The 72,089-nt window shown below is 34.6% G+C and overlaps 1 protein-coding gene across 1 annotated transcript; it reads right to left on the bottom strand.

The window, feature by feature from the left end:
* Positions 1-29,373: 29,373 nt before the first annotated feature.
* On the bottom strand, positions 29,374-30,366 carry LOC149264834 (transcription factor MYB123-like). The gene is made up of 3 exons (XM_089390476.1): positions 30,192-30,366; positions 29,938-30,067; positions 29,374-29,780 (listed from the first exon to the last, which is right to left on the bottom strand). The coding sequence occupies exons 1-3, from the start codon at positions 30,322-30,324 to the stop codon at positions 29,402-29,404; spliced, it is 642 nt and encodes a 213-aa protein (XP_089246602.1). The 5' UTR covers positions 30,325-30,366; the 3' UTR covers positions 29,374-29,401.
* Positions 30,367-72,089: the final 41,723 nt, after the last annotated feature.

Genomic DNA, 72,089 nt, shown 5'->3' with positions numbered 1-72,089 from the left:
AATCATCACTTGACACTCTGGTGCTGGATATAGGAAGCAATTCAATTCTTTTGCTACCCTACAATGAATAAAATTGTGGGTGCTTCCTGAATCAATCAACACTATTACCTTTTTCTTCTTGATTTGTCCTTCTATCTTGATGGTTTGAGGAGTGGTAATTCCCGCCAATGCATTACAAGATATGGTCGGATTTATTTGTTCTTCATCTAGGCTTTGTTCCTGGAATATATCTCTTCTTTTGACCTTTCTTGCTCCTTTTCTTCTTCCTCTTCACAATCTATGTAGAATAATTTCTTCTCAGCACACTTATGACCTTTTGTGTATTTGCTATCACAATTGTAACAAAGCCCTTTTGCTCTTTTTTCTTCCAATTGTTGTGGTGTCAACCTTGTAGGTTGTGGAAGACTATGGGCAACAACACTTCCGTCTTTATAGTTGTGAATGGTATGCTTCCTAGTTGCCATAATTTTGCTTTCCATTTTTCTTGCTAACCTGAATGCCTTCTCTAATGAATCAGGTTCCCAAAGGCGCACATCATGTTGGATATTATCCTTTAAAGACCCTATGAACACATCAATCCTATGCTCCTCTGGAATATCTTTTACCCTTATGTTCAATTTTTGGAACTCCTCAATGTGCTCCATTATTGAACCCTTTTGTTTGAGACTTATCAATTGGCTAAAAAAAGTGTTGCTTTTTGTATCCTCATAATGTGCTATCAATTCTTCCGTAAAAATTGCCCAAGTGATAAATTGTTTACGAGAACAAAGCCATTGATACCATACAAACTGATTTGGTTCCAAATATAAAGTTGCCATACGTACCTTTTGTGTGTTTTGCACATTATTGAGATCGAAGAATTGCTCCATCTGTAATATCCATGTGGCGGGATCCTTGCCATCAAACTTCCTCATATCGATTTTTGGAACATGGTGAGTCTTCGATCCAACATTAGAGTCTATGGAATCATGATTAACATTTCTTTTGTTCTCATCATGAGTTTCCTTTAGTACTCTTTCACCCTTAGTGACTATTTCTTGTAGCAACTTATCCATCTTATCATCCATGCCATCAATTTTAGCGTCCATGCCATTCACCTTAGCTTCCATGCCATCCATCTTAGCTTCTACACCTTTCTTTAAACCATCCATCTTAGCTTCTACATCTTTCCTTAAACCATCCATTTTAGATTCTGTTGCTTTTTGTGCAAGTGACACTTGTTGCACTTGTTCTTGTAATTTTGATATATCATGTAGCATTTCTTCTTCTTCTTCATGAGTCATGCTAGAGCTTTCAGGTTCCTTACTAGGTGTTTGCATTTTCTTTCCTCGGGGCATCAGTTACCGATAATAATTCTCTAATATGCCCTTTGAATTCCTTCAAAATAAATTTTCAAACCAAGCTTAAGCAAAAATTAAAGAAAATCTACACACCTTTTTTCACTTTGTAGGAGCTTGATATTGCCTCTGATGTATCTCTGTACTTTATGATTATCTAGTTCTGAATTTGTGACCTGTAGTAGCCCTTTGTGTCCTCTTTCCAATGCCACAAGTCTGACCCAAATTGGATTCTCCAAGGAAGAGTTATGTGAAATCTCCCACAGTGACTTGATTATAGACTAGTTCAGTAGAGCGAACTTGTACGACGTGCCACATGTCACTGTTTCAACCTTTGACTCTGAAAAATATATAAACGAAAACTACAGTCTGTCCTCTTTCTGTACCTTCTTACGAAATTTCAATCCGATGCTCAGAAAGAAAGTTATGACGATTTTCCCCAGGTCACCTGTTTTGAGTGTAATTCAGGAGTCTGCAAAAAGACCAACTTCCTCAGATCATATCTCCAAAAATATCGCACGAAAAACTTGAAATTCAGACCCAAGGTTCAGCGCGATTTCTTCTCAAATGGGTTTTTTTTTCGACTTCTGAAACGTCACAGAAAAAAAGTTATAGCGAAAATGCCACGATGACCTGTTTGGAGCAGCGAAACCCTAGAATCCAAAGCTCTGATACCAAATGTTATGAAACCAGCTCAAGAAAAGATAGAAAAGAAAGATCAGCGCCTTATAATTCAGCCTCTTCGAGGGGGCAACCTCCTTTACATTACATAAATGAACAATTCTTGGATGATGCAAATGACAAAACCTCCTTTCTATATATACGAGTCTAAGGAGTCACAATATAATCCAGCCGACCTAACAATAATAATATAAAGCCACAAAAATAATAATAGAGGGATTCTAAGGGGCACAGGAACAACAATATGTGGGTAATAGGGGCACAACAATATAAATAAGGGGTATAACTACAATAGTAATGGGGTAATCACTAGTATTATAGGGACCCAACAGACAACAAATCATATCCCAGGAGAATAGGAACTGAATATCTATATAAAGGAAAATCACAACTAAGTAACAATAATAGCCTATTCTCCATTAATTCTAACACTCCCCCTTAATGGAGAATGGGTTCTTAAACACACCTAATATGTCCCTAAACATCTCAAACTTTAGTCTTCCCATAGGGTTAGTAAATATATCAACCTTATTATCACAAGAATTACAATATTCAACACAAATCTCTTTGGATTGCACCTTTTCCCTAAAAAAATTAAATTGAGTGTCTATGTGCTTAGTGTTTTTTTAAAACAAAGGATTCTAAGCCAATTTGATGGAACTTTGATTATCACAATTGATAATCGTAGATTCTATATACATTCTTCTCCTGCATCTTGGAGAAGTCTGCACAGCCAAACTGTGTCACATGTTGTTGCACACATAGCTTGATATTCTGCTTCTGCTGAGGATAAAGCTACAGTATGCTGCTTCTTGCTGCACCAAGAGATGACCCCAGATCCAATGCTAAAGGCGTAACCTGTAATTGATCTTCTATCATCTAAATTTACCGCACAATTAGAGTGTGTATAACCTGTCAAGCTAACATCAAATGAATCAGAATACAAAATACCAAAGTCTAAAGTTCCTTGCAGATACCTCAGTACTCATTTCACTGCAAGCCAATGGTTCTCATGAGGTTGAGTCACGAACTAACTCAAAATGCTCACTGCATAAGCTAGATTTGGTCTCGTTGTAGTCAAATAGATAAGACTACCAATCAACTATCTGTATAATGTTGCATCTGCATATCTCGAACCATCATTCACCTAAAGTTTTCTATTTTGCTGTAAAGGCACAAATGCAGCCTTGCACTCATCCATTTTAAATTTAGTCAACAAAATCTTAGCATACTTACCCTGGGAGAAGAAAGTTTGGCTTGAATCTCTCCAAACTTCTAGACCCAAACAATAATGCAATTCTCCAAGGTCCTTCATTTCAAATTTTTGTGATAACTATTGCTTGATTTCTTCAATGAGATTGTCTGCACTTCCTGTCATGATCAAATCATCTACATATAAAGAAATCAACACTATATTCCCCTCATCATTAGACACTGTATACAAATTAGAATCATTTTTGCTCCGTTTATAACCATGCATAAGGAAAAATGAATCAATTTTGTCATACCAGGATCTAGGAGCTTGTTTAAACCACTATAAATCTTTCTTTAATCTACAGAATAACTACTCTTTTCCCTTCTTAAAAAACCCCTCAGGTTGCATTAAGTATACTTCTTCTTTTAAATCACCATTTAAGAAAGAAGATTTAACATCTAATTGATGTATTTTACAATTATGCTTAGTGGCTAAAGCAAAATCAATGTAATAGTAATTAATTTTTGCAACAGGGGCAAATGTTTCATCAAAGTCAATACCTTCTTTCTCGGAATACCCCTTTACAACCAACCTTCCTTTACACTTATCAATAGACCCATCTGCTTTAAATTTCAACTTAAATAACCATCTGAAAACTATGGGTTGTTTACCATGAGGAAACTTTACTAGATCCCAAGTATTATTCTTAATAATAAATTCATATTCCTCCTTCATTGCTTCCTTCCATTCACGACTTTAACTAGTTTCCTGAAAATTAGAAGGTTCAGTAATGTTTAACTTACCAGTCATCAGCGCACAATCGCTATACCGAGTTGTTAATTATTTCGCCTTGCTAGATCTACTGAGTGGTGGGGTGTCAACTATTCTGCTCTGTTCTTCTGTTTGTGGACTGAACTCAATTTCCTCCTCTTTATCTTGTTGTTGTTGCTGCTGTTGTTTTTGTTATTGCTATTATTGTTGTTGAATCTAACTTCTTCTTGTTTTCTTTATGAACATGCGCAAAAGATTTACAACCAAATACTCTAAGATGACTTACTGCAGGCTTGAAGCCAAACAACGCTTCAAAATGTGTTTTCTAATCAAGACTTTTAGTGGGACTCCTATTCTTCAAATACACTGCAGTATTGACAGCTTCTGCCAAAAAACCATTAGTTAGATTCTTACCTTTCAACATATTGCGAGCAGACTCAACCAGTGTTTTGTTTTTCCTCAAAGCTATTCCATTCTACTGAGGAGTGTAAGGCGTTGTAAACTTCTGTTGTATCCCATGCTCTTTGCAGTATTTAATGAAATCCCCTTTCTTGAATTCTCTACCTTGATCTGATCGAAGAAAACTGATGAACTTTCCTATCTGCTTTTCAATCATGTTCTTGAACTGCATGAAATACTCAAAGGCATGACTCTTCAGTATAAGAAAATACACCCATGTGAATCTTGTATAATAATCAACAAATATTAGAAAATATTAGGCCCCACCTAACGATCTTGTCTGCATAGGCCCACATAAATTAGTGTGTACAAGTTCAAGTGTATCCCTCTGTTTCCTATCTTTAACAGCAGGAAATTCATCTCTATGCTATTTACCGAATGCACATGCTTCACAATCAATATGAAACTTTTTCAAAATAGGAAGACCATTCACCATACCTTTGTTTTGCAACAGTAGAAGATCACTGAAATTGATGTGCCCAAGCCTCTAATGTCACCAGTTTTCAGCAAACTTATCTCATGACATCAATGCTTGCTGTGGTGTACTCTTCACATCCAGTTTGTAGAGTCCTTCTATATGAACACCTGTAGCAATAGGCTTTATCTGGTCCAACAAGTCATTAATAATGCAATAAGATTTAAAGAATTCTACCTTGAGATCCTAATCTGTAATATTTGATACAAAAATCAGGTTCTCTTTAATACCAGGTACATACCACACATCAGATATATTCCTGATGTTTCCATCAGGCAAAGTGACAAGGATGTCTCCATGTCCCTTGATCCTGTACCCTCTATCATCTCTAAGGTATACTTTTACTCCAGTGTTGGATTCTCTAAAATTTCTGAACCATTGCTTTTTACCTGTCATATGTGAGGAGGCTCCAGAATCTATGAACCAAATATCTAATTCATCCTCCTTAGTGGTTAGTGCAGTCTTAGCCATAAATAATCTGACATCTTGGTTTTGATATGCATCAGCCACATGACCTGCATGTATTTTCTTCTTGTACCTCTCCCCATCTGCCTTTTTCTTATGGAAAAATTTAGCAATATGGCCTATCTTACCACAATAAAAACATTTAGGAGCAAAGTCATGTTTATGTGAGGTTATACCTTGTGGTGTCTTTTTTTGTGATATGCTGCCCTTCCTATGATCAACCACTGCTTTCCCCTTCGGCTTGAACTTGGTCATCAATGCAAGATCTGGATTTTGAGGTTTGAGGGACAATCTCCTTTCTTCTTCTTGTAGCAAGATCTCGGTAATCTCTTCAAATCCTGGAGGCTTTTCTCTTGCATTCAATCCCGTTATAAACATCTGATAATCATCTATCATGCTGTTCATGGTAATCGTCACCAGATGACTATTTGACACATTCTCATCAATAACAATTTGTATATCTTTAACCTCCTTTATCCAGGATATGAATGAAGAAACAGACTCATTGTCCTCCAGCTTGATGGAGAGAATATTCTTCCTGAGGTACAAAGTTTGACTGGTGTTCTTGATCTTGTACATTTCTTTGAGAATCGTCCATATATCATTCATTGTTTTACACTCCTGAATGTGAGGGATGGCGCAATCTTTGACTGATAACTTTAGGAGAACCTTTGCCTTCATTTCCCTTTTCTCCTAGTATTGTATTGTTGTATTCGATCCACCAGTTACAGTAGTCGGCTTGACCTCGTCACCGATGGCAATGCCATAGTCATTCTGTCCCTCAAGCAGAGTTCGGAGCTTAAACATCCAATTAGTGTAATTGTAACCATCAAGCTTATTACTCTTGTTGAGATAAGTTTCCACAATTTGGTTATTCATCTTGAATAAATAAAAAACTTCACCAATTTATAAACAACTTTCATCTTAAAAAAATATTCTGGGAAAATGTTAGATCCACAAAAAAAGAGCCAAGATCTCCCTTTTTTTTCAATTTCCCTACCTTTTTCAAATGAAGAACTCCTCCTATTTTTTAAATAAAGAATTAAAATAACTAGGATTCTTTAAAGAGTTTAAATAAAAAATCTATAAATAAAAAACCCATATTCTTTCCTTAAAACCAATCACCCCTTTTAATAATGAGCCACTCCATATTTTTTAATTAAAGATTTAAAACACTTCAATTAAAAAAAAACTTTAATTATCTAATCGATAATTATTCAAACTTCTTGTTGCAAGGGGCCACCTCAACAGATATTAAAAAACAATAGATTTTAATTCAACGCAGCAATGAACATTCATTTCTCACTCCCTCCCACCAGATGGGAGAGGATCTCATGCTACACCGAGGATGGAAATCTCCTACATGCCTCATGCGACCTCCAAGCTAATTTCTTTTCAATGTTTTTGATCTCCTCGTAGCCTACAAACAAAGAATAGAATCCGGCCTCCTCGGTCTCCTCTTCATGGCCTCCAGGCAAGTCCGGCCTCCTCGACCTTCTCCACACGGCCTATGGGCAAGTCTTACCTCCTCTATGCTGGTTTTTTTTGCTTGGCGATCTTGCCTTCTAGAAATTAGCAGCAAATCTCATTCACAGTGGGATAGCCCACACTCTTTCCTCCTCGCAGCTTGAATGCCTCCACCTCAGATGACAGAGCACCAAAAAAATAAACATGCAGTTTTTGTTCATCGAAACCACAGCCTTTGGGCTTGATTCACTGCCCACCACAAGAGAAAAAAACACGCAGCTCTTTTTTTCTTCACCTCAAGGTTGTTGCATTTATCCACCAAGGATTCACGAAGTTCGATGTAGTTATACAACACGGAGTTGCGACATTCTACCCACACCCACACCAAGATGTGAGAATCCCACATGCAAGGAGTGTCATAGTGGGATCGTCGCATTTATGCACCTAAAACATGCGATGATTTCACCTCAGTCGCGCCCTTCACTCAGCGTACAGGATCGACATCCCTGCAACTCTAATACCATGTCAAGAGTTGCACAGGGAAGACATGAAATGATAAACAAAAACAAGAGGAGCTCACAGGTGCGGATCACCAGGAACTACCTCAAGCAAAACACCACACCGCAACTTCACATTAATCTGAATATTAAATAGATACAATTTTTTACGGACAACAAATCATATCTCAAGAGAATAGGAACTAAATAACTATAGAAAGGAAAATCACTACTACGTAACAATAATAGCCTATTCTCCATTAATTCTAACATATGAAATATAGAAAAATCGAATAAATTTATTATATAATAGCCACTGAATAATGGAGACTATGGGTTGTCCCTCATTTTGCTCACTTTTGTTCTTTGGAATAAATTTTGATGATTTCAACATTTAACGGTAATGAATTTCTTACAAAAACAGTAAAGTACGATATGTCATGATAAAGTTATTCTACTACTTATTTTATAATTTGTCCTCTAATTTTATATTTCATTTAAGTGGTTGTAGTTAGGAGTATCAGTAGAAGAGTCATCAGTAAAGTCATCTTATTACATAATTGTGGTTTAAGAGGTTGATTAACTGCATCATTTTAGTATTTTTAGAAATGGGTTTTGTAGATTCATTTTATTCTGAATTTGAGATTACTTTTGAAAATTGATTTAGTGGATTAGCTCAAGCACTTTTGGTATCAGTTCATAGACTAAGAGATAGATTGTGAAAAATGAATTATTTATTAAAAATTTAACAAAAACTTGTCAAAATGATATTATTTATCTAAATTTTTAATAAAATTAATAAATTTTAATGTAATAATATTTTTTTATAAAAGTAAAATTTAATAATTTTTCTTTTTATAATAAATTTTAAATTATATATTTAAAGAAATATAATTAATATTTTTTCTTTTAAATTTAAATATTTGAAAATATTTAATCTGAAAATATTTAATAAAATATTTAATAATTTTTTTTTTCAATGTACCTTAGTATCTCTATTTTTGGAAACAGATTTAATTTACTAATAACTTTTTAAAGTGTGAGTAATTTTTACAATTTTATTAAAATTTACAAATTTTGATGTGATTTAACAAAATATAAAATTGTTTTTAATTTATATATTTAAAATAATGTAATAAAATCTCTTATAAAGATTTTTAATTTACATATTTATCTCGTTTGTATTGGTTTATACTGGTTGTTAACTAATAAATGTTATAGTTTTTTTTATTGGAATAGGGAGATAGTAGTTTATATTGATCACTTATTTTTTTATTAGAATTTTTCAAGTGAAATTATAAATTTTATTATTTAGAGTAAATTTTTGAATATATAAATTTATTTAATTTATTAAAACATTGAAAACATAGTTTTTCTATTAAAAATTGAAATAAAATCTCAAGTAACATTTAAAAAAATTTAACAAGAATAAACTAAGAAGAGAACCAAAAACATAGATTAATGAGACTACGATGTTCCCAAGAGAGCCAAAAACATATATTAATGAGAGTATGATGTTCACATAAATTGTACCTCGAAAAAAGCTAATCTCACATACATTTTACCTAGAAAAATGCTAGCCTGCATCTATCGTACTTTGAAAATAAGGTGATAAGTATAAATTAGTAATTGTCTCTATTATCGAAGGAATAGAAGATTTGAGAATATCATCTTGAAAAACTAATTCATTAAATATAAAAAAACTCTTATTTTTATTAGAATAAACATTATATAAAGATTAAATGGATTAGTTTTCACATTGTTGCTTTAACCCTTGGGGTCAATGCAACCGAGAGGACAACTTCAAAGAGCTAGAAAAAAATTTGGCTAGGCACAGATTGCCCAGAAAGGTTGGAACCACTCTTGAGTTTTTAAACAATGATTACAGATATCACCTACTTGCCTATGTCCAATGCTTCTCTTGTGGATGAAAAGAATGCTACAACAAAGGTAAGTGCCCTTGAATAAGTTAAAAATAGTTTCCAAAGTAAAATGAGAAATTTATTCTCATATATATCCTAGAGATTTAAGAGTATGATAACCATACAAATATGAGATATTACCCTATGTGTCTAGTGAATAAATAAGTTTAAGATCGGACATGCCCAAACATTGATCTCGTTCCTTACTTTAATGGCCAACTAAATGTATATCCATTATACTGAATGGAAATCATACCTAAATGGAAAATACAATAGACTAAGTTTGAAAAGAATTAACAAATTTAACCAGCAATGGACATTATGTCATTTATTTCCAATAGAATGCTCCAGGAAGCACAATAGATATCCAAGTCCCATTTCAAAGTCCAAGAGTAATGGGAGAGAACAATGAGTTGTGAACAATGTCTAGTTTATATATTTGTATTTTATATATTTTGGTAATAATTACATTGTATTATGATGTGTTAAGTTTTTTTTATAAATTAACCATATTTATATATAATTGTATTGTTCATTAAAAAAAAATTTGAGTTTGAAACCTGGGAAACAAAAGACTTCACTCACACGAGAATCTCCAATCAAGATGTCTCTCATGAAATGCATTTTGATGTGTTATTAATTTTGCTTCCATTCCATTATAAAGCTGCCTTTTATTAATGCCAAATGATACCCTATAATTATTCATTATTAACCAAATGCTTTGAAATATAAATAAAATTCAAATAAAAACCAAACCACCACCATCTTTGCAAATGAATATCAAAGGCTCAAATGAATATCAAAGGCTCACAACCTTGGACCTGACCATTCTAATCATATAAATGTATATGGCAGCTAAAGGAGAAATGGTGCGACACAAGCTGTCAGGTGATTCATGAAAGGGAGTACATAGAGTTGCACTGAAATGGTAAGTGTAAATTTTTTATATATCATCAGATTACAGAATCATATACTGGGTTTCATTTTTTTGGGAGGCACAAGGAAGCGTGACAAGATAATTTTGAATTTTCCAATTACAAAAATACGCATAAAATAGCACTGTAGGACATATGTAGAAAAGTGTAAAATGATTTTACAAAAATTATAAAAAGGGGGCAAATGAAACAAGCACAAGCACAAAACCTGTGACCAGTATAATTTTACCCACTCAAACAAAATACAAGAAACGGAAACAACTAATCCAGATCTTCACCTCTAAAAGCATGAGACAAGTTTATTTGAGTCGGGATCATCAAATTGGTCAAATAAACCTTCAGAAATCCTCACACCATAGAAGATGATATTCTTGAACATTCTTCAACAAACTCAGTGTAATAGAAACCAGTCAATTTGAAAGCATTAATGCTATGGAACTGATTGGAAACCATGGATTTTAATGTTTTTACACGGACATTTTGTCCATCTCCTAAGATCCAATTTACATTCGTATCTTTGACACAAAACAGTAAAGGACAAGGCAGCAGAATTGTAACCTTGACTTAGTATTACAAAAACGTTGATTGGTTAGTGCAGCTGAGGAGGTTGTGATCGTTTCAGTCTCTACACAACTTGCTTCGTTGATGCCTAATTGAAAGCGAATCCACAGTACACATGAAAACAATGTGCAGCATCTCAATTAAATCATCATGAGGACCTACATCCTATAGGCCTGCAAGTTAGGCCCGTCCTTGTCGAAGCAACATACATGCCCAAACAACAATGTTGAAGGATCGGGAGCTTTCTTATCAGAAAGTAACCCCAAAGGCACAACCGCATAGCTATAAACATCTGCCTTATCTGAAACACTGCATGTCATCGCATGCAACATAACCAAATGTGCCTGCTGGATCAGTTGTTGCATGAGTTTCAAAAGTTCCTAGAAGCCTAGGAAGGCCAAAGTCGAACAGATAGGCATTGAAATTGTTATCAAGAAGAATATTGGTAGGTTTGATATCTGGATGCAACACACGTGGAACACAATCCTCATGGAATAAGTAAGAGCTCAAGTAATGTATAAAGCAATTTTGTGAATAATGCCCCAGTCAACTCTTCATTTTGATCTCTCTTGAAGGAATTTCTTCAAGTTACCTCTAGGCAAATAATTGTATACCAAAAACATACGAACCTGCTCTCTCAGATCTTTTTTGTTTTGACCCGACAACTTATAATCCTGTCTCGTGATTTCGGTTGTCAAACTCCAATGTCAAAATGCAATGTGAATCATTGGATTTTGGGTATCAATAGTTCTTCTCCATTCATGTCAAACTACTTTAATGTTTTAGGTTCATTTTTGTCCGATTCGTCATTTCATAATAGTTTTCAGATAAACATGGGAGTTGTTTATAATGCGAATTTTTGGAGATTCCGGTGACTGAATCCGGTGGAAGAAATTGAGGTTAAATCTTGATTTGTTGCAGTTAAAATGGTTTTTTAATTGTATATTTGGATTTAGCACCCTGGAAAACCCCTGGGACGCTTTGATTGTGCAGGAACTAGCTATCAAACTTGCAATTCCAATAAATTGCTGCCAGATTTTGACAGGAAAAGCCCACCGGAAAAACTTCCAAAAAATCGCATTATAGACAACTGCATAAACATGTGATTCCATTCATGTCAAACTAGGTTCATTTTTGTCCGATTCGTCATTTGATAATAGTTTTCAGATAAACTTGTGATTCCATTCCTGTCAAACTATTTTAATGTTTTACGTTCATTTTTGTCCGATTCGTCATTTCATATTCTTCCATCAGCTGTTCAATTTACAGCCATCGCTAAATCAATACCTCTGTAAAAACTCCATCACAAATGAATCAGCTACACAGGAATATTAAAGGAAAATCCCATCGGCTTATCTACAATGTATGTGAATTAAATTAAACCCCTGCTGGAAACAAACAGATAACGAATCAGCTACACAGGAATATTAAATGAAAATCCCATCGGCTTATCTACAATGTATGTGAATTAAATTAAACCCCTGCTGGAAACAAACAGATAACGGCACTTGCCCCTGGGATTGAGTATATATAAAAGCAATTAGATTCCCGGGTTCAATTGTTTGGCAAATAATGACCATGTGACAATTCTAGGTTATGATTTCCAAGGGCACATCTGCCAAAATCGAAGACTATCTCACGTGAACAGAAAAAATGAAGCAGCAGAAAATCAATACGGAGAGTATGATGAAACGACAAATGGGTACAGTGGAAATTTAAGAGGGTCGGAACACGGGGAGAGCAATTTTCTAGCAATTTTCTTTTCTAAATCATTACAGCCATTCATAAATAGACTTTGAGGATAATAGAAGAAGGGTATCATTGACTGAAAAACTTCTTATTACAGTGAGCATGTCCACATTATGTGGAAACTTTGAATATGAGGGAGTGGATGCTGGTGTGAGTCGGCAGTAATAAAGCGTTACGTTCCAAATTTCTACGTTGACGTTACACCGGAAATCCCATAGCCATATCATAAGTACAATGTATGCAGCTTAGCTTTTCTTCAAGGTACAATGTATGCAAATAGAGTAGCCTCAGTAATTATCGTTTGAGATCTTTTCTGAGCTTTTCGAAAATTGTAACTTTAAATTATTTCAAAATTGGAATGATTTATGTAGTTTCATATATATATTATAAAATTTATTTCAAATAATATAAATTTATTTGGTTTGAGTGGGCTTAATAGTTAAGAGCATATATTTCCTCCTAAGAGGTCACAGGTTCAAAAAATTCATTTCAAATAATATAAATTTATTTGGCTTGAGTGGGCTTAATGGTTAAGAGGATATGTTTCCTCCTAAGAGGTCACAGGTTCAAAACCAGAGGGGTAGAGTATGTATGCCTTTGTAGACTTAGTCAAATCATTAAGCGGAAATGGATCCCCCATCCCACAAATAAGGGGATCTCAATACTAAGTTAAATTAATTCTTAAATTAATAAATAAAACACAACATAGGTTAAATTTTCCCCAAAATTATAAGAGTATTAATCACCAGGCTCTCCATGATAGTATTACCTGGCAAGGTTTAAGTAAATAATATATATAGTCAGCGCAAACCTTATAGATTTTCTAGTTAAATTGATGTATAAATTTCAACCACCAAAATGCAACCATCACTCTTGAATTGAGTCTTCAACTCTAATATTACATTTCCTGATACCAACGGCCGAGGGTCTTCCTCCCGAGTGTGGTTGTCTCTTTCCATACCAGAGGATTCTGAACACTACAAGCTCACTGTTTGTGCCCTTCATTATAAAAACTATTAATTGGCTGGATATTGCTTTCATCAGAAGATATATCTTCAAACTCAATCGTCTCCTCGGCTATTCTAACTAGTCCCATGTAGAACTCTTCTAATTCAAAGTCCAATGAATAGTCGATGGAGAAAAAATTAGATTCCAGTGTGGAGTCGATAGTTCCTTTAAATATGACACTGTCGGTTAAAGTAGCTGCATCTTCTACAAATCGATCGGAATATGGGGACGGCTGCTCCAACTAGCTAGAAAAATAATCATTTAATATTATTCCAAATAAATATGGCATGAACGAATGAAAAATGCAAGAGGTTTTATCACATCAATGGGGCATTTCGTCCACAGGAACTATTATCATTCACAAATATTAAAACATGTCTACCTCTTTTTTCTTTAAGGCATTTAAAGTCCTTGTCGGATGGGATTTTTATTTAATATTGGTGCCCAACTGATTCGTTTATGATGGAGTTTTTACAGAGGTTTTGATTTAGCGATGGTTGGATTGAACAGCTGATGGAAGAATATGAAAGGAAGAATCGGGCAAGAATGAACCTAAAACATTAAAATACTTTGAGAGGAATGGAATTACAAGTTTATCCGAAAATTATTGATATCCAAAATCCAATGATTCACCTTGCACAAGGTTAATGTTATGTGACATTGAAGTTCAACAACTGCCAACAAAGGTCAGTAACAATTAACAACTAGTAACTAATAATGTTAGGAATAAAAATTACTCCAACATACAAAGAAATTAAATTTTGTGTAGTGAGAAAAATGTTGGCCATTGAAAACTGGAAATATAAATGAATATGATGTCAAGAGTTACGCAGGGAAGACATGAAATGATAAACCAAACAAGAGGATCTCACAGGTGCGGATCACTAGGAGCTACCTCAAGCAAAACGCCACACTACAGCTTCACATTAATCTAAATATTAAATAGATACAATTTGTTAGGGACAACAAATCATATCCTAAGAGAATAGGAACTTAATAACTATAGAAAAGAAAATCACAACTACGTAACAATAATAGTCTATTCTCCATTAATTCTAACACTCCCCCTAAATGGAGAAAGGGTTCTTAAACACACCTAATATGTCCCTAAACAACTCAAAATTTAGTCTTCCCAGAGGCTTAGTAAATATATCAGCCATATTATCACAAGAATTACAATATTCAACACAAATCTCTTTGGACTATACCTTTTCCCTAACAAAATGAAATTGAGTGTCTATGTGCTTAGTGTTTTTATGAAACACAAGATTGTAAGCCAGTTTCATGGAACATTGATTATCGCAATTGATAAATGTAGCTTCTCTCTGTTCTTCTCTAACATCTTGGAGAAGTCTGCGTAGCCAAACTGCCTCACATGCTGCTACACACATAGCTTGATATTCTACTTCTTCTTAGGATAAGGCTACAGTATGCTGCTTCTTGCTACACCAAGAGATGACCCCGAATCCAATGCTAAAGGCATAACCTGTAATTGATCTTCTATCATCTAAATTTCCTGCCCAATTAGAGTCTGTATAACCTGTCAAGCTAACATCAAATGAATCAGAATAAAAAATACCAAAGTCTGAAGTTCCTTGCAGATATCTTAGTACTCCTTTCGCTGCAAGCCAATGATTCTCATCAGGTTGAGTCATGAACTAACTCAAAACACTCACTGCATAAGCTAGATCTGGTCTCGTTGTAGTCAAATAGATAAGACTACCAACCAACTGTCTATACAATGTTGCATCTGCATATTTTGAACCATCATTCACTTGAAGTTTGCTATTCTGTTGTAAAGTCACAAATGCAGCCTTGCACTCATCCATTTAAATTTAGTCAACAAACTCTTAGCATACTTACCCTGGGACAAGAAAGTTTGGCTTGAATCACTCCAAACTTCTAGACCCAAAGAGTAATGCAATTTTCCAAGGTCCTTCATTTCAAATTTCTGTGATAACTGGTGCTTGATTTCTTTAATGAGATTGTTTGCACTTCCTGTCATGATCAAATCATCTACATATAAAGAAATCAACACTATCTTCCCCTCATCATTAAACACAATATACAAATTAGGATAATTTTTGATCCATTTATAACCATGCATAAGGAAAAATGAATCAATTTTGTCATACCAGGATCTAAGAGCTTGTTTTAAACCACTATAAAGCTTTCTTTAATCTACAGACTAACTACTCTTCTCCCTTCTTAACAAACCCCTCAGGCTGCATTAAGTGTACTTCTTCTTTTAAATAACGATATAAGAAAGTAGATTTAACATCTAATTGATGTATTTTCCAATGATGCTTAGTGGCTAAAGCAATAATCAATCTAATAGTAATTAATTTTGCAACAGGGGCAAATGTTTCCTCAAAGTCAATACCTTCTTTCTGGGAATACCCCTTTGCAACCAACCCTGATTTATATTTATCAATAGACCCATTTTCTTTAAATTTCAACTTAAATAACCATCTGAAACCTATGGGTTGTTTACCATGAGGAACCTTTACTAGATCCCATGTATTATTCTTAATAATAGATTCATATTCCTCCTTCATTGCTTCCTTCCATTCACAACTCTTAATAGCTTCATGAAGATCGGAAGGTTCTATAATGTTTAACATACCAGTCATGAGCACACAATCCCTATACCGAGCTGGTAACTATTTTGGCCTGCTAGATCTCCTGAGTGGTGGGGTGTCAACTATTCTGCTCTATTCTTCTCTTTGTGGACTGAACTCAATTTCCTCCTCTTTATTTTGTTGTTGTTGCTGTTGTTGTTGATGTTGTTGCTGATTGATCGCTATTTCAACATCGTCATCTGAAAGTAAGGGTACATGCCATTCTTCGTTATCTTGAACATGATTTCCATCATCAACGGGTTCATGGAATATTACGTCTCTACTAACAAACACGTTGTGAGTGGAAGGACCAAACAACTTATAAGCCTTATACTCATTGCAGTATCCAAAGAAAGTACATTTAATGGCCTTTTAATCTAACTTCTTCTTGTTTTCTTTGGGAACATGCACAAAAGCTTTACAACCAAATACTCTAAGATGACTAATTGCAGGCTTGAAGCCAAACAACGCTTCAAAATGTGTTTTATAATCAAGACTTTTAGTGGGACTCCTATTCTTCAAATACACTGCAATATTGATAGCTTCTGCCAAAAAACCATTAGTTAGATTCTTACCTTTCAACATACTGTGAGAAAACTCCACCAGTGTTCTGTTTTTCCTCTCAGCTATTCCATTTTGCTGAGGAATGTAAGGTGTTGTAAACTTCTGCTGTATCCCATGCTCTTTGCAGTATTTGATGAAATCCCCTTTCTTGAATTCTCTACCTTGATCTGATCGAAGAAACCTGATGAACATTCTTGTCTTCTTTTCAATCATGTTCCTAAACTGCTTGAAATACTCAAAGGCATGACTCTTCAGTCTAAGAAAATACACCCATGTGAATCTTGTACAATAATCAACAAATATTAGAAAATATTAGGTCCCACCTAATGATCTTGTCTGCATAGGCCCACATAAATCAGTGTGTACAAGTTCAAGTGTATCCCTCTGTTTCCTATCTTTAACAGCAGGAAATTCATCTCTATGCTATTTACCAAATGCACATGCTTCACAATCAATATGAAACTTTTTCAAAATAGGAAGAGCATTCACCATACCTTTGTTCTGCAATAGTAGAAGATCATTGAAATTGATGTGCCCAAGTCTCTGATGCCACAAGTTTTCAGCAGACTTATCCGATGACATCAATGCTTGTTGTGGTGTACTCTTCACATCCAGTTTGTAGAGTCCTCCTATACGAACACCTATAGAAATAGGCTTCATCTGGTCCAACAAGTCATTAATAATGCAATAAGATTTAAATAATTCTACCTTAAGATCCTGATCTGTAATATTTGAGATAGAAATAAGGTTCTTCTTAATACTAGGTACATACCACACATCAGATATATCCTTGATGTTTCCATCAAGCAAAGTGAAAAGGACATCTCCATGTCCCTTGATCTCATACCCTTTATCATCTCCAAGGTATACTTTTACTCCAGTGTTGCATTCTCTAAAATTTATGAACCATTCCTTTTTAATTGTCATATGTGACGAGGCTCCAGAATCTACAAACCAAATATCTGATTCATCCCCCTCAGTGGCTAGTGCAGTCTTAGCCATAAATAATCTGACATCTTGGTTTTAATCTGCATCAGCCACATTACTTGCATGTATTTTCTACTTGTACCTCTCCCCATCTACCTTTTTCTTATGGAAAAATTTAGCAATATGGCCTATCTTACCACAATAAAAACATTTAGGAGCAGAGTCATGTTTATGCGAGGTCATACCTTGTGGTGTCCTTTTTTGTGATACGTAGCCCTTCTTGTGATCAACCACTGCTTTCCCCTTCGGCTTGAACTTGGTCATTAATGCAAGATCTAGATTTTGAGGTTTGAGGGACAATTTCCTTTCTTCTTCTCGTAGCAAGATCCCGGTAAGCTCTTCAAATCCTGGAGGCTTTTCTCTTGCATTCAATCCCACTATAAACCTCTGATAATCATCCATCATGTCGTTCATGGTAATCATCACCAGATCACCATTCGACACATTCTCACCGATATCAATTAATTTATCTTTAACGTCCTTTATCTGGGATATGAATGAAGAAACTGACTCATTCTCCTCTAGCTTGATGGAGAGAATATTCTTCCTGAGGTACAAAGTTTGACTAGTGTTCTTGATCTCATACATTTCTTTGAGAATCATCCATATATCATTCGCTGTCTTGCACTCCTGAATGTGAGGGATGATGCAATCTTTGACTGATAACTTTAGGAGAACCTTTTCCTTCATCTCCCTTTTCTCCTAGTCTTGTATTGCTGTATTCGATCCACCAGTTGCAGTAGTCGGCTTGACCTCATCACCGGTGGCAATGCCATAGGCATTCTGTCCCTCAAGCAGAGTCTGGAGCTTAAACTTCCAATTAGTGTAATTGGAACCATCAAGCTTATTACTCTCATTGAGATAAGCTTCCGCAATTTGGTTATTCATCTTGAATGAATAAAAAACTTCACAAATTTATAAACAACTCCGATCTTCAAAAAATAATCTGGGAAATGCTAGATCCACAAAAAAAAGAACCAAGATCTCCCTTTTTTTTTTCAATTTCCCCACCTTTTTCAAATGAAGAACTCCTCCTATTCTTTAAATAAAGAATTAAAAGAACTGGGATTCTTTAAAGAGTTAAGAAAAAAAATCTTTAAATAAAAAACCCATATTCTTTCCTTAAAACCAATCGTCCCTTTTAATAACGAGCCTCTCCATATTTTTTAATTAAAGATTTAAAAGAGTTCAATTAAAAAAAAACTTTAATTATCTAAACGATAATTATTCAAACTTCTTGTTGCAAGGGGTCACCTCAACAGATATTAAAAAAACGATAGATTTTAATTCAATGCAGCAATGAACATTCAATTCTCACTCCCTCTCACCATATGGAAGAGGATCTCATGCTGCACCAAGGATGGCAATCTCCTGCATGCCTCGTGCGGCCTCCAATTTGATTTCTTTTCCACTGTTGTTGATCTCCTCATAGCCCGTAAACAAAGAACAAAATTCACCCTCCTCGGCCTCCTCTTCGCGACCTCCAGGCAAGTCCGGCCTCCTCGGCCTTCTCCTCATGGCCTTTGGGCAAGCCCTACCTCCTCTATGCTGGTTTTTTTTTGCTTGACAATCTTGCCTTCTGGAAATCGGCAGCAGATCTCAATCACAGTGGGACACTTCACACTCTTTCCTCCTCGTGGCCTGAATGCCTCCACCTCAGATGACAGAGCACCAAAAAAACAAACATGCAGTTTTTGTTCATCGAAACCGCAGCCTTTGGGCCTGATTCACTTCCCACCACAAGAGAAAAAAAACATGCAACTCTTTTTTTCTTCACCTCAAGGTCGTCACGTTTATCCACCAAGGATTCACGAAGTTCGACGCAGTTATACAACCCGGAGTCGGAACATTCTACCCACACTCGCACCGAGATGTGAGAATCACACATGTGAGGAGTGTCACAGTGGGATCGTCGTGCTTATGCACCTAAAACATGCGACGATTTCACCTTAGTTGTGCCCTTCACTCAGTGTACAGGATCGACAACCCTACAACTCTGATACCATGTCAAGAGTTGCACAAGGAAGACATGAAATGATAAACCAAAACAAGAGGAGCTCACAGGTGTGGATCACCAGGAGCTACCTCAAGAAAAACGCCACACCGCAACTTCACATTAATCTGAATATTAAATAGATACAATTTGTTAGGGACAACAAATCATATCTTAGGAGAATAGGAAGTGAATAATTATAGAAAGGAAAATCACAACTACATAACAATAATAGCCTATTCTCCATTAATTCTAACATATGAAATCCAGAAATATCGAATAAATTTATTATGTAGTAGCCACTGAATAATGGAGACTGTGGGTTGTCCCTCATTTTGCTCAATTTTGTTCTTTGGAATAAATTTTGATGAACTTCAACATTTAACGGCAATGAATTTCTTACAAAAGCAGTAAAGTACAATGTGTGAGGATAAAGTTATTATACTAATTATTTTATAATTTGTCCTCTGATTTTATATTTCATTTAAGTGGTTGTAGTTAAGAGTATCAGTAGAAGAGTCATCAGTAAAGTAATCTTATTACATAATTGTGGTTTAAGAGGTTGATTAACTGCATCACTTTAGTATTTTTGGAAATGGGTTTAGTATTTTTGCAAATGGGTTTTGTAGATTAAGGTTATTCTGAATTTGAGATTACTTTTGAAAATTGATTTAGTGGATTATCTTAGGCACTTTTGGTATCAGTTTCATAGACTAAGAGCTAGATTGTGAAAAATGAATTATTTATTAAAAATTTAACAAAAAACTTGTCAAAATGATATTATTTATCTAAATATTTAATAAAATTAGTAAATTTTAGTGTAATAATATTTTCTTATAAATGTAAAATTTAATAATTTTCTTTTATAATAAATTTTAAATTATATATTTAGAAAAATATAATTAATATTTTTTTAATATTTTTTTCTTTTAAATTTAAATATTTGAAAATATTTAATAAAATCTCTTTTTCAATGTACCTTAGCATCTCTATTTTTTTTAATGAGATTTAATTTACTAATAACTTTTTAAAGTGATGGTACTTTTTAAAATTTTATTAAAATTTACCAATTTTGATGTGATTTAATAAAATATAAAATTGTTTTTAATTTATATATTTAAAATAATGTAATAAAATCTCTTATAAATATTTTTAATTGATATATTTATCTCGTTTGCATTAGTTTATACCGGTTGTTAACTAATAAATGTTATAGTTTTTTTATTGGAATATGGAGATAGTAGTTTTTTCAAGTGAAATTATAAATTTTATTATTTAGAGTAAATTTTTGAATATATAAACTTATTTAATTTATTGAAAACATTGAAAATATAGATTTTTCAATTAAAAAGTGAAATAAAATCTCAAGTAACATTTAAAACAAAATTAACAAGAATGAATCCAAGAAGAGAACCAAAAACATAGATTAATGAGACTGCAATATTCCCAAAAGAACCAAAAGCATATATTAATGAGAGTATGATGTTCACATAAATTGTACCTCAAAAAAGGCTAATCTCACATACATCGTACCTAGAAAAATGCTAACCTGCATCTATCGTACTTTGAATATAAGGCGATAAGTATAAATTAGAAATTGCCTCTATTACCGAAGGAATAGAAGATTTGAGAATATCATCTTGAAAAACTAATTCATTAAATATAAAAAACTCTTATTTCTAATAGAATAAACATTATATAAAGATTAAATGGATTATTTTTCACATTGTTACTTTAACCCTTGGGGTCAATGCAAGCGAGGGGACAACTTTAAAGAGCTAGACAAAAATTTGGCTAGGCACAAATTGCCCAGAAAGGCTGCAGCCACTCTTGAGTTTTCAAACTATGATTACAGATCTCACCTACTTGCCCATGTCCAATGCTTCTCTTGTGGATGAAAAGAATGCTGCAACAAAAAGTAAGTGCGTTTGAATAAGTTAAAAATAATTTCCAAAGTAAAATGAGAAATTTGTTCCATAAATATCCTAGAGATTTAAGGGTATGATAGGCATAGAAAGATGAGGTATTACCCTATGTGTCTAGTGAATAAATAAATTTAAGATCGAGCATGCCCAAACACTGATCTCGTTCCTTACTTTAATGGCCAACTAAATGTATATCCATTATACTTAATGGAAATCATACCTAAATGGAAAATACAATAGACTAAGTTTGAAAAGAACTAACCAATATAACAAGCAATGGGCATTATGTCATTTATTTCCAATGGAGTGCTCCAGGAAGCACAATAGATATCGAAGTCCCATTTCAAAGTCCAAGAGTAGTGGGAGAGAACAATCCGTTGTGAACAATGTCAGTTTATGTATTTGTAATTTATATTTTTTCGGTAATAATTGCATTGTATTGTGATATGTTAAGTTTCTTTTATAAATTGATACAATATTTACATAGGATTATATTGTTCATTTAAAAAAGATTTGAGTTTGAAACCTTGGAGACCAAAGACTCCACTCACATGAGCATCTCCAATCAAGATGTCTCTCATGAAATGCATTTTGATGTGTTAGTAATTTTGCTTCCATTCCATTATAAAGCTGCTTTTTATTAATGCCAAATGATACGTTATAATTATTCCTTATTAACCAAATGTTTTGAAATATAAATAAAATTCAAATAACTACATATACAACAGAACAATCAACCTCAATTAAACCAAACCACCACCATCTTTGCAAATGAATATGAAAGGCTCACAACCTTGGAGCTAACCATTCTAATCATATAAATGTATATGGCAGCTAAAGGAGAAATGGTGCGACACAAGCTGTCAGGTGATTCATGAAAGGGAGTACATAGAGTTGCACTGAAATGATAAGTGTAAACTTTTTATATATCATCGGATTACAGAATCATATACTGGGTTTCATTTTTTTGGGAGGCACGAGGAAGCGTGACAAGATAATTTTGAATTTTCCAATTACAGAAATACGCATCAGTTAATACCATTGTTAATACCATTGTATAACAATAGCACTGTAGGACATATGTAGAAAGGTGTAAAATGATTTTACAAAAATTATAAAAGGGGGCAAATGAAACAAGCACCAGCATAAAACCTGTGACTGGTATAATTTTACCCACACAAACAAAGCGGTACCGACTAATCCAGATCTTCACCTCTAAAAACATGAGACAATTTTATTTAAGTCGGGATCATCAAATTGGTCAAATAAACTTTCAGAAATCCTCACACCATAGAAGATGATATTCTTGAACATTCTTCAACAAACTCAGTGTAATAGAAACCAGTCAATTTGAAAGCATTAATGCTATGGAACTGATTGGAAACCATGGATTTTAATATTTTTACAACGACATTTTTTCCATCTCCTAAGATCCAATTTACATTCGGATCTTTGACACAAAACAGTAAAGGACAAGGCAGTGGAATTGTAACCTTGACTTAATATTACAAAAAACATTGATTGGTTACTGCAGCTGAGGAGGTTGTGATCGTTTCAGTCTCTACACAACTTGCTTCGTTGATGCCTAATTGAAAGCGAATCCACAGTACACATGAAAACAATGTGCAGCATCCCAATTAAATCATCATGAGGACCTACATCCCATAGGCCTGCAAGTTAGGCCCGTCCTTGTCGAAGCAACATACATGCCCAAACAACAATGTTGAATTCATTACCATAGCTAGAAAATGAAGGATCAGGAGCTTTTTTATCAGAAAGTAACCCTAAAAGCATGTTGAATTCATTACCATAGCTAGAAAATGAAGGATCAGGAGCTTTTTTATCAGAAAGTAACCCTAAAAGCACAACTGCATAGCTATAAACATCTGCCTTATGTGAAACACTGCAAGTCATCGCATGCAACATAACCAAATTTGCCTGCTAGATCAGTTGTTGCATGAGTTTCAGAAGTTCCTAGAAGCCTAGGAAGGCCAAAGTCGAACAGATAGGCATTGAAATTGTTATCAAGAAGAATATTGGTAGGTTTGCTATCTCGATGCAACAGACGTGGAACACGATCCTCATGGAATAAGTAAGAGCTCAAGTAATGTATAAAGCAATTTTGTGAATAATGCCCCACTCAACTCTTCATTTTGATCTCTCTGGAAGGAATTTCAAGTTACCTCCAGGCAAATAATTGTATACCAAAAACATACTAACCTGCTCTTTCAGATCTTTTTTGTTTTGACCTCTATGCTCTCAATGGCATAGAGGTTATGACTGACAACCTCAACTTACTAACTCGATTTGAGAACGGTCGTTGGTGTAGGCCTAGATCTCACTGCGTCGTATCAAGAAACACGTCCAAACTTGAGAGTTCAAAGATTACAGGTGGTGATAATTGTGGGAGTTTGAGTTTACAAGTCATGAGATGCTTTGTATATGTTCGTACATGTTTCGTTGGCATCAAGAGATGTACTTGTAAACATTCTATATCGACCAGTATACGGTCTGTGCAATAATCCACGGTCTAATTGTCGGAAAAACACAGTCTAATCATGGTTCCCAAATTTGCTTATAGCAGTTTAAAAAAAACACTCATATCCAAAGGCAAAGACTGATCATGCGCCCAACCCATCTTCAGAAACCACTGTAATATCTCTATCAACTACTCCATCTCGGACTTGGTTAGTTTCGAAACTTGGGTGGACTAGCTCATATCTTAAACAAAATCGCAGGATCACCAAACCAAATACTTCTAATATTGACTTCTCCTTCCTTCGAAGTTGTGGCATTTTCGGAAATTTCTGAACTATTCGCAACTTCTGATATCTCTATCACACTTTTAGTCCTGGTTTTCCATAAGCTGAATTTTCCTCACAAATGAGCCAAGCTAAAGCTCATTTGACCCCTCTGAATTTTCCTCACAAATGAGCCAAGCTAAAGCTCATTCCAATTCCATTTCAATTCAATGGAGGATGACGAACATCAGAAGGTTTCATTGGCCGAATCTGCATAGCCAAAGCGCGCACAAGAACACCTTAGGTGTAAAGCACATAAGGCATTATTACTGCCTTGATAGAATTTTTCAATTCATAATGAGTTAATGAGAATAGAATATAAAATAAAAATTTAAACACAAAATATTTAGAGGGGATTGAACTAATAAATATACCATAGAATTTTCTATAGTACAACTCCCCTACCAGATCAACCTTTGAGAAGATTAATGTTCTTGAGATTACAATTTAATGACTATCAGAGGTGGTACGCAACCGAGCAACGACTAAGCTATAAAAAGAGGGAATCTTTACAAGAAAATTACAAGGTACTTAAAACTATAAAATAAAGAAAAAAGCAGTGAATTTTGTCCTTTGAGAGGAAATGCGGGACATAAAAATTTCCGAGATTGGAAAAATATTGAATATAAAATTTTCTATTGGGGTAGTAATTACAAAAAATACGATAATTAAACTATGTGAGGGAGTAAAATTAAATTGTATTAAAGAGATTGTGGTAATTGATATTATATTTGAAAATTTATAATTAATTAATATAATTTAGTTTTTATAATATTAAAATATTTTTAAATGCAATATTTATAGGAATAAAAGATATGTTATAGTTGTTTTTAACGAAAGGATTTGTATATCAATGTAAGTAATTATATGTTGTGGAATTAATCTTTAACAATTTTATATAGTCGAGATATATTTAAAATATGGAAAGTAATTTTAATTATAAAAATAATAATTAATAAATTAATATTAAATTGAAATTAGTATTAAATTTATGGATGTAAATTATTAATAATAATTAATTTATGAATGTAAATTACTCAATTTCCAACCATTATCTTTATTAAGATTACTACTATGTTAGCTTATGGGGCTTTCGATTGACGGTGAACAGGTGACCTGTTAAGGCACTCCTTGCGATAGGTCACCAGTTCAAATGCCCCGTGGGTACTTAGGTTAGTCTAATAGATTAAAAAAAAAGATTACTACTATGTTATTTTTTTATGTAAATGTAGGCATTGAATATATTAGCATGAAAATATTATTATCAATATAATTATTATTTATGTAAAATTGTAAATAACATATTGTACTTTTTTCTAAAATAGTATATCACATATTATTCTAATGCAAGGGTATTTTTTCTATATATATATATATATATATATATATATATATATATATATATATATATATTAATTAGTAAATTATGAAAGTCATTATATCTTCTGTTCCAATTGATGCAGCTTACAATGGTCTTAACATTATCAAGCAATTCTATAATAACACTAAAAAGTGTATATATAATGTATATCTAAACAAAAATATATTAAATTAATAAACTTTATTATTATCATATATCTGGAATCTACATAATAGTATCTAATATGTTTTTTAGCTTCATTTCATTTCGTTGATAATGGATTTGTGTAGTTTATATAAAAATAATGTGAAAAGTATATTTATTAAAAAATATTTAGAAAAATGGAAGTTTTAATGTATTAGCTACCTAAATGACTAGGGTTATAGCTCTAAACCTAAATCTAGTTGAAGTGAAAATAGCACACTTGAATTCTAGAAACTTTCCATTCTATAGAACATTGTTCTTATGCATAACATAAATAATTCATCTTATTGAAAGGAATTTGAACATATCTCTAAAAATATTCAAAAATTTAGGAACTCCTTAATCTATGAAAAAGATATCTTAAAATCACAAAAATATCATTTACTTGTACAAGGTGGGGTTCTAGGTCAATAATGTAAAATTGTCACAACTTGTGCTATTCTTCTCACGTTGGCTATTATAACCTGAATTATGAAATGGAACTACTTCTTTTAATCTCTCATCATTGGCTTGGTTTAAATCTGTGCACTCAATCTCAAGATGTCTAATTTGCCAAATCCATGACCATTTAGAAAAAAGACTAAAAAAGTGATAATTTTCAATTAATCATATTTCCATTTCTCAGACTCCCTTTTGGATATATTTTTTCTAGGTATTTTTTTAAAAGGAATATAGATATTGGGTTAGATATCCTAATTTTAAAAATTGACAAGTGTTGTTCACCTATTTTTACAATGAAAATAAACAACAAAAAAATTCTCTCTGTTTGTGTCCAAAATTTCTTTCACTTTGTGCTTAGAAAAGAGTTCTAACACCATTTGTAGTTTATCTAATACACAAAATTTAATTTGTTTTACATATAATTGTAGAACTAAAAAAATAAGTGAAAATAGAGATAAACCCTAAGAAATATCTCTTTGATAATACAAAGTATAAAACTATGTTCACATGCCTTTTCAAGGGGTAACCTCCAAGAAAAATGCTTCAAATACAATAACAAGTCTTGCTAAAATATTATAATAAAATTCCATATTAATATATTTAACATTTTGATTAGACTATTACAATTCTCACCAAAAATAACATGTCATTATTATAAAATATGAAATTTTGAATAAACATATAAAAATTCTATAAATAAAAACTATATATTTGGAAACCTTACATTTCCTCCTTTTTATCGTATTGAAATTTAATGTGAAAATACTTTGATTCTTTCTTTCAAATTAATACATTATTATTTTCCCATATTTGAATAGCCACTACATAACAAGAGGTCATCATTAAGTACCATCATTAGTTTACATCCATTAATAAATATTGAAAATTAACACTTTAACATAAATTTAATATTAATTTACTTATTATTTTTACTATTACTTTTATCATATTTATAATTATTAATTACTCTCCGCACTTTAAATATATCAACATGACAATATGTTTAAAACTTATGAAATATATATATATATATATATATATATATATATATATATATAAACTTGTTAAAAATTAATCGTGCAACCTGCATTTATATTGATATAAACTATTAAAATAAAAATAAAAATAATTTTATTGATATAAACTATTAAAATAAAAAATAAAAATAATATATTTTTTATTCAAAATATTATTTTATAATGTTTCTTAAAATATTAATATTCTAAAAACTAAATTGCATTAATTAATTAAATTTTGTGAAACAATAAAATAAATCCTAAATCGATAATATTATAATATTAATTATTAGCATCTCTTTAATAACCTCTAATTTCGTTCCCTCCATAGTTTAATAATCATTATGTCTTTTTCCCTTATATTAATATTATTTTAAAATACGCATATCCATATTTTGGCAGTCCAACAACTTTTTATATCGTGCATTTCCTCTCAAACAACGAAATTCCCTTTTTCTTTCTTTATTTTAAGGTTTTCAATCGAAATTCCCAATCTTTTTTTTATATTCCACCGTCACTAAGTCAACATGAGTGGAGAAACTTCATCCGACAAGAAAGAAGCTCGGCAGGAATAATGGCTTGCGTTCCAAATTTCTACGTTGACGTTACTCCGGAAATGCCATCGCCTTATCATCCAAGTACATCCAAATTTCTACGTTGACGTTACACCGGAAATCCCATCACCTTATCATCAAAGTACAATGTATGCACCTTAGCTTTTCTGATATGAGTGACCCTTTTCTGAGATTTCTTAAAATTGTATTTCAAAATTGGAATGATTTATGTATTTTCAAAGAACTAAATATATGTATATATTATAAAATTCATTTCAAATAATTAAAATTCATAATTTCACTCACAAATTCACACTCTAACTAAAATTATAGTACTAAATTCGAATAAAAAAAGTACCTTAATAATAATTAATTAAATTAATTCTTAAATTAATATTACAAGAGAGGTAATATTTTCCTCATTCAGTGTAGTTGGTTGGTAAATATGTTCCTCATTCATTGTAGTTCGTCGGTGAATATTGAGTAAATTATTTACTTATTGTTTTACAACTTGTTTTTCTTTTTTGGATAAAAATAAGATAATATCTAATAAATAAGATAATTTTTTTAATCAAATAAACATTTAAACAATTATTAACTTGCGATATGGCACTTAATATTTTACAATTTTAAACAAATATCAACTTACGATAAGGTACTTAATATTTTAAAATTTTAATGCAACAAAATATTTGAAACTCACATTAATCTTCCTGTTAAAATACTTCATAAAATTTGTCTAGTTTTAATTATCACGGGGAAGACATTAAATCCCTCTATTTTATCTAAATAAAAATGCTCTAAACCTTTTTTTTGAAGTAAATAACTTACATCACTGAAATCCAAAGTACCATATAAATTCAAATAAAGAGATTTTATTTAATTTGAACTATTAGATTCCTTTAAAGTAAATCTATTTAAATATACAGATTTAAAAAACCTTATTAAAAAAAATATTCTCCACAAACGTTATTACATTAAAATTTATAAATATTATTACATTAAATTTATAAAAATTGATAAACTTTCAAATAAACAACATTATTTTCAATATGCCATTAATTCATTATACCCATAAGTGTTAGCCTGAGTTCACTAAATCAATTGTGAAAAGTGCAGCATTAATTACTTGTCTCCATTTTAACAAGTCTACGAAACCAACTTTTATAAATGAAAAAAAATTTACAACAAAATTTCTTCAAATATTTTTGCAAAAGTTTACCATTACATTAAACGTTGTACTAATTTAATAAACTTTCAAATTGACTGCATCAATTCTCAGAAGTGTTAACTTTAATCCTTTCTTTGTGTTCTGTACTGTTATCGTGAACTTCCTCCATTCAATGATAACCAGGCACTATAAAACTATTAAATGGCTGCATATTGCTTTGATCAGAAGATATATCTTCAAACTCAATCATCTCCTCGGCTAATGAGAATACCGTCCTCTGTGATGGAATCATTCACAAGTACGTCGCAGGGTGACTTGGAGAAATTCTTATTTTCTGAAACCTTACATAATTTGAAACCTTCATCTGAACTACGATATTTGCAACCATTTGGACGTGCCATTTCAGCTTGTTTCATCGCCGTTGTTATTTTGAGGGGAGGGTTTTTGAACACATGATTTTGTAGGAGAGAAGGAGATTTTGATCTCATCTTCCGATTTTGAGTCCTTGAATTGGGTTGAGATTCGTTCATTGACCGCAGCTTCTTGCGTAGATGGGTGTTCCAGTAGTTCTTGATTTCATTGTCTGTTCGACCAGGCAGTCGTCCTGCTATCAGCGACCACCTGCAGGCAAGCAAACACATATAAAGACACTTGTGTTGTACTTATTGCATGAATCTCTCACTCTGCTACTAATAATTCGAAACTTTGGAGACCCCGACAGAAGGAATCAATAACTAGTGGTGAGTACATAGATGATGTTCAATCATTGTGGACATACCGATTGCCTAGAAGACGGTGCATCCGAATAATGAGTTCCTCCTCATCGTGGGAAATGTTTCCACGTTTAATGCCGGGACGAAGATAGTTCAGCCACCGCATTCTACAACTCTTTGCACACCTCATAAGACCTGTAAAACCAATTTTTTTCAATATTTATTATGGTTTACATGCCTTAACCCTAATGAGAACTTATAGAGTAAGACATTCACTTAGATTCGCTAGAGAAATAATAAGAGATATAGTCAAATTTACCTGCTTTTTTAGGGAGATTTCTCCATCCACCATCGCCGTGAATTCGAATGTAATCAGACAGAATCATATCCTCCTTCTTGGTCCAGGCCCCGCGGTTGAACCCTTGATCTGAGCAGCAAGGAGATCTACCCATTCTGGATATTCGTTTACTGTAACTCCACCGCTGACGATCTCCCCTGCTGGGAACAAACAGATATGGCACTGGCCCCTTGGCTTGAGTATATTTTGAAACAATTAGATTCCCCTGCTCAATTGTTTGGAAAATAATTATCATGTGACCAATATAATTTATGATTTCGAAGGGCACATCTGTCACAGAAAATGAATACCGAGATTATGAGGAAACGACAAATGGGCACAGTAGAAATTTAAGGGGGTCGGATCACCGGGAGAGCAATTTTCTTTTCTAAATCATTACAGCTATTCATAAATAGACTTGACACTAATGGAAGATGATGTGTTATTACCTCGAGGACACCAGCTACCATTACACAACAAATGTTCTACGAAGTTGAAGATGGATAGCCTGAGGACTTTCCAGAACCGCCGAAATGCGGGCCACTCATTTCTTTTGAGAGTCATTGGACCACGTTGAAGATATCATTAAGGGTTAAAAGTCTTTATAACAATTACTTAATATAACTTAAATATTCTAGTTAGGTGAATGGAATGTGAGAATGTAATAAAAATTAAATATTTTACTATTACTGAATGCAATCTCAAAATGATTATTAGAAAAAGGGTTTTTTTTTTTTTTTAAATGATTAATGAAAAAGTAAGATTTTTTTGAGGTTGAAATTCAGTATAAGTTAAAACATTTTAGTCAATGGAATGCTGGCATAGCTTCGTGATAATAATCACTTTTTTTCGCTTTTTGGAAAAAATTCAATTAACTATTATACTTTTATTATTATTATTAAATTATAAAAAATATATAAATTTTTAACTATAAATTAATTATTATATATATATATATATATACCATCTATTTAATAACATTTGCATATTCTATATGTTATGTAATAGTTTTGTTGTGTTTCAAGTATGTATTTAACATGTGAAATTTGTTATACAAAAAAGAATTTTATCATTTATGGGAAGGATAAAATAATATCATGTTTTCCTAATAAGTTGATTATTATATTTGAATTTATAAATTGGGATGGTAGGAAAATGTTTGTTGTTAATTATATATTAGTTAAAATATTAATTGAATTTTTTATTTTTAAAGTTTAAAGTATTTTATTGGTGTGCACATTATATTTTTCATAACATTTTTTCAAAATTATAATAGTCTTACTCTCACTAGATTTGTTCACATGTATGCGAGATAACAAAGTTTCTACATAAAACAAAAGTAATTTCGATACATTAAACATCATATAGATAAAGGTCTAGAAAAACAACCATAAGCAATCCGAAGTAGGTAATCATCTCAGAAATAAAAAAATGTCATAGCAGTCAGGCCTCCTAGGTTGGTACCAAGGGTGTTGTAAGCTTGACTTCACATTGGATGTGCTTCTCCATATGATTCAAGCAAGCTTCCATCTTGTCAAGGTTATCCTGCATTTTTCATCAGTTTTGATTGATGTCATTAAGGAATGAAATCATATCATTTCTATTATCATACTTTTATTTTAAGATTCACCTCAATAGAGTCTTCAGGTGTCGGTGAAGAGTACTAACGCGCAAATAATGGTTTCTCCTACCCTTGGTACCCCCAAGGTCAAGGAGCTAGTGAGAAACTTCATCCATAAGTTCAGTATTAAAGAAGGTCTATTTATCTTGACAGACATGCATTTCTAACCTCTAAGTTTATCCATGTGTGCCTGGTGAGGGTTAATATTATAAGCTCTATTATTAATATATCAAACCTATGATTATTGTTATAAACCCTCTTATTAAAAAACCTAATATTATAAACCCGAATATTATAATTGTAATTGTAATTATTATAATTATAATAATTATTGTTATAATTATAATTATTATATTTATATTATAATTCTATGTGATTTTGCATTAGAATTAGATCCACAGTAGTTATTTTTGTGTCAACTTTTCAAGTCTAACAAGACTCATCATGAGAAAAAAATCCAATCTTTGTAACAATGTGATGTTGGACCATCGTTGAATATGGTTCTAACCCATGGTTGACCATCATTGACCATGTTTTACCATGGCTAACTATAATTTACCATCATTGACTATGGTTGACCATCCTTGACCATGGATGACCATGGTCAATGATCACCATTGACCATGGTCAACGATCATCATTGACCATGGTTGACCATGGTTGACCATGCTGACCATGGTTTACTATCGACGAATTAACCCAAGGGATTAATACTAAAATCCCAAGGGATTATGAACACAAGGGAATAATATTAAACCCAAGGGATTAATATTATAAACCCATGGTATATAAACCCTAAGATAAATCTTATAAACCCGAAAATAAATATGGTTGACCATGGTAGATTTTCATATTGATACAATCCTTATTACAATGCAACGTAGGGCCATGCTTGACCATGATTGATTTTCATATTGATGGAATCTTTGTCACAAAGCAGCACTAACCCTAGTTGACCATGGTTGATTTCCATAATTAGACAATCTTTGCCAAAATGTGGCGTTGAACCATGGTTGACCACATTTGAAACATGGTTGACTATGGTAAACCGTGATTTACCATGGTTCACCATGATAAACCATGGTTGTAAACCCTAGGATTAATATTATAAACTCTAATATTAATATATGAAACCTATGATTCATGCTATGAATCGTAATATTAAAAAACTCAATATTATAAACCCTAATATTATAATTATAATTGTAATTATTATAATTATAATATTATATTATAATTATATCTTAATATAATAATAAATTTATTATATTATAACAAAATTTATATTATAATAATAATTATAATATAAACCTAATTATTAAATTATAAACCCTATGAATAATATTATACTTTAGGAATATGAACTCTTAGAGCAATAAACTGAAGGGATGAATATTATAAGCTAAAGGGAATAATAAACCCAACAGATTAATACTAAAACCTCAAAGGATTATGAACCCAAGGGAATAATATTAAATCTAAGGGATTAATATTAAAAACTAAGGTATATAAGCCCTAAGATAAATATTATAAACCCTAAAATTGTAGGTTTTAACCCCCTACAGAAATTACCTGCGTACGAATTCTAAAACACAGAAAATAAACAATGTGAGATCATAACACATAAAACACACATACACAGAGATTTTCCCCTGGATCCCAAAACCGAGACTACCAGATTGATTTTTCATTATGTTCTTTTCAATGTTACAATACATATTTATACATGCCGAAGCATCCAATAACATGGACCGAAAACCATTGCGTCCAAAACCATGCACAAAACCATAGGTACGTCTGCCCAACCTAATATAGGGTCAAAAAAAAAATTCCAGAAGCACTGCCCTAGACCTCGTAGAGGGGGGCTACCTACCCCCCCGTTGTGCAGTCAACACAACAAAGGGGGGGTGGTAATGTTGCAGTTAACTATATAGGCTAGTCGTGGAAAGAATATAACACAACTCAACATTCGCCCACTTTTTGTTTTCTTTCCACAGGGGGGCACAGGAAATATTAGTCATTTATCCAGCTCTGAAACGCCCATTGTTTCTCTACACCAAGAGAACTTCTCAAGGCTCACAAATTTTGTCAATGCATCTGCAATATTCTTCAAAGTGTCCACCTTTACCAGCAACAACTTTTTGTCTTCTATCATATCCCTCACAAAGTGATACTGAACATCAATGTGCTTTGTCTTTGAATGGTAAGAAGGGTTCTTTGCCAAGAAAATTGCACTTTGGCTGTCACAATCTATCCTTATAGCTCCTTGTACTAACCCCATACTTGAACACAATCTTTACAACTAAACTGCTTCCTTGCTTGCATGAGTGGCTTCCATGTATTCTGCCTTTGTAGTTGATAGTGCCACTACAGATTGTTTCTTACTCATCCAACTGATTGCACCTCCAAATAGGTTAAACACATACCCACTTGTAGATCTTCTCTAATACAGATCTCCAGCCCAGTCTGCATCAACAAAGCCATGAATATCCAACACTTTGTCCAATCTTGGTCTTCCTTGGTAGCACAAACCATAATCACTAGTGCCACGCAAATTCCTGAAAATCCACTTCACTGTTGTCCAGTGCTCCTTCCCTAGTTTTGACATAAACCTACTCAATACTCCCACTGCATGTGAAATGTCTGGTCTAGTACAGACCATTGCATACATCAGGCTACCAACTGCACTAGCATATGGAACATGGGACATGTCCTCTTCCTCTTCTTGTGTCTTGGGACATTGTTCAACAGATAACTTCACACCTACAGGAATAGGAACCTTCACTAGTTTACTATCCTGCATATTAAACCTCTATAGTATTGTCTCAACATACTTCCTCTGGTTTAACCAGAGCTTCCTCTTTGCCCGATTTCTTTTAATTTCCATGCCCAAAATATAGTTTGCGGCACCAAGATCTTTCATGTCGAATTTGGAGGACAATTGGGTCTTCAAATCTTGGATAATTTCTTTGTCATTTCCAGCCAACAAGATACCATCCACATACAAGACTAGATAGATAACACGGTCACCAATTAATTTAAAATACACATAGTGACCTGCTTTGCTTCTGGTGAAGCCAAGTCCCTGTATAAATGTATCAAGTTTCTGATACCACATCCTTGGTGACTGTTTTAACCCATACAAAAACTTCTTTAACTTGCATACCAATTCTTTCTTACCCTTCATTGCAAAGCCTTCAGGTTTCTTCATGTAAATCTCCTCTTCCAAATCCCCGTGAAGAAACGTTGTCTTCACATCCATCTGTTCTACCTCAAAATCAAAAGCAACAGTAACTGATAAAAATAATCTAATAGAAGATACCTAGGCAACAGGAGAAAAAATATCACCAAAATCAATTCCCAGCGCCTGGGAATAACCTTTTGCTACTAACCGAGCTTTGTATTTCTCCACCTTTCCTTCTGCATTCATCTTCTTCTTGAACACCCATTTGCTGCCAATGGGTTTCCTTCCATTCGACAACTCCACCAGATCCCAAGCCTCATTTTTGTGCAAAGATGCCATTTCATCAACCATGGACTCTTTCCAGAGTTTTCCATCCTCTGAATGTGCTACTTCCTTCACAGTTCTGGGATCATCATAAGTAATAGATAAAGCAAAATTCGAACAAAAAGCAGATGGAATATACCTTTCTGTCTGCCTTCTTTCTCGAATTGATCTTCTCACACCCAGAGTTTGTGGCTTTTCATCTTCTATTTCCTCTTCTATTGTAGAGTCTGATTCTTCCTCCTTTAGCTTAAACACTATCTTCTCAGGTTCGTTTGGTTGGACTTCATGTTTAATAACATCTTTAACCTCTCTGAACACCACATCTCAGTTGTACACAACCTTCCTTTTTACTAGGTTCCAAAGCTTATAACCCTTTAAACCATCCTTATATCTAATAAAAATGCACTTTTTAGATTTACTATCCAACTTGGTTCTTTTCTCCTTTGGAACATGTACATATGCATGACATTCAAATACCCTTAGATGTGAAAGAGAGGGTTTCTTACCAGACCATATGTCTTGTGGAGTCTTATCCTCCAATGCTGATGAAGGTGATCTGTTGACCAAGTAACATGTTGTCTCCATCGCCTCTGCCAAGAATTCTTATCCTAACTCGACACCACTGCACATGCTTCTTGCCCTTTCCATCAACGTCTTGTTCATTCTTTCTGCAACTCCATTTTGCTCAGGTGTGTATGGAGTAGTCTTTTTCCATGCTATACCACACTTCTTATAGAATGCTTCAAATTCCTTACTGCAAAACTCTGCACCGTTATCTGTCCTCAACACCTTTATCTTCTTCTCTATCTAGTTTTCCACCAAAGCATTAAATTCTTTAAACCTGTCAAAAAATTCAGATTTCTTCTTAACGAAATATATCCATGTATTCCTTGAGAAATCATCTATAAATGATACATAGTACACAGACTTACCAAGTGATGGAACCTTCACAGGTCCAAACACATCACTGTGCACAAGCTCTAATATCAGTTTTTCCCTCTTACCACCAGAGGGGAAACTCACCCAATTTTGCTTCCCATATACACAGTTTTCACAAAAATCGAAATCCAGAGAGCTATTACTCATACCTTCTACCATACCTTTACCATGAAGTATTTGAAGGCCCTTCTCTCCAATATGTCCAAGCCTTTGATGCCACATCATGGTCTTCTCTCTAGAGACCACTAGATTTTTTGCTCCACTTTTAGGAACCATAGAACTATTGCACCCATCAACAACAGTGCTACCTTGCAGCTTGTACAGAGTTCCGATCTAAACTCTCCGCATCAATACCAGTGCTCCCCGAACCATCTTGCATGTATCCTTCTCGAATACTGTTTTTACACCTACATCATCCAACTTGCTTACATAAATCAGATTTCTAGCTAATGCAGGAATATGCAGAACACCCAAAAGTGTTCTAACCCTTCCACATTGCAACTTCAACTTTACTTTTCCACGACCAATGATTCTAGAGTCATCCCCCAAGAAGACATCACCAACATCATATTTATCATACTCGCAGAACCACTCTCTATGGGGAGTGAAGTGAAAGGATGCACCTGAGTCAATCAACCATGCCTCATGATCTACATGTGTACTTGAAGAAGCCAAGTACACATCCCCACCTTCATTTGAGGTGGTTTTTTCCTTTGTAGAAGGAGCATCATCAGATCCCTTTCCTTTGTTAGGAGATTTAGATTTATAGTCCCTTTTGTAGTGCCCTTCCTTTCCACATTTCCAGCACACCACCTTTACAAGTTTTCCTGGAGATTTAGATCTCCCACTCGATGACTTATTTTTGTTTCTGTTATGAGACCATCATTGTACAGACAAGGCATCATCATTCTGGCTCTCCATATTTTTCCATCTCATCTTTGTTAGCAAGGATGAGACTATTTCATCAAACTGCAAGGCAGTTGCATTGCTACCTATTGCAATAACCAGACTATCCCACAAATTTGGTAGAGAACACAACAAATTGATGCACTTATCTTCATCTAAAATTTTAATATCAATAGATAATAACTGACTTACCACAGTATTAAATTCGATTTCCTAGAGGAAGAAATCCTATTATAGAGAGATAAACCTATTGCATGGCGTTTGGTGGAGGTGGACTTTGTTGCTAGCATTCATTTGAAGGTGGAGCTAAAATGGGGTGGACTTTCTACTAGGAAACAAATTGACTATTGGGAAATTCCTTTTCACTACCTGGGTTGTCACAACGTTGGGACATCTTATTACTAAGTGTCCATGTAGATTTGGAAATCGACGAGATGAAATATCAAAGACTGTCTTCAATGGAGGTAATCCATTAACATCTGTACACTCTCCAACGGCTCAGGAGATTGGTTAACATTGTCTCTTAGGTAAGATTTAAATCACACCACCTATGACATGTCTGAAGCAACATATCTATAATGATTTGGTATCAGGTGTTGTTTCTCTTAGTAATTCTACATTCCATGCTTTACATATTTTTTCTTCGCATTTTCAGCTACCACATTCTGATTGTATCAGACATTCTTCATTGTTATCTATACCGGATATTGCTCCCTGTTAAGAAATTTTGGAATCTACCGACACTATATATTGATGCAAATGGGAAACCTCCACTATTCATGTTTCATCGACTGTTAGCCTTGACCCTGCTCAAATTTAATTTTGGGCCTTTTTTATGGAGACCTTTTTCTACTAATTTAGTGGGTAGTGATATTGAGTTTCTCCACCTTCACGCTGATATCCATCTAGAGACCCTGTTGATTAATTCATCCTCCTCTCCTAAGATCTCTATCAGTCCCAATTCTCGTCGTAATATGACCATTAGGAAGGAGCAATGTTTGAAACCTTCAAATCATTCGAATGGGGATGATACTGATCTTCACATTATTTCTGCAACACTTGATCCTAGTCCATCATCTTTTGGTACATCATCTTATGTTTCTATTTTCTCTCCTATTTAGGCCCTTAGAGGTTATTTCCATGATTATGAGGGTTTACCATGATAATCATGTCCTTAAAAATCAGGGGCTTGAGGAGTCCTCGAAAAACCCTCATACTCCGTAACTTGATTGGGGTCAATCACCTCTATATCATCCTCTTATAAGAAATGATGATGATTTGAGACAAAATTTGGCCCATTCTCCTCTGCATTTGTCCTGGGTGGTGAGTATGTGTTGTGGATGATTTGGGTTTATTTGGCGGTCTTATAGATTTTTAGCATCTTAAGGTCATGAGTTTTGTTGCCTATAAATCCTTTGCAGGTATCCTTCTATTTGGTTTTGTCAAGGGATCGAAGGAAAAATTTAATATTATTAATAGATATGCACCATATTCTTCTAGAATATACTTCTGGGATAAATTGGAAGCTTTCAGCCTGTTAAAGATGGGACACCTTATTTTTGCAAGGGATTTGAATTTTTCCATTGAAGATAATGAGGTCTAGGGGGGTCATTGCAGGTTGGGCCCATTAGTGGGGTACTTCAATGACATTTTTGGTAGCAACCACTTGGTGATATTTTGTCGGCTCCCTTTATTCCAACCTGGAGAAATGGATGGGTTGGGTCCACAGGCATCACTAAGAGGGTTGACTATTTCATGCTTCAGGAAAATTTGGTGGAGTGCTTAGGTGTTATAGACATTTTTGTGCCTCGCATCATGGAGCATGAAATGTCAATAATCACAGGGATCCTCAGTCCCTAAACATGTTGTTCTTACCCCTAAAAGAACAAGGTCATCAAACAACAACACTTCCAATCAGTTCTCCACCTGAAAACACTTCAAAACAGGCTTATTTTGGATCATGTCAGCTACTCCACTGAGCTTCTGCGCTGGAATGCAACTGTCCCTCCTTGTACCTGCGCTGGAAGTCAAGATTAATGAAGGCTACCTGCGCTGGGCGAGATTGGCCAAGTGGCACAGTCATTCTGCAAGGTGTCAACTGCCCAGGAAGCTTCCAAACTGACACTTGGTTCATGAGATTCGCCCTGTGATGAGTAAGAGGTACTTGATCACCATGTGTAAACAAGGATCTCCAAGTGGACTCAAGAACTGAAGATTAACTGAAGAGAGAGAGGACACTAGTCAGCTCTATGCCAGCCTCAAGCTGACTCATCCTTTCTTCTTCTCTCCTATATATAGAGCTCTTCTATGAGGTCTAAGGAGGCTGGAATTTTGTGTAAAGCAAGGAGGTGCTGTTGGTTTACAGTTAGAGCTATTGGGTGATTGTTTTACTAGAGGTGAAGAGGAGAGTTCTTGCTGCTGGGGAGGTGCTGCTGGATTGGAGCCATCATTGGTTGTAACCTTCTCAGAACCCTGTTACTTCTATCAATAAAGTTTTGCATGTTCTCCTATATACTTGTATTGCATTGATGTATTGTATTTACTTGTATATTTGATTCACTCTAATCCATGCATCAGTTATGAGTACATGTATCTTGTAGTTTCCTCTCTTGTTTTGTGCAGGATCTGTGTGTAGCTGGACCGGCAAAGAGAACAAGGAGCTGGGAACAAGAGACAAAGAGAGAGGATAAGGATCGACTAAGCGAAAGACACCAGGTTGGTTAATCTTTTCTTCCTTCTCTCTGTACTTTCATAAAGGAAATCATCAAAACTTTACTTTCAGTTGTTGCTAAAGACTGTCACCTTTAGAGTAGGGATAGGGTCATCCGCATCGGATACTTTTCCCCACAACATTAGGGTATGTGAAATCTTTGGTTATTCCATCCCAAATTTCGGATCATTTCCCTATCATACTCTAGTGGCAGGAAGATCGGAATTGGGGTGGTATCCTATTCAAATTTAATCACCATTGGTTAAAATTTCTTGAATTTGATTCATTAGTGTGTACTTTTTTGGTATTAAGATTGGACCCCATTGATCAGATCTTCTTTGGAAATTATTGGGATTAAGTTGAGGGCTCTTAAAAAGTCTGTTAGTAACTATATTTAGACTAAAAAGAGGAAGCATATTGTTGAAATTTTGGTTACTGATAGAAAACTTGATATATTGGTTGATCCTTCACATGCAGATTATTATTGGTGGCACATCAATTACGAGCTGTGGATTTAGAAAAGTGCAAGAATGAGATTTTGCAATTACAGGAGGAGTAGTGGAGACTGGAAAATTGTGCTCGTTGGGTATTGGGAGGAGACAAGAATACAAAATTCTTTCATAATTATGCAGGGAGAACTTCATCTAGGAAATTTAGGATATTAATGGGAATTTCTTATTTACTCTTCCCAACATATAGGCGGAGGCATTGAGATATTTTTGCAATCAATATTGGGCTAGAGAAGAGGTGGATATTTTGCAATAGATGGGGGTCGTTGATTCATATTCAACAATGCTCAATGCTGACACAAATACTATTCTATTTCAGCCAATTACAATGGAAGAATTATGTGCTACGATGAAATCCTTTACTCGTGATAAAATCCCTGGGCCTAATGGTTAGCAGATTGAATTATTTTTACACTACTAGGATATTATGGGCACTGATATAGTGTTGGCTACAAAAGAATCTCGAAAGTTTGGTGTTATCCTTGGTGATATTAATTCAACTTTCATTACATTGATTCCTAAGGTTTCACATGAATCAACTTTTGTTGATAACATACCTATCTCTCTTTGCAACACCTTATACAAAATGATTTCCAAATTCAATGATAATAGGTTGAAACCTACACTGTCAGATGGTATCGTTTAGGAAAAATTTGAGTTTCTTCGTGAACGAAAGATTCAAGATGCAGTTTCTATTGCACATGATACTGTATATACTATCAAATATAAGAAGCTCGAGGCGATTATTATGAAGGTGGACCTACAAAAATATTTTGTGTGTAGATTGGACCTTTCTTGAGTTGGTATTGAAAAAAATTGGCATTTCATTTCAAGTTTCAACATGGATCATGGCCTGTGTATCTACTGCAAAATTTTCTGTATTGGATAATGGACTTCCTACTAAATTATTTTCTTCCTCTCAGGGTATTCGACAAGGATGTGCCTTATCACCCCTTATTTCCATTCTTGTTATTGAGGGACTAAGCAGATTTCTCTTGCAGGCACATATGGACGGGTCACTAACAAGTATATTTATTACTGTAGAAGCCAGGGTTACTCATCTTCTTTTTGTTGATGATGTGTTAATATTTGGTAGATTATCTGTTCTGGAATGGAGAAACCTTTATATTATTATTTACCTCTTTGTACTGGAGCTTGCTTATAGAGAAATTCCACTGTACAATTTTATCATGGGCACACGGGTGGCTCCACCTTGGAGGCATGCCAACTCTATTTCGAGCAATCCTTTAGAGTATCTCTTTATACTAGCTTCATCTTTTCGCTCTACCTAAGAATATCATTAGAAGGATATACTGCATCATCTCCAGCTTTATTTGGTTGGTAACTCTAATAAGCACAAATATCATTTGGCCAACATGGTGGTTCTGACTTGGATGAAATTTGAAGGAGGATGGGGCATCCTTGATCTCGAGCATATGAGTTAGGCATTACTTATGAAATTTTTTGGTGGACTTGAAATGGAGATGGTCTTTGGAATAGCATCATCAAAATATAAATACCTCCAAAATAAATCGATGATATTATCGATAAAGGCCAACGTACACATTCCACATGACATATCCTATATTTGGAGTAGCTTTTTGAAGGTTTGATCATGGATTATAAGAAATATTCAGTGTCAAATTGGAAAAGGCACAAACATTGAAATTGGCTTAGATCCAATTTGTGGATTTATAGGTGGTCACACCTTTCTGCTGAACCTTCTATGAAAAATCCATAACTTGAGCATACACTATGTTAGTCAAATATTTATACATGACGTATTTTTTAATCCATATTGGCTCATGGATTCCAACATTGGATTATATGGGGACCCTACAAATAGATGGAATATCTACTTTTCTCCCATTTTCATATGCAGGTTGAGAGTGGAGATGAAGAACTCTACAATGTCTATGTTCCCATGAATCATCTATATATTAGTGAAATTTTCCTTGTTATCTCTAAAGATATTATTCAACCAAACTTATTTGTTCATGAAGGCATAGGCTGGTAGACATGCATTTTTATTTCATTAGTGTTATTATTTATGGTGTATATGTTTCCATGATATATTTTATTATTTTTGGGATTTTGATTCTAGATCTAGGGATGATACTTTACCCTCTTCTGTTCACTTTCCAAAACATGTTCTCGTCATTACGTTTTATGCTATAGTTCGCAATAAAATTAGCTAACCATCCTTACTTCCTTGGAGAAATGTGTTGTGACTTTATATCCCAACTTCATTGGAGTCCTACATTGTGACTTCATATATTATACATTTGTAGAAACCATAGGAGGAAGGAGAAAATTATTAATATGGAGTGGACTCCCAACATAGGGATATTGCATTGTAGTAGTAAAACCTACAATTATTATGAACATCACATAAATAACAACCACAAACCAAAGAGGGCCCACAAGGCATGACACCAAAACCACTCAGTGATGTTAATGGTATAGTGAAGGAGGATGCTATAACATTGGGGACCTTCACTCCAAAGGAATGGAATACCAACATGAGAATGCACCACTTTGGTAATGAGACTTACAACTATTAAAAACACTATATATATAGTCATTATTATTAATTTTCCAAGGAAAATATCATAGGGAAATCCAAGGGATTCTTCCCCACATTTGTGGATGATATCCCTTGTAAACCTGTTGACATAGAACTTGAGCCATGTGACTGATGTATTATGTGATCTAGTTATTGCCAATTTTTGTGGATTCTCGTACTTGATGGAATTGGTTGACTAATTCTGGATTCATCTGTAGGAAATGAGGGAAATGAGTGACTAAAGATAAACTTCAATTGCTATGTTACAAGTGCATTCATACCTGGTGTTCTTATGACATTTATGGGGGTCATTGGTGTAGGGAAGAAAACTATCATGGATGTCTTAGCTAGAAGGAATATTGGAGGATAAATTGAGGGTGATATCTGAATATATCAATTCCCAAAAAGTAGGAAACCTTTGCTCAAGTTCTTGATTATTGTGAGTAGAATGACATACATTCTCCACATGTCATTGTCTGGGAATCACTATTATATTTGGAATTTCTTTGTCTTCTGAAGGATGTTGACAAAGAAACCAAAGTTTAAAGTCTACATAACTAATCAATTTCGCTTTTGATATGGTGCCAAATTGTCATGTTGTGGACTTGCAAAAGGTTCCAATTTGTAATCCTTTGTTGATGAAGTCATGGTACTTATAGAATTATAAAAATTAAGGGAGGCACTAGAAGGCCTACCTAGTGTGACTCAATTGTCAATAGAACAAAGGAAATTTCTAACAATAGTTTTTGATCTTGTTGCAAATCCTTCTATAGTTTTCATGAATGAGCCCACTTCTAGTTTGGCTATGAGAGTAGCTACGATTGTCATGTAAATTGTCCATAATATAATAGACACTATAAGGATGGTTATGCGTACCATTCATCATCCTAAAATTGACATATTTGAAGGTTTTTATGAGATAAAACAATGTCTAAAGTATATGATAACCTATATTGTTCATTTTAGAGTGGTGATTTTGGAATTACTATAATGGGTTCAGTTATTGTTGATGAAAAGAGGAGGGGAAGTCATTCACTTCAGGCCATTGGGCCATAATTCTCACAAGATTGTTCAACACTTTTAGATAACCATTTTGCAGAGTCCTATAGCTAGAAAAGGAATGGTTTTAACAAAGTACTGTCAATTTAGTGTCTAGATGTGAGTTAATTTTCTTACTGTCACCATGAAAACTAAAGGCTATTCAAGGAGTACCAAAGATAAAAGAAAAATACAACCATGTTACATGGATGTTGGAAGATAGTTCTATTACTACCAAACATCGTCTATGGATAGACTTTGTAGAGAATTACAAAAACTCTTCCCTCCACAAGTAATTATTAAAGTTGCCAATGTTTTGGCACTAGAATCCTTCTACTAACATTATAACAAGTCTACAAGATACTAGGATATCCATTTCAAAGCCACATTTTAATATTTCATTCTGTTTCTTGGACATGAAGGTGGAATAAAACCTTCATTAAAGAGCTCAAATCAATATCTATACTTCATTACCCAATACCAATAATCATTTTTTGGATGATTCATGTCTTGTCTGTGGAAGTAGTGGTGGAGTTATTGGCAAAGCATTGATTATAATGTTGTTAGATGCTTCTTCACACCTACCTGTGATTTTCTCTTTGGAACTATCTTTTAGAAAGTCATCACTAAGTGATATGTAGTTGAAAATCTCTTGTATGACAAATTACTGCCCAAATTTTTTCGTTTGGATAGACAGATCAATAAAATGTGTGTTGTTCCCATTTTTCATGATATAAACTCTTCTTAGACACCAACGAATATATTACTGCATATCAGGGATAGGAGCAATGATCACTTTATCATTGTTGGGGCTTTGTATGGAGTAGTTATATTTTTAGGAGCCAACAACTTTCAAATATGCATCCTTTGGTTACAGTAGAAATAACTATGTTCTACAGAGAAAGGGGTGCAAGAATGTACTCTAAGTTTTCCTATTCTTTACCTCAGGTTAGTCCTAGATCATTATTTCATTTTATTCTAAACATTCAAATTCTTTGTGTGCAAAAGATTGGCTAAGAATGGTATGGGCCTATAACATTGCCCAGCCAAAAGTAAACTTTGGGTTTCAAATCCTTGGGTTAGTATGCCTACACCTTCTTACTAGCTCATATTACTATTACATTATGTTGAGGGCACACTTAGGATTTGTGGGTGTGCCTTTCTTGGTTTTGAAAGGTCTTGAAAGGTTCTACCTAAATTCCACCATGTTAACACCATCAAGCTAGAATATGGCAACTATACAATTCTATTTCTATTTATATGATTTTTTTTCACTTATTCCATTATTAAAATTAGATAGGGTTCCCGTTTATTTGATGATTATTTTGATAGGTCATGATTGATCTCCCTTACACCTTCATTGAGATAATGATGATTTGAAAATTTACCTTTCTTGATTTTATGTGATATAAAATTTACTACTTTTTTTTCCAACAACTGATAAAATGGAATTGTTGGATGAACCTACCAAAAAAATTCCATGCGCTACTATATTCAAATGCTTATCTAATGATATTAAATTATTATTCACTAATTTATAATTTGGGGAAAATATTATAAAGTATTTTTCATTTATTGATTTGGGGTTTCAATGCCTTGCCGCAAAGTGGTTCCGTCTCCATTGTTCTCTCCCCATTTAGGGTGACCATTCACAAGATGATCCAGGCAAACCTGAATCTAAGCGAGCAAACCTGAATTTGAGGGAGCTTGAGAAGATTTCGTAAGGAGATCAAGGCGAACTTGAATTTGAGATGAGGATGAGAAGATTTGGGATTTCAATGCCCCGATGGAGAGTTCTTTCCTGATTGTTCTCTCTGCACTCAAGATAATGAATTGCAAGGTAATCTAGGAAGACCTCAATCTCGACGATGATGAGAAGGCCAGGAATACCCAGGAGTTCATGGCCAAATCATCCTTTTAGTATCAAGATATAAACAGTGTGGTCAAAGGTTTGAATCAGAAGGCCAAGAGAAGCAAGGGGATGGAGTTGTTTGACGAGAGCTTGAATTGCAAATTTACCCTAACGACACATTATTACAAGTGATTGCTTGGCTTTTGTTTTTTTTCTTTACAAACTTGGTTCATTAAGGTCCCCAATTGCTTGGATTATAATTGTTAAATGCTACCAGAAACCTAACCATGAAACCCCTTTCCGTTATGCACCCATTCCAATTCTTGTTCTTTGAATTTAGATTATGGTTTTGAAATGATAACACAAGAAACCCCTTTCGTTATGTACCCACTCATTCCTATTATTTGAAATTACATTAATTCATTGTTATTTAAATATATTTTGGGTTCACTTTCGTGTTCCCAAATCCCCCTACCCTTGTCCTCCTACCATTATACTTTTCTTTTCTTGTAGATATCTAGGGTAATTTTTTTATTTTTATTTTTATTTATTTATTTATTTATTTTTTTCCGTGCCTTAGGGTTTCAAAAAAAGGGTTTTCAAAAATATTGGATACTTATTCGATAGTAGACATATTTATTTAGTAGTGCAATGCAACATGTACCATAATAATATCACTGCATAATTTAAAATCACATAATATCAACATTCAATTCAATCACAAGGAATTTTTTTATTCAATTAGTGATACCACTATTCGTTAGCACCAATAATCTAATCACGAATTCCAGCCTAGCAAAATATTACTAATAGACAACTTTTCAATTACCAATGACTGGAATTGCCTAAACAAATTTCGCATATCAAACAGTTTGTAGCTAGGGTTCCCTGTGAATTGTAATTAAAAGGCCTAGATTCTGAATTGATCACAACGTCGAGTTTGGGAACGGTTCTCTGTAACTAGCCTTAGGGACCGCATTAACGTTAGGAGATTTTTGTCGTAGTTCAAGACAATTTTCGGTGGGGTCTGAATTTTGTATGAGACTTCAATTTTTCTCTAGAGTCTGTTTTTTTCCCAAGGAATGCCATGATCTGCCACTAGAATATTCTTTGCATGAGATTATTCTAGCAAATTTCCTCTTGCTTAAAATGTCTTGGGGTTCCTGAATCAAGTAGTTTCTTATCCCTTAGACTTGGAGTCTATTTTCTGCATGGACATTTTTTTGTTGTGTCTTGATATGCTACATGATTTATATTATAACATAATCAACTTGGAAATATACATTTTGTTTGTAACCGGTCTGTTTATTGTGTATCAGGTTTTCAAAGTCGTCATGGCACATGTTCTACAAACTAGCAAAGATTTGTATCATCTACTAGAAAATAATTTCGACCCTTTGGATCCTGCTAGCAAAGTTGATATTTGCTAGCCAAGCTCTCTAAACTTAGTGACAAATTGTCTTCAGCTTCACCTGTCCCAGAAATATAGTTGGAGAAATACATTCCTTCTTTAGAAAGGCTAACTACTTTGAGAGGGTTCCAACAGGTGATTGAATGTAGAACTGACATTTGTTTTTTCATGTTCTTTACTATTTTGTGGTGTGAGATCTTGTGATTTATTAATATGAATAATTTTATAGAGTTTTACAACTTATGATATTTATGGGAGTAATTGTTCCTTTTGTATACTCAAAACATATGTGAAAACTATATTCAAATCATTAATGTTCTATCTTGAAAATAAATAAAAAAGAGTAGTGAAGGAACAAGGAACTAAATATTTGAACTATACTTGCCTTGTTGAGTTGATTCAAATCCTTGGTAGGTTTATAAATCAAATATATCTATTGTTACACTTCTGAAAGGTTGATGTAGAATTAGACCTACAATCTTTAAGAAAAAACAAGATTTTAAATGTTCCTATACTATGTTTAGTTTTAAGTTTCCAAATACAAGAATTGTCAATAAAATATAATCTAGTAACTTCTTTTTCAATGAATCACTCTTTTAAGAGCACAAAAAACACTTGATACACTCGATACCATTATTTTCAGTTAGATATTACAAATTCCCTCCTTTGGATGGCATCATGGTTAGTAATAACATAAACATGGGATAAAACATAAATGGATCAAGATCTCAAATTTGGTACCTTTTCATCCTCATTTCCTAAAAAGTACAAAAGTTCTCTTATTTTAGTTGAATCTCACTCTACATGTTTTCCTTTGATTGGTTTCTAAAATTACATCATGTACATTTAAAAAATCAACTAATCCCATTTTTTCCTTTAGTCACATGTCCTTTACCTTGTATCTTATCCGAAACAACCTTCCCACAATATCTGCTACCATATCCCACTCCCATCCTATGAAAATTGAACAATTTCAAGGAATGGATCTTTGCACTCCCTAGGAAAATTGTGGAATGAGAAGAGGTAAGACCCCACATTTTCCCAAACTATTCACTCTCCAATTTGTGTAATTCTATCACATCACAAATTTCATGTTTGTCTTGTTGATCTAGATTGTCATTAATGGTAATATGAATCTGAGGAGCTATCAGAGTAGAGTTATCAAAGCAAAGAAGAGAAGCAAGTGTAAGAGCGGAACATTGAGGAGGAGCCACATCAGAGGAGCCATATCGGGAGTATCGCATGTAATGTATGCCCAAGAAGAACCAAGAGGAAGAATTCATCAAAAGAAGAAAAGAGGAACATATCAGAGCAGAGAATATTGGCAGTTGTTAGACTAGCAGTGTTATATTGGATCTAGGCATGTACAAATCGAGATTTCCGTGTGAATGGATGGAAGGATCAGTAGGAAGCAGGCGCAATTGATTTTTATAGAGGAACAGAGGAAGACCAAGAATATCTGACTATAACAAAGAATGTAGACTTTTCCTAAAATTCCTAAGGAAAGGCCAAGAAACCAATGAAGTGTAATGGACAGTGAAGATTAAATCATATCATTGAAACTGGAGGATGGACGGCCCAAATTAACCACCGATAGCATAGTTTCCTTAAGCGGTAAGTGGGTTCATTGGGTGAACTCAAGGCTGTAAGTGGTATTTAGCGCTGATCACCTGATACCATTCATCGACCAACGCGTGGCAGGAGACTTGAGAGAGAAAACCGCTTTATCAGGCGAGTATTCCTCTCGCAAGTTATCCACTCGAAATCAATATCAACCATCAGATCAAGCGGGGTTGATTGAATGACGGAGATATTTTGATAAGTTCTAATGATTGGGTGAAATTTGGACTGTTGGATCGGAAACCAGATTGACGGTCGAGATTTAATCACTGATTGCATTTTGGGAAGGTTAAGTGACGGCGTGGTGGAATGTTGATATGCGATGGGCCGATGTGCCGATATCGATGAAGAGAAATCGGAGGTTAGAGATAACAAAGGTAAAGAGGAATAAAGCAGAAAGGTTTGGTATTAGCAGACCTGAGAGATTTTTATATGCAGTTTTAATGCATTTGATGTCCAGCTTATGTGTTCAGAGTGGGTTTCGTGTGTGTTCCTTTGTATTTTGAGTTTTTGTATGGTTCAGGTTTTTAATGTAAATACACACATAAATGCTTCTGATAGGTGATTATGGAAGAACCACAAGGTTTGGGTCCAATAGTTGCATCCGTCGTACCGAGAGTTATGTATCACAGTGTTTAAGGCCTTGTCACATTAAAACTCTGATTGTGATAATACTGCAGACCCGCTGCTCCATTTTAATATGCCCTATTGTAATATCGTGTCCGCCGCGTCAGAAGATATGTATCACAAGTTATAAAGGGATGGCACACTATAAACTGTGATTGCGATATTACTGTGGACCCGATGGATTCATTAAAAACAATTTATAATCATATCACATCCAGAAGGGGAATCGGCTATCGGCCATCGGCTGTACTATGGGCACGACTTATAAAGACCTCCAGAATGTTGCGATTGTAATTGTGGGTTTAAAGGAATAACTATGACTGTTCATGAATGTTGCGATTGCTGTAAAGAATAAGTCTATTGTTTGAATAATAATAAAGATGGCCTGTCTTACTAATTAACGTGTCCTGTGAGTATTGATGAATTCGAAGAGATAGAGGAAGCCAAAGAGTGAGTGCAGAGGAAGATGAAAGCTCAAGCGAGTGTTGAGGAAGCTGAAGCTCAAGTGAGCAAGGAGGAAGCCAAAGGTCAGGCATATTAGGCATATGAAACAGAGAACAAGGAAAGCTTAATGTGGCTGGTGAACTGTAAGAAAAAAAGGGACCCAAAGTTCTGGCAGAAGTGGAAGGAACAAGAGGATAGAAGTAAGTCATAGGTCTAGCATTGTTGGGAGCGGAGAATTACAACCAAACAGATCTAGACAATTACAATAGAGTGTTGGAGCCCTTGAGGTTGGTGCCTCAGAACTGAAAGGATTGGTGTCCTGAGAGTTGGTGCTCCTAAATTCAAGGTTGGTGCCTTGACAAGATAGAGTTAGTGCTATGGAGGTTGGAGCCTCACAAAGAGTCCAAGTTGGTGCTTGGAAACTGATTGAAACCATATATATATATATATATATATATATATATATATATATTGTACTTGATTTATTGCAAAGATCACATTAATAAAAGCATCTATTCCTGTTATCTATTTCTGTGTTCCAAATATAAATGTTTTTAACTGATAAAAATAATAATTGAAAAGAAATACTCATTCACCCCCCACCCTCAGTATTTCCAACAATTGGTATCAAAGTGGGCTTCTTCATGTTAGCCTAACAGCTTGAAGAAGGATTCTTAGTCATGATGAGAAATCAAGAAGTGTTAGGAAGATCTCCTCTGTTCGATGGCACAAATTTTGGTTTTTGGAAAAAGAGAATGTCCTACTACAAAATGTCCCTTGGACCTAAAGTTTGGCATTCGGTCTTAAATGAGTACATAGCTCCTTCCACTCTTCCAACAGATCAAGATGAGAGGAAAGTCTACATTGCAAATGAAAAAGCCTTAAACTCCATCACTAGTGGAATCACTAATTCTGAATTTACAAGAGTCATGAATTGTAACTCTACCAAAGAAGTATGGGATACACTAATTAGCTTATACGACGGGGACTCCAAAGTCAAGAAGGCAAAGCTTCAAACTCATAGAAGGAAATTTGAAAGTCTGAAAATGGATGATGAAGAAGATATTGCATTATACTTTCTTCGAGTAGTTGAAGTGGTCAACTCTCTTAAAGGATTGGAAGAAAACACTAAAGAAAGTACCATTTTTCAAAAGGTCTTAATATCTCTCCCAGACAGATTTGACTCGAAAGTAAGTGCCATAGAAGAAATGAAGGATCTAGATACTCTCAAGATGGATGAACTCCATGGAATCCTCATTGACTATGAGATGAGAAAAGGTTGCCCAAGTTCCAAAGATGCAGCATTCAAGGCCTCAAAATCAGAAAAGGGGAAAGAAAGGAATGTCAGTGGTGATGACTCTGATGTTGAATCCGAATTGGTGTAATTTGTACGAAGGCTTAAGAAAGGATCTAAGCTAAAATGTAAATACCCTCTTATTTGTTTCAAGTGTGGAAAAATAGGTCATTATGCTGCAAAATGTCCTTATAAGCATGATAGTGATGATGAAGAAAATTCTAAGAGGATGGTATACAAAAAGAAAGGTTTCAATAAGAAGAATTTCCTCTCTAAGCAAGATGAGTCTGATGAAGATGAATTTGTAGTCATTAAAAATAAATCAACTAACCAGTTCCCTCACTGCAAAGGAGGTAATGAAGAATCAGATGAAGAAAATGACCATGCTGGAAGCCAAGAAGTATTATTCATGGCATTCGCAAATGACGATGACTCAGGGCTAATGGAAATGTAGATGAATTGTTAATAAGTGTCATTGAAGAAAATGAGAAATTACGGAATAAAATCATTTCTCTAAAGGTAGAAAATAAGGAAACAAAAAGAAGGGAATATCTCTTGAAAAATAAGCTAAAAGAAAAATAAGCTTGCGAAGAACGTGAAGCCGAAATAGTATCTCTGACGAAGGAATTGGAGAAAGTTAAGAAGGGTTGGAAAAGCTCTCAAATACTTGAAACTATCCTAAATAATCAAAAACCTCAACATGACAAATCTGGAATAGGTTTTAAAGGAGAATCATCAAGTACTAAGAATAATGCGAAAAGCTATGCCGACGTAATTTCTAGCAATCCAAAAGAAGAATGATTATTTCATCAAAGGCTCATCCTAGATCCAAAGAATGAAGAGAGAGTAACTCCAAGTAATAATGTTGATTCGAATCATGGATGTTACAACAGATACAAAATAGTATTTCATCGAAGGCCCATCTCAAATCCAAAGAATGAAGTGGGAGTAACTCCAAGGAAGAAGGTTGATTCAAATCATGACTATTACAATAGGTAAAAAACTATCTTTTTTGGGCATTGTTTCCATTGTAAAAATTTTGGTCATCAAGCTAGACATTGCATGGCTCATAAGAATGACACACCAAAACTAAAGGATCAAATAAACAAACCATATGGCCCCAAAGGGCAAGGACAAATCAAGACTTACAATTCTTTTGATCCCTTCGCCAAATTTGATCTAATTTGCTCATTAGGTAATAATAATGGACACAATGAACAAAATTGCCCACTCAAAAGAGGAAAAGCAAAAAGTGAGAATCCCAACATGGATAAATGTGGGCTATCTCTATGCGCTCAAAATAATGAAAATCATTGGTTTGTCGATAGTGGGTGCTCCAGACACATGATAAGGGACAAAGGGAAGTTTTTCTCATTGAACAAAAAGGAAGGAAATGTATCCTTTGGAAGTGGATCTGCCAAAATTGCTGGAAAAGGAATTTTTACTCTTATTAATGGAAAAGGAAAAGCTCAAAATGCTTTGCTAGTAAACGGGCTCAAACACAACCTCCTTAGTGTTTGCCAAATCTGTGATCAAGGACATAATGTTATCTTTAGCACCAAAGACTATGAAATAAGGAACTCTTCCTCAGGGGAACTTGTGGTGAAAGGGGTTAGAACACCATACAACATCTATATTCTGAACAAAATTCAAGAAGATAAATGCTAGGTCAAACAGATGAAAGTTGGTTGTGGCACAAGTGACTTGGACATACAAGCATCGATAACTTGATCAACATCAGCAAGATTAAAGCAGTACGAGACATTCCAAAGTTATTCAAACCAAATCGAGGAGTATGTGGCCCATGTCAACATGGAAAGCAAATTAGAACAAGTCACAAGACCAAGGAGTTCTCTACATCAAAGCCTTTGGAGATCATTCCTGTTGATTTATGTGGACCAACTAGAACTCCGACACTCCAAGGAGAAAGGTACTTTGCTTTATTTGTTGATGACTATACTAGAATGATGTGGGTATATTTTATAAAATATAAATCCGAAGCATTTGAGTGTTTTAAGAATCTTAAAGCTCTTGTGGAAAATGAAAAGGACTCTAAGATTAAGTGTCTCAAAATAGATAGAGGAGGAGAATTCACATCAAAATAATTTCATGAATTCTGTAAAATACATGGAATTAAAAGAGAACTCTCTGCTACTAGAACACCAAAGAAAAATGGGGTAGTTGAAAGAAGAAACCAAACAGTTCAAGGAATGGCAAGAACAATTTTACTAACAGCTAACTTGTAGATAAAATTCTTGAAAGAAGCAGTCGGGACAACTGTCTATACATTGAATCAAAATCAATTGAGACCAAATAATGAAAAGACTCCTTATGAATTATGGAAAGGAAGACCTGCGTCAGTAAACTACTTCAAGATTTTTGGAAGCAAGTTCTTCATAAAAATCAATGATGACTCACCAGGAAAATTTGATTCACGGGTTGACGAAGGGATATTTCTTGGACTTTCTATAAGAAGAAAAACCTACAAGTGCTACAATAAACGACTACGAAAAATAGTGGAAAGAATTGATGTAAAAATTGATGAAGACCTTCCAGAAAAAATAAATTGAAGAACATGAAATTGATCCTCTCATTGAAGAAGAAGAACCTGAAAAAGAAGAAAAAGACCAAGTAAAAACCAAGGAAAAAGAACCATCTCAAACCCCTTCAAAGATGAAATTTCTCCAAAAATATCACCCAGAAGAGCAGATTATTGGCAATATGGATGAAGGGATGCAAACCCGAAGAAGGATGACTAGTACACTAAAGAAGAATGATGTTGCTCTTCTATCCATGATAGAACCAGAAACATTTACTCAAGCAAGTAAGGATCTTCATTGGGTAAAAGTCATGGAAGAAGAAATGTCTCAAATTGAGAAGAATGAGACATGGGAACTGGTACCTTGTCCAAAGGACAAAAACATAATAGGAACTAAGTGGGTGTTTAAAAACAAAATGAATGAAGATGGACAAATCATCAGAAACAAGGAAAGGATTGTTTGTAAAGTCTATTCACAAATTGAAGGAATTGACTTTGAAGAAACATTTGCACGATTAGCTCATGTGGAAGCTATCAGAATGTTCTTATCATTTTCTTGCTCAAAAGGATTCAAATCTATCAAATGGACGTAAAATCAACATTTTTGAATGGGGAACTCAAGGAAGAAGTTTACATGGAGCAACCAGAAGGGTTTAATCTAATAGAAGGAAAAGACTTTGTTTGTAAGTTGAAAAAGGCATTATATGGGTTGAAACAAGCTCCTAGAGCTTGGTACGCAAGATTGGATCACTATCTACAACAACAAGGCTTCAAGAAGGGGGTGGCAGGAAGTAATCTCTACATAAAGACGGATGAGGATAAGTTACTAGTCACACTTGTTTATGTTGATGATCTGATTTTTGCTATTAATAACGATGAGATGAGCCATGAGTTTTCTCAAAATATGTCAAAAGAGTTCGAGATGTCAATGATAGGAGAGTTATCTCATTTCCTTGGACTACAAGCATCTCAAACCATGACATGCATGTTTATATCTCAAGCCAAATATCTTAAAGACATGCTTAAAAGATATGGAATGGAAGACTGTGAAAACATGAGCACACCTATGACCACAAGTTGCAAATTGAGCAAAAATGATAACTCCCCTTTGGTAGATGCAACTCATTACAGGTATGAGACCTGCCATTATGCAAGTAGTAGGAATGGTGGGAAAATTTCAATCAGCTCCTAAACAATCCCATTTGTTGGCTGTAAAAAGAATTCTCAGATACCTAAAAGGAATTCCTGATTTCAGTCTCTAGTACCCTAAGAGCTCAAATCTTACTTTGACTACATACACCGATGTTGATTGGGCCAGAAGTGTCGATGATCATAAAAGTACTAGTGGAAATGCATTCTTCGTGGGAGACTGTTTAGTATCTTGGCTCAACAAAAAACATTCATCCATATCACTATATATAGTTGAAGCCAAGTATATAGCTATCATAGATTGTTGTACTCAAATACTATGGATGAAGGAAACTCTAAAAGATGTCAACATAGGTACAAATCAACAAATTACAATCTATTGTGATAACACAAGTGTGATCAGCCTCAGCAAAAATCCAGTGATGCACTCAAATACCAAACGTATACCCAATCAAGTATCATTTCCTTCGTGAACAGGTAGCTGAACAAAACATCATCTTGGAATATATCAATACTAAGGAGCATATTGCTAATATTTTCACAAAAACCCTTCCTCGAGAAGCATTTGAACATCTTCGTCAAAATATGGGGGTTATCTCTTTAGCATCACTTAAGATGATTCACAAAGATGTTGCAGGACAGGGGGGGAAGTTCAAAAGCGGCAGTCCTTGTGCACTCCTTTGCCACTGAGGGGGAGAGAAGAAGAATATTTCCATCAATGACAAAGGGGGAGATTGTTGATCTAGATTGTCATTAATGGAAATATGAATCTGAGGAGCTATCAGAGCAGAGCTATCAAAGTAGAGAAGAGAAGCAAGTGTAAGAGTGGAAGATTGAGGAGGAGCCACATCAGAGGAGCCATATCGGGAGTATCGCGTGTAATGTATGCCCAAGAAGAACTGAGAGGAAGAATTCATCAAAACAAGCAAAGAGGAACATATCAGAGCAGAGAATATTGGAAATTGTCAGACTAGGAGCATTATATTGGATCTAGGCATGTAGAAATCGGGATTTCTGTGTGAATGGATGGAAGGATCAGCCAGAAGCAGGCGCAATTGAGTTTTACATCGGAACACAGGAAGACCGAGAATATCTGACTATAATGGAGAATGCAGACTTTTCCTAAAATTCCTAAGGAAAGGTCAAGAAGCCAATGAAGGGAAATGGACGGTGAAGATTAAATCATATCGTTGAAACTGGAGAATGGACGGCCCAGATAAACCACCGAAAGCATAGTTTCCATAAGCAATAAGTGGGTTCATTGGGTGAACTCAAGGTTATAAGTCGTATTTAGGGTTGATCACCTGATACCATTCATCGACTGATGCGTAGTAGGAGGCTGGAGAGAGAAAACTACTTTATTGGGCAGGTATTCCTCTCGCAAGTTATCTAACCAAATTTAATATCAACCGTCAGATCAAGCAGGTTTGATTGAACGGAAAAGATCTTTTGATCAGTTCTAATGATTAGGTGAAATTTGGAGCATTGGATTGGAAACCAGATCGACGGTTGAGATTTAATCGCTGATTGCATTTCTGGAAGGTTAAGTGACGGCATGGTGGAATGCCGATATGCGATAGGATGATAGCGATGAAGAGAGATCAGAGTTTGGAGATAACAAAGGTAAAGAGGAATAAAGCGGAAAGGTTTGGTATTAGCGTACCTTAGATATTTGTATATGCGGTTTTAATCAATTTGAAGTCCAACTTATGTGTTTGGAGCAGGTTTCTGATTTTTTGTATGTTTCAGGTTTTTAATGTAAATACACACATAAACGCTTCCGATAGGTGATTGTGGCATAACCACAAGGTCCGGGTTCAATAGTTGCGTTAGCCGTATCGGTAGTTATGTATCATAGTGTTTAAGGCCTTCTCATGTTAAAACTCCGATTGTGATAATATTGCGGACCCGTTGCTCCATTGTAATACCCCCTATTGTAATATCGCGTCTGCCACGTCAGAAGATATGTATCGCAAGTTATAAAGGGATGGCACACTATAAACTGTGATTGCGATATTACTGTGGACCCGATGGATTCATTAAAAACAATTTATAATCATATCGCATCTAGCAGGGGAATCGGCTATCGGCCATCGGATGTACTATGGGAACGACTTATAAAGACTTGCAAAATGTTGCGATTGCGATTGTGGGTTTAAATGAATAACTCCAACTGTTCATGAATGTTATGATTGCTATAAAGAATAAGTCTATTGTTTGAATAATAATAAAGATGGCCTCTCTTCCTAATTAACGTGTCCTATGAGTATTGATGAATTTGAAGAGATAAAGGAAGCCGAAGAGTGAGCGCAGAGGAAGCTAAAAGATCAAGTGAGAATTGAGGAAGCCGAAGCTCAAGCGAGTAAGGAGGAAGCCAAAGGTCAGGTGTATCAGGCATATAAAATAGAGAACAAGGAAATTTTAATGTGGCTGGAAACAGAGGGAGGGTTGGAACCCTTGAGGTTGGTGCCTCAAAACTGAAAGGATTGGTGTCGTGGGAGTTGGTGCTCCTAAATTCAAGGTTGGTGCCTTGACAAGACAGAGTTGGTGCTATGGAGGTTGGAGCCTCACAAAGAGTCCAAGTTGGTGCTTGGAAACTGATTGAAACCATATATATATATATGTGTGTGTGTGTGTGTGTGTGTGTGTATATGTGTCTATATATTGTACTTGATTTATTGCAAAGATCACATTAATAAAAGAATCTATTCTTGTTATCTATTTCTGTGTTCCAAATATAAATGTTATTAACTGATAAAAATAATAATTGAAAAGAAATACTGATTCACCCCCACTCTTAGTATTTCCAACATGTCTTTCGTAAAAGAGCGCTCCTATGCTACCAAGGTTAAACATTAATGGAATTCCACCACATTTTTCTATTATATGATGGAGTTGAGAACTTGATTTTCCTTGCATGTAACCAGGAATATGCCCTTCTAATAGACTCTTTGCTTCCACAGGAGAGATGCCTCTCTACAATACTTTTTGGGAGGCATGCCCATTTGGCATACCCTATGCACATTTATGTCACGTGTAGTCTCAAGCAGCCTTAAGTTATTTTCTTCGTCTGTATTAAGTGGAGAAGGTTGTTGAAGCTAATATTTATCCAAAACATTATCAATGTAGATGAAGGATGGAACTTCCTTCAAGTTAATGCTCGACTTTCGTTGTCCTTCGTCATAGCTAGTTCCATGCACTAATCTATGTCTACAGGATTAGAGATGTCAGCCATAAATCTCTACTACATAATAAAGTATTTTTAAGACATTAATTTGATACAAAATAACAATTTCGTCTCAACTTGTCCCTTTTATACAACTTATTTTTTCTACAAATATTTTGCTGGATGAGAATCTTATTGCTAAGGTGGTAAATTTTGGTTTGTCAAAAACTGGACCTATGCTAGACCAGACGCATGTGAGCACTGCAGTGAAAGGAAGTTTTGGATACCTTGATATTGAGTGTTTCTAAGGTAGCAACTCACTGAGAAGGCTGATGTCTATTCATTTGGTTTGGTGCTCATGGATGCTTTATGTGCAAGGCCTGTAATAAATCCTACTCTTCCAAGAGCGAAAATACATAATGGAGAGTGGGAAATGCACTGCCAGAAAAGAGGAATGGTTGGCCACATCATTGATCCTCATCTTATGGGTACAATTAATCATGGATCTTTGTGAAAGTTTGGAGAGACAACAAAGAAGTGTTTCACAGAGCAAGGTATCGGTAGGCCTGTTATGTGGAATGTGCTATGAAACTTGGAGTATGCCTTGCAACTTCAGGATACTACCATGCAAAGTGATCCAGATGAGAATAGCACTAATTGCATTTCACAAATTCCCCTTCCCTTCACACAAACATAGAATTTTGATAATGATATAGTTGATAAGGCTAGTGAAAGAGGAAATGATCAAGAATCAGAAAATGTGACAACAACTGCAATTTTCTCATATTTGGTGAATCTCCAGGGGAGGTGAAGGCATAGTAAATTATTTAGAGGGCATGTTGAATGAAGGTTTTTTATTTCACTGGATAAACCATCTAGTCAACCCTCAAATAGTTTGAATGCTCATTTTGGTATTTTAATGTTGGAATAATTTCCTCCTAATTTTACGTATTTCTACAGACATCTTTACTTAATGATCTATATGTCAAGGTTCAAGTGATATACCATTAATTATGTTTAGTTTTCATCTATTTTTCATATTTCTTCCATTAGTATGAAACCCTTTTTTGTTTGTAATATGATTGTATACATGGCCATTATTCGTATGTCATAACATTTTTATTGCAAATAAGTTGGGATTCATATTGGCTGCATCTTAGAGTTCTTAAAAGCTTCTTTGTCAAATTAAACATTGTATATGGTGAAATTGACTTTTGCCTTGGAGCTTGAGGTTATCATCATATGACCGAAGAACATGATTCCTTCTTCAAAAATTTTAGGCAAATGTGGATTGTTAAATATGGATTTTTGAAAGGGGATTGTTAAAAAGGTCCACTAAAAAGCATATTACTAGAACTTGATCAGGTGGATCAGGTTCTAGTAATATGATTTTTAGTGGACCTTTTATTAGAAGTGGTTGAGGAATGTAGTCTATTTGGTACAAATTTGATATGTTCACTTGAAAATATTTTGAAGATATATTAATATGTTGTACCTTGCATGCAAACATTTTCCTTGTACACTTTTTAGTGAGAATCCTCACAAAGAAGTTGATGATGAAAATGATTGGATGAAAATAAATAAACCCTATTTATTTTTACTTTGAAATGAATCTCTTCTTATTTAGTCAAGGATAATGAGAAAAGAAGTAGTCTAACAAGGTGACTTTTTGGCCCTTTTACGGGTGGATTTTCCAGTAGATGTTGCCCAAAATTTGGTCAGTGATTGGGAAAATTGTATTTTTAAGGTGTTGACTCTACATAGTCCAAATGTCCTAGGAGTTTTGCTGGGGATAAATACATTTGTGCATTAAAGAATACAATTTAAGTAACAGAACATTACAATCTCATCAATTATTTTGTCGCTGGATTTGATTGAAGAAGACCAAAATATTGCCTCGTTAGACTACGTCTTCAGAAAATGTAGTTAAGCATCAGACCATAATTTGAAAATGGATTCCGGCTATTAAATTTCTACGAGAATGTATATTCATGTTCAAAAGGCCTTTTCTTTGTTGATTTGAGGAAAATCTTATCATAAATGAATTGATGTATATGCTCTCAGATCATAGATGTTAGCCTCTATAGTTTGAAAACGTATTCTACGTTGTCATGTTCCAACAAGATTACATGGATGTATGATACATCTCTAAAACCTTGGAACGTACATTAGTTCAATCTTTACAATTTTGTCTTACCCATAGCATTTATTTTTAGGTTGACCTATCTAGACATTAGCTATATTCTTAAAAAATTTTATATTTCATAAAAAAAATAGATTTCATTACTGATTTGATTCTCTGTAGCAACTTGGTTGCTTAATGGAAGTTTATGTGAGACTGCACCTATAAGGAATTTTGATAAAAGGTCCAGTTTCATCCTATGCACATCTTAATTGAATGAAAATAACATCTATTTTTCTAATCCAACATAATTTTTTATTACAATACACTAAATTGCATCATAAACTGCATTAAGTATTTACTAACACTACATCACTTGTATTTTGAGAAGAGATTGGTCTATTATCCGCAACAATTAGTGTAATTTGGCATTCTAATTAGATTGTGAATGTAATATTGTGCATTCATTAAGGACAAGATATATCTAACCTATTAGGTTGAACTGGTTCATTAATGATGATTGTCTTGTTCCATATTTACTAGATGTCTAGCCTACCAATGGTTGAACTCATTAGCCCACTATTCATAATCTTGTCTTCCATGATTTCATAACCTTCTTCCATACAAAAAATAAAATGGAAATCAAACAAGTGGGGCCAATTTTTTTTTCTGTTTGAGGAGATGGTAAAGAAATATTAACTCTTTTTTTCCTCTCCTTTGCTCAAATGGATTTGGAAATAGGAACTTGATTTTCTATGTTAGATATTGAAAACTAAATTCAGGGTCATATTGCTTAATAGGTTTTTACCTTTAATTCTTAAAAGATTGGAATGCTCTGTAATTTCTATCAACTTCCAGTTAGTCAAATAATGGCTCACCAAAGGGTGGATTTCATAAGTCATAAGTACATTCATGTGAAAAGTGACTTCTTAATAGGTGAATAAGTTTGAAATTTATACAATTAAATACAGAGTACAATGGCTATGCCCTATATATAGAGTGATCATGAGAAAAGTAGAAATTCTACACTAATATACATTATTATATTCTAGAATCTAATTTGATTGTGGACCTAAATATTAAACAAAGAGAGGACTTGGTACATCGTGTAGGACCAAGTGACGGATGGATTTATTCCACTAAGATATTAATTTATTGCTGTCAGATTTTTTCATCAATTTCTCTTCATGCTTGATGAACAAAGTGGCCTGCAAGAGATAATGTTGCAGCATAGGCTCTGCCATTGACTAAGTTGAAACCTTGCAACAAGTGTTGTCTGCATTGAATCCATATATATATTCTTTCTATTTGGACCAATGTTGTAAAAATCTCAATAACATCCCGATTTTATCTCGTAATCATGTTTTTTTGGACTAAACGATGTTTGCCGATTTTTAAAGATATTTTTATGATATCTTAATTTTTCTAATGTTTGCTGACTTTTTACTGATATTTTCCCTATTTTTACGATTTTTTGGTTTTTCGGACCCTTATTGATTTTATATTGATGCCAATGTTTACAACATTCATTTGGACAGTATTACCATTTAAAATGGTAAACAAAAAAAAGGAAGGAAAACAATTTTGTGGAGAGTGATTGAATGGAATATTTTTGTTTGGTTGCAATAAGAAGGATGATTCAGCTGGATTGCACAATATATTTTTGGTTATTGTGTTTATGTATCATTCATACACAACTCACTCGCTATGATGACTCACCCATTATTATGATATTATAATCACATCTGGCCAACAAGAATGAGGTTTGGACATTTAGCCTGCTTAATATCACTGCATACATAAATAACCTCATTAACTATTTTTCTCTACTATATGTCCTATCCATTGAATTAATATTGAGGCATTTTTCTAATTTACTCGATCATGTCCATTGCAGTTCAAAAAGGTGGTGTTGATGTGTTGTTTAGTCTCTCCTCCAAGCATCCTTAATGTGCTCTTGCCTTAGTGGAAAAAACTACTACTTGACTAATATTTGAAATTGTTTAGCCTTTTAAAGTGTGAGGTATGAGTTTTCCTTTTTCATGTTGATTTGTTCAAAATCATGGACCTTAAGTATTTATATTATGCAATAATAAATGGCTTTCATGTTGCAATCCCAAATGTGATTGAAATATTCCTTGATTTCAACTCAATTTTTTCAATATACCAATAGCCAATCTATCAGTGGCCAATGATTTGAAAACTATAACACTGATTTTTTGACAAATATACACAAATCAATATACACTAAACTTTAGTGTCACCTAATCTAGGTGATCTAGGTCCGGGTGTGATGAAGGACCCTTCCAAGACCTTTTACTTTTGTGATGTGTTAAATTGTGTTTTTAAAAGAACATAAATGAATACATATGCATGTTGTAAAGAAGAGGAACATGAAAATCATCAACACATGAAAACATAAGCCGTTGATAATGGAGTTCATCCCGGAGGGACTACGTCTTTGAGCCCCGATGTCAAGATGGTGTAGGCCGCTGCATTAAGTGCTGTCAATAGTGATGAAGTACATAAGAGGTGATGTCGCTATCATACAAGGAAAATGCCCTCATGCAGGAGTGGCTCCAAGAGATGTTCCACTATAGGAAATCTAAGTCAAGAAGGACTCCTATCAATATGACACAAACTCATGCATGATGAGCATCCCACCAACATGGCATAAAAGGGATCTCAATGCAAACATACTTGATGAAAACATGAGTATCCCATCAACATAACGACAAAGGGATCTCAAATAAAACATGATGAATCATGACAACAAGTACACCCCCCAAATGATTCCACATCACATCAAGTAGGAATGATGAGAAAAGTAAGAAAACAAGATCCCACATAAAACATCAAACAGGGATCTGTACAACACAATGCATCTCATAGCAAAAAGAAGTACATGAACACTGCATATACCTCACATAGTTTGGATTGTTTTTTATATGTTCACTTACTTTCTTATTATAATTTTGTTTTAAAACATTAGGAGTTGAATCCTCATTTGGAACAAATAATGACAGGATGATAAGAAAACTTGGATGAGTGTATTATAGATATTCAACCAACCTTATTCTATGAGACAATTGGATATTATCAAGAAGTATCCCTCAAATATAACAACTGATGAAAAGCAACATGCTTTCTCAATTTTTTTTTTAATAAAAGTGCTTATTATTTAATTGACAACTAATGAAACATGTTCTATCAATTTGAGTTAAATTTGGCCCAACGCTGAAGCTTATATATTGTGCATGCCATGCTGTAATTAGAACTTCATTGAAGATGTTTTGTGAGATTCAAAGAATTGCATAAGACTATGACATGGTTCATCCAACTAGAGGGATTGAGAAAACTAAATCTATTCAAATTTGGGCAAAGATGGGGAAAATTGGGGTTCCATGTAGGCTTGAGGAATTATACCATCGTAAAAGCCAGGAGTACAATGAACTTTACTATGGGAAATTAGATGGATCAACATCAGATAAGATCCTCATTTAGCATGAAGGAATTTTAAAGTTTTAATAAAACAATGTTACATGGATTTTTTTTTTATATATCATTGAGAATATGATTTGAAATTAAAATATTGATGTTAGCAATTATGCTTTATTATTTTTCCCTTTTCCCAACTCCATCCTGATGTCACCATATGTAACACCTTTTATGTGTTTTTCTAATGAATAATAATTCATTTAAGGCTGGCATATGAGTGAAACTGGCTCATAGTTTCATGAAATTTTAATAGAAAATTAAGTAATCATGTATAAAAAAATATTTTTCTTGAAGGTTATTGAAGGCCAACCAGATGAAGAAAAGTATAAAGAGTTGGTGAGGTTGTGGAAGTGTTATAAAGAATTCCACATGTTGCAGTTACATAGGACTAGAAGGAATGATGGAAATGTGTATGAGGAAAGGTACGCCAATTTTAATTTCTATTAAGTTCATTGTATAGTGTATTTCAACATTGTGGTTTTGAACCATTCACGATAAGAATTTTGATCGACAATCAATGTAGGATTGGATTCTTTTCCAGTGAGTTACTATGATTATATTCATGTTGTTTAGGATATGAGATGAATCCTTATATGCATATCCAAGGAGCCCACGCATTTGATATGACTACGATTATTCATCCTTATGCCTTAAGAAGGATAAGGAATGAAGTAATGGAGTGTAAGAACAAGGAAATGAAAAAAATTGAGTAGCGATAGAGGAGGAGGGAGAGGAGTTCCTAATGAGTCTTGTAAATGAGATGCAGACACATTTTTTCAAGCTTGCTATGAGGTCAAAAGGCACCTTCCAGAACTTCAAAGAAAGAAGATTCGTGTCTTCAACCAATAGAAGTCAACTTCATGTTGAATATCAAAAGACAAGAAATCCACTCAATGATTAAACTACAACATAGTTGGCATCACACTTTCTTGATGTCACTTATCACCAAATAAAATAACTATTTAACTCATAGGTGAAGCAATCAAAGAAATCATTTATTTCTCTACCAATTGTAAGTATGCTATAATTTTAAATGGTATATAATTATTCTTTAACTTTATAGCGTTAGGGCTCATGATGATGTGTTTAACTATTAGTATGTCATTACAGATAAGTAATCATCTTGCAATATCAAGGCCAATAAGCAAATATGGTGAGGAAGCTTATCATGAATCACATCACTTTGGAAAGTGCAAGGTAAAAGAAAGGTTCAAACAAAAAATAAACAACATAACATTCCCTATAGTAGTGAGCGTGATTTTCACTGAATTAGTAAATCTATGGATTTGTAAAATACTAAATTAATAGTGTAAATATGTGACATAGTGTGTAAATCAGTAACTTTGTAAATTTGTAGAACCGTAAAAAGGAGAGTATAAATATGTTAAAAGAGAGTTGAGATATATAAATTTTCTAAATTTGCAATTTTGATGTTTCTTATGTTATACATCATTGATCTTTTAGTAAAGTACATAATTTACATGCACTTTGACATGGTAAATGTTGTTGATTTCCATTAGGGGACTTTTGAGGTCTAAAATGGGCCTCCTAAGAAAATTGTACAGCCAAAATAAACTTTATAAGAACCAATAGGATTCAAGATGATGACGTCAACCATCGGGAATGATTCACCATTTTCGGAGTAAAAAAGTAAAAAGATTAAAAATAATAAAATAATAAAACTACTTCTTCAACTCGTATTTTCAACTTATCTCCCTAATGTTTTACTCAAATTTCATGTGTGAGTACTCATTGGATGCAAAATTTATATCTTCATCCAAGGAGTACCCATGTTACATACTTTCGATGGACACTATTACACAAAAACATGAGAAATACATGAAAAAACGTGATTGCAATCACGATATTCATGTATTTATCAATTTTCATGTAGTAGGGTCTATATAAAGTATGCAACATGCATACTCCTTGGATGAGGAATCAAATTTCTACACCTAACGAGTGTTTCCTTTCGAAATTTGAGTAAACCCATAGGGAGATAAATTGAAAGTACGAGTTGAAAAAATAGTTTTTTCTTTTCTCCCTCTAAAATTTGATGATGTAATCTAATATTATTTTATTATTTCCATTATTATTTTATAATTTTATTAGGAGGCCCATTTTAGACCTCAAAACTCCCCTAATGAGGAATTGTGTTAGGTTAGTGTGATTAGAGCAATGATAGACATAAAATGAATGGGGTAGTTTTTGTTGCAATTGCAAAACACAATGAAACATAAGAAGTGTGTGGACCAACTATTGTTAATATGTCGATGTTGGATTCAATCACTCAAAATCAAATGGATGTTCCATCCTTGATAAATGGTGTAGGGAAGAGTGGGGGAAACTGAGAAATTCTGGATGAAGTGTTTGAAAGCCAAAGGAAGCTGAAAATCTTGTACAACTTTGATATAAACTTAAACATGAACACAAGAACTTATGGATATAATCATAAACAAAGAGATGCAGCAGAAAAACACGTCATTTCATTAATAAAAAAATACTGAACAATGCTTACAAACAGAATGGAAATAAGATAGCTCAGGCAATGTAGCTTATCTCTAAGAAAAGATGTGACAGCTACATGCCTCTGAACTGAGTTAAAATGAGGCTCAAGGGCCTTTTTATTATTGAGCAATAAGGGAAAACCATAAAAAACCAAAATCCTAACCCGAGGAGATGTAACACCAAGAGTTTATGGGCCCGTTGGGGTTAGTTGGGTAGCCAACTTCCCAGGGTCATAACTTGGTCATATTATCTCCATTTGATGCGTATGATACCTCGAAAGCAACTATCGACATGATTTCTATAGAAAAAAAAGGATTTCTATCTGGAAAAAAAATGTCATTTAGGGCCTCAAAAAATCTCTGAAAGTTTGTGGTGGCCACGGTGGCACTGGGCTCCACATCAATGATTTGCTTCCCTTTGCCAGCCCCCTTATTGGGTTCCGATTAAGAGTCAGAACCTGTGTCTGATTCGGAAGCCTTCAACTCGGCCACCAGTGATTGCTTGGCCTGTCACTCACTTTTATTGTGAGTGGAGCTCTTATGGAACTCACACCATTTTCCCTTGTCCTTCTTCATCTTCGTAGTGCTGTTCTTTGCTTATGGCTTCGATGGGTTGTCCTCGGTAGCCTCACCTTGGCTTGGTCCCTTGTTTTATGGCTTGGGGGTGCCTTTTTCTCGCTTTCGATTTGCAGATCCAAAGTCCCACTTCTTATGTTTAAACTTCTGCTCAATCTTTACAACATACCAATAAGTCATGTCGAGTGAGGAAATGTCGAGGAACTCCATCTCGTCCTGGATGTACTTTTGTAGAAAACCATAGTACTTGAGCACATAATGTCACTTAATATCCTTAATATCCAACTTCGTGCGAAGGGTATGAAAATTATTTGTGAACTCTGGCACATCTTGGTCCCTTCCTTGCCGTAGCGTGGTCCACTTTATGTATTTATCTCCATAGCTCCTGACAGGGTAATACTGTTCCTTGATGGTGTCTCGGAAAGAATTCCAAGTGAGTGTAGCTGAAAACAATGAGGGTTCACTCTCATCCTTTTGTTCATAGTAGGTTTCCCACCAGTCCTTAATGTGTGGGGCGGCTTTGAGAAGTGCACCATAATCTTTTCCCAATTGGAAAAGTCATGAAATGAAAAATATCCTTCCAATAGATTTAACCATTTGTCTACGATGTCTGCATCTATCAGGCCTTTGAATATGGGGATATCAAAGTTAACTTGTACCTTAAAAGGAGTGGTGCTTCCAGAGTGGCTGCTAGATGAAGATGCATCACATGTGGGTAGCTGTTGAAGAATCTAGGCAAAGTTATCCATCATCGCATCCCTCTACCGCTCAAGGGCTTCCTCGAGCAACATTTTGAAAGGACCTCCTACCCCCTCATCTTTCTTTTCTTACACCATGAGAGGTCGTCGGGTTTTGCGAGGCTGATCCTACAACGGTTCAACTAGATCAAGCCCTAACTCCTTATACCCTAACATCGTTGGGGACATGCAAAGAAAAATAGAGAAAGGAGCTACTGAGAAAAGGAGTTATATTAGCTAAAGATGGGTTCTATGATAGATGATGAGTACACTAGCAAACATTTGGAGTTGTTGAGGTATGTGCATTATCCTAAGGAAGAAAAAGAAAATATTGAAAGGTTCATCACTGAGAATGGTTACAACTATGAAAGAAAAGCATAGTTGTAGGAAATGACACTTATTATTTGTAGTGCATATTTCCAGTAAAAAAGGGAAGGATGTTGAGGATGAGGAAGTCCTGAAGAGGTATCATGTTTTATAGTAGTTTCAGATGTGATTCTTGCAGAGATTATAGAGTTACCGCCTCATAGGGAAGTGGATTTATCTATTGAGTTAGTTCCATGAGTAGCACCAATATTAAAGGCACCTTATAGGATGAGCACTCCAAGGTTGGTGGAACTGAAGTTGCAGCTTAAGGAAATGCTTGATAAGGGATACATAAGGCCAAGTGTCTCACCTTGGGGTGCACCAGTATTGTTTGTAAAGAAGAAGGATGGTACTCTTAGATTATGCATTGATTATATGTAGTTGAACAAGGTGATGATCAAGAATAGGTATACATTTCCAAGGATTGATGACTTGTTTGATCAATTGAAGGGAGCAACAGTGTTCTCAAAGAATGATTTGAGATCATGATATCATTAGGTGCACATTAAATAAGAAGATATCTACAAGACTGCATTTCATACCAGGTATGGGAATTATGAGTTTGTGGTGGTTCCTTTTGGTCTTACCAATGCTCTGGCTACTTTCATATGTTTGATGAATAATGTGTTGTGTCCTTCTTTGGACAAGTTTGTGATAGTTTTTATTGATAACATATTGATATATTCTAGGAATGAGGAGTAATTGTAGGTTTAGAAATTACCTGCAAACAAATTCTAAAACGCAAAAAAAAATGCGAGAGCATAACACATAAAACACATATACAAAGAGATTTTCCCCTGGATCCCAAAACCGGGACTACTAGATTGATTTTTCATTATGTTCCTTTCAATGTTACAATACATGTTTATACATGCCAAAGCATTCAATACCATGGACAGAAAACCATCGCGTCCAAAACCATGTGCGAAAACCATCGCGTCCAAAACCATGTGCGAAAACCATGCACAAAACCACAGGTAGGTCCGCCCAACCAAATATAGCATCCAAAAAATTTCCACGGCGCGCTGCCTTGGACCCCATAGAGGGGGGCTACCTGCCCCCCACAAACCCCCTGTGACCGCCTCGCTGTGCAATCGACACAATGAAGGGGGGGCTCCACCACCCCTCTAACCCCCTGGTTAACTATGTAGGCTAGTTGTGGAAAGAATATAACACAACCCAACAATACACATGCAGAATACCTGGTAGCAATATTGAGATTGTTGAGACAGCATTAGTTGTATGCCAAGCTCAACAAGTGCATCCTCTTTCAGACTAAATTTCATTGCTTGAGACATGTTTTTTCCAAGGAAGGTATAACAATGGATCTAGAAAAGATTAAATCTGTCATGGAGTGGCTGACTCCTAGGAATGTTGATGATGTGAGATCATTCATGGGACTAATAGGTTATTACAAGAGGTTCATCAGGAAATTCTCACAGATTGGTTATCCTATTACATCATTGTAGAGGAAAGGGAACAAGGTTGAATGGATGAAGAAGTGTGAAATTAGTTTTGAGGAGTTAAATCATTTTCTTACAAATGATCCATTATCGAATATTCAGATCTAGATAAAGATTTTATAGTCTATACAGATGCTTGCAAGGAAGGACTTGGTGGAGTCTTGATGCAGGAGAGACAAGAGGTATGCTATGAGTCAATGAAGTTGAATAAGAATGACCAGAATTGTGCGACTCGTGACCTTGAGTTGGAAATTATCATTCATGCATTGAAGATATGGAGACATTACCTTCTTGGAAGAAGGTTTTCTCTGATGAGTGATTATAGTGGGGTGAGGTACTTGTTTGACCAACCAAATCTAAATGTTAGGAAAGCTAGATAGTTAGCTACTCTCAGTGAGTTTGAATTGGAGATCATATACATAAAAGGAAAGGAGAATAGGGTTGTAGATTCTCTGAGTAAGAGAGTGTAGGTGAATAACATTTCAGTTATGAGTTCATATGGGATGGACTTATAGGAGAAAATATTGCATGCAAAACAACATGATTCCATCATGGTTGTAGTTAAAAGGTTGAGCAAGGTAGCTCACTTCATTGTAGTGAAGTATATTAATTCAGCTAATGAGGTATCTCAGATATTCATCAGTGAGATAATGAGGTTGCATGTTCCTAAGAAGATCATATCAAACATATATGCCAAGTTTACTTGCAGGTTTTGGAAGGAGTTTTTTTGCAGGCTTGGGGACAAATTTAGCATTCAACATAGATTATCATGTGTAAACAGATGGAAAAGCATAGAGGGTTAACAAGATTCTTGAGGACTTGTTGAGGATTTATGTCATGCATTAGCAAATGAAGTGGGAGGAGTCTCTTCCACTAGAGGATTTTACTTGTAATAATGGGTACCAGTAGTCCTTGAGGATGATCCCATTTGAGGTTTTCTATGGAAGGATTTGTAATACTCCTATAAGATGGAGTGATCTAGTGAAGAGGGTACTAATTGGATTAGACATGTTGGCTGAGATGTAGCAAGAGATGCGGGTTATCAAAAAGAATTTAAAGGAAACATAGGACAGGTAGAAAAGTTATGTGAATCAACATAGAACATTCAAGGAGTTTTAGGTTGGGGAGCATGTGTACTTACACATCAAGCCCAAGAGTATTTCCTTGAGGATTGGATCATATGCCAAGATAGCACCTCAGTATTGTGGGCCTTTTGAGATCCTTGAGAGGGATGGACTGGTGGCCTACAAACTTGCACTACCACTAAGAATGAAATTCCATGATGTTTTCCATGTTTCATTGCTTAAGAGATATGTGAAATATGGTGATCATGTGATTGAATAGTCTGTATTGCAGGTGGAACTAGAAGGAGAATTCTAACTAGAACCTTAGTGCATTTTGCAATGAAAAAAACTCATGCTTTGGAACTGACCACTTGAGTAAGTTAAAGTTCAGTGGAAGAACTTTGGGCCCGATGAAGCTACATGGGATATGACTAATCAGATATGGGCTATGTATCATACCTTGTTTTTTAGTTGAGTAGTTGTGTTGGTACATGTGTTATGGTTTATGTTTATATATGCATTTATAAAGCATATATAAAGCTCCAATAAGAAGTATGTTGTAAATATTGTATTAAGTTGTGTTATAAAGCTCCAATAACCCGTATGTGTTTAATGTTTCAGGAGTTGGTATGATGTAAATGTTGCATCAAGTTTTGTTTTAAAGCTCCATGGGAAACATGTTTTGCTGGTTATAAGTGTCATTGAACATTGAGGATGGTGTTCCCCCAAGGGGGATGGGTTTTTAACAACCCCTGGTTGATTTTCCATGTAAATAAAATAATACCAAGGTCATGGGACATGTATTTCAAGTGGAGTTGTGGGAATAAAACTATAATGGGCATTACTTGTTGTTTATCTATGGCTATGGAAATTGGCAAAGGAAAAGAGACAATAATTGGCATTTAATTATAAAAATAAAGGAAAATAAGAGAAAAGCGAGATGAAGCTAAACACACACATGCATGAGAAGGAAATTAGAGGAAAAATGAAGAAAATAGAGGCATCAATGATAAACAGGCCTTAGATAAATAGTTTCTAGCCTTTTGATAGTTTTTGGTTGGAGCTCTTGTTCATTCTCTCTCTCTCTCTTACACTCTTGCACACTTGGAGGATTCTTGGAGTACTCTAGAATTCTCTTGGATTTGGAAGAAGACAAGCAAGGAAACAAAGGGGAAGCAAAGGAGAGAAAGGACGTGCAAGGAGAAATATGGACCGACAAAAGGAATAGAGATATTTTGTGGGTAATAGGTTGCATGTGTAATTTCCTTGTTGGTTTATGGATGCATGATGAATGCATTTGATTCACTGGTTAAGTGTTTTCATTGGCATTGCGATTTGTTTGGATTGACAGTGGTTTCATCCTTGCCTTTCCATTTCTTGGATAGCCATGGTGTTATGAGTTCCCTCTTTCTCTTTTATTCGTTCTTAGATTCCCTATGGTTGTGGGTTGGAACAAATGCTCTAGATCCTTGTAACAACTTGAATTTCATTACTAGTTACTAGAGCCTACAGGTTGGGGCAAATGCTCCGGAGCCATGATTTAGTTGAGGGTTGAATCATTAGTTCTTGGATCCCTAGATAGCTTGGGTAGAGACCGAGTTGGTTGTTGTCAATGATTTCTGGACTAGTGAGGTGAAATCAATGTGGC

This window comes from Pinus tabuliformis, chromosome 6 (genome assembly GCF_031772625.1).
Source record: "Pinus tabuliformis cultivar Carrire ecotype Pingquan chromosome 6, CPIR1, whole genome shotgun sequence".
In the NCBI taxonomy this organism is placed as follows: Eukaryota; Viridiplantae; Streptophyta; class Pinopsida; order Pinales; family Pinaceae; genus Pinus; species Pinus tabuliformis.
This window is presented reverse-complemented; position numbering and strand designations above follow the sequence as displayed.

Bases quoted from the DNA above. Each gene is read 5' to 3' on its own strand.
- LOC149264834 (XM_089390476.1), bottom strand. From the start codon at position 30,324: ATGGGTAGATCTCCTTGCTGCTCAGATCAAGGGTTCAACCGCGGGGCC. The intron at 30,068-30,191 runs GTAAATTTGACT...TTGGTTTTACAG, and splicing joins AAATCTCCCTAAAAAAGCAG to GTCTTATGAGGTGTGCAAAG. The intron at 29,781-29,937 runs GTATGTCCACAA...GCTTGCCTGCAG, and splicing joins CACCGTCTTCTAGGCAATCG to GTGGTCGCTGATAGCAGGAC.